We start from the raw sequence: 72,089 nt of genomic DNA, 5'->3' as shown, positions 1-72,089 counted from the left end.
AGAAGTAGAAGAAGAGATGTATTAGGTATTTGTTTATTTTATTTTGTGTTTAGTAAATATGTTCCTATCAATTACAATTATATGCTAATTTGTATCAATGTTATGTTTGTGGACATGTATAGGTTGTCTATGAAAATATCGATAACATCCCTTCTCTACCACAGGCATATTATAGGATTCCCAACCGCCCTAAGAGAAGATGCGGACTTGAGGTAATCAAGAATTCAATTTTAGAGTTGAATTATAATTCAATGTATATTGGTTTTGATGTTAACTTTTTGAATGTAAATTATATAATATAACTAATCTCAATTGTGGTTTGAATTTTTCTTATGCAGGATCTTTCAAAGCCAAAGAGTGCTTTGAAGAGGATCGATTTTGATGATCCATCGGTAGTTTAGGATGTGATAGAGACATTTTTGGATACATACATGTCTATTTAACATGTATATTTTGTACAGGGACATACACTTGCATATATGGACACACATTTTGTTTGAGTTGGAATTATGCCATTTTTGTATATGGACATACACTTGTAATTATTCGACAATTTGATATATAAAAGTTGAGATTCAATATAATTTGTTCCTCATGTGCATGGATTCATTATTTGAAACTTTAATCTTGAATGTAATAATGAACAATGGTTAAATAATGAACAATAGCATGTTATTTGTATAATCTTGAGACTCGATATAATTTATTTTATCTAATCTTAAAGTGTTAAATATAGCTGCCTTGGGTAGCTTTACTAAATTTAATGACCATATTGGTATTGTTAGTAATCATAACATGGATGTTTAGTAATGAAAAATGACAAGTAAACAAAATTGGATTTGATTTCATGTTCTACCACCTATGCGCTTTGACATATTTGAGCCCAAAAATTTATTTGTTTATGCAGACATAATAAGTATGATTAATTACACTTAGTAATGATAGAGGACAAGTAATTACAAAATTCCAAAATTCGTCATGGGTGTGAACCATCAGTGCCAACATGTCCAATTAGGCAGTTTTACCCTATGCATGCTCTTGTTTTACCTCCCAACTTGATCAGATGCTTAGTTCCATACCATAGCAGCGTTGTCCCTTGAGCACACTAAGTGTGAAAAATTGTCAAACTTTGACAAGTTGTTTCTTGAAATTTGTGGCACTTACGAATGATCTATCTAAACATATAGGGTCGTGTGAGGCCCCTCTACAATAACCTGTCTCAAATTTTCAAGATTTAGAGCAGTTTTTCTATGGCAACAATATTTCTGTTGACACAAAAATCATCAAAGACATTGAATGAAAAGCTACAATGGAGCCTAATTAATGTCCTATTCATGATGGGAATGCACCGTTGGTGCCAACATGTCCAATTAGGCAGTTTTACCTTAGACATACTCATATTTTTCTTCCCAGCTTGGTTGAACACTCAATCCCATACTGTAGCAACACCATCCCTTGAGTGCTCTAAGTGTGAACAATTATCAAACTTTGACATGTTGTTTCTTAAAATCCATGGAGCTTGCAAATAATCCATCTAAACCTATAGGGTCACGTGAGGCCCCTCTAAGATAGCCTATCTCATATTTTCTAAATTCAGAGTAGTTTTCCTAGGGCAACAATTTTTCTATTGACACAAAAATTGCTAGAGGCATTCAATGAAAATTTGCAACGAAGCCTAATTCTTGTTTTGTTCTTTGTTGACGCGAACTATCAGTGCCAACATGTCCAATTAGGAGGTTTTACCCTAGGAATTCTCTTTTTCTGCCTCCCAACTTGGTCGAACGTTGAATGCCATACCCTAGCAACGTTGTCCCTTGAGTGCTTTATGTGCAAAAACTTGTCAAAATTTGATAGGTTATTTCTTGAAATCTGTGGCACTTGTGAATGATCCATCTAAAACTATAGGGTAACATGAGGCCCCTCTACAATAACATGTTTCAGATTTTCAAGATTCAGAGCAATTTTCCTAGGGTAGCAATTTTTTTGTTGACGCAAAAATCGTCAGAAGCATTCAATGAAAAGTTGCAATGGAGCATAATTCTTGTTCTATTCATTGTGGGCACAAACCATCGGTGCCAACACGTCCAGTTACATTATTTTACCCTAGTAATGCTCCTATTTTTCCTTCCAACTCGATCAAACGCTCAATGCCATATCATAGCAACGTTGTCCCTTGAGCGCCCTATGTGCGAAAAATTGTCAAACTTTGATAGGCTATATCTTGGAATTTGTGGCACTTGCAAATGATCTATTGGAACTTAAAAGGTCTTGTGAGTCCCCTCTACAACTACCTGTCTCAAATTTTCAAGATTCAAAGCGGTTTTCCAAAGACATCAATTTTTTTGTTGACGCAAAAATCATCAAAGGTATTCACTAAAATGCTGCAATAGGGCCTAATTCTCATTTTGTTTGTAGTGGGCATGAACAGTCGATCCCAACAATTATATTATCTATAACTACAATAATATTATGTCTAAAAAAATCATAATCATCATTACACATAGAGGTGATGATTGTGAACAAGCATAACCATACATCTTTTTTTCACAAAAAAATCATCAGAAAATTTCATTTACATGTAAAAAATTTGGCCTTTAAATACATTGTGTATCATTAATATGAATACATTGTATATCATCAATACAACTACATCAATGTCATCATGTACAAATACATCACATATCATTAATACAACTACATCAATATCATCATGTACAAATACATCATATATCATCAATAAAACCACATCAATGTCATCATGTACAAATACATCAATTCAATCAAGCGATCCTAGATATATAACTAATACATTTGATTATGATATTCGTGCTCCCTAATGCATAGCTCCAACCACTGGTAATTTGAATGACACCTACATTACAATATTATACAGAATATCAATATTAAAGAAAGAATACTAAGTAAAAGTAATTTAACAATGTAAGTAACATAAACTCCAATATGTCCATGATTTCCATAATCCTTGATTTTTGTATTAAAGTAGTTGAGTCATGTGTGTTTATGAATTTCTTAATCCGTGCATTCCCAAGCCATGAGAAGAGTAAATTTATTAACCAAATAAATTAATGAACCTAATGAACCATAGAGATTTTTGTACTAACAATGCACTATACCTTCCATTCCTTATAGTCAATTGGTATGAGCTAGTTATGCTTCATGATCAACACTATTGAATCAACGCATTGTTGAATCAACTTTCCCTGATTTTTATAATGTTTACATTCGCAAGCCATGAGAAGAATAAGTTTATTAACCAAATAAATTAATGAACCTAAACATGCAATAAACCTAATGAACCATAGGGATGTTAGTATTAACAATGCATCATACCTTCTATTCCTTACAGTAAATTGGTATGAGCTAGATATGCTACTCAAGTGTGCCTGAAGGGTCATCTCTTTTCTTAAGAGTATCCATTATTGCTTAATGATAAACACTACTAACTATCCATAGTTCTTTTTTCTTTAGTCTTGCATGATGCTTCAACAACTTAACATTTGTAGCTATAACAAGGTGCATATACATGAGAATGGTTTTGTGTCTCTCATAGTATTCAAATGTAGGTATGCCATTCTTTCTAATCATGTATGTTTGCAACCAAGTTCTTGCAAAAATAATTGAACCTGTAGGATACATGAACCCATCATCATCTTTCATTAGCTATGTTAGCTTCTTCTTTCCCTATACACATCATGTCAACCACTAGTCTGATCTCTGCTCATTCCCTTATGGTGCAACAATTGCAAAAATATTCCTTGACTGTAGAAGATCTGAAAGAAGGTCATACTCAACTGAAATTTCCATGTCATCATTTGTCATGGATATTGTTTGAGATAAAGGAGGTAGATATTGTGGAAACCACGTATCCAGCCACTCACTTGAATCACATTGATCCTAGTCACACTGAATATAACTCAGACAAAAAAAAGCTAACTCTTGTGTCTAAATAGTCCATGTACTTTCATCTAAGATGAAAAATGAATGCATCTTTGAAGAATATTTGATTGTCTAATAACTTAACTTCTCTCATAATGTGCCTTCCTTAACCAGCCAAAAGAATATGTGCACTACAGAATCAGTTGTCCCTCCATGTGACATTGTTGAACTACACCAATCAATAATAGAATATGCATCAAAAAATTTAGCACCTAAAATCCTTAATTGCTCCTTAACTAGAGCTCTCTTCAAACATGCATTTGCTCCATCATGCTCCCCTTTCCCATGCCCAACTTAAAAAAGCTCCAAGTTTGAGGTACACCCCTCTCTGCATGCATTCTACTCAACCAATAAGACATACAAAAATTCTTGAATTGACTTGAGAAGTTATCTGACCAAATAAGATGTCAGTCTATTGAATACCTTTCTCCTGCAAGAACTCAAAAAATTCCTTGAAACAATGTTTCACATACTTGAAGGAGTGAAATCTATCATCACTCATATAAAAATGTTACCCCCTAATTATGTTTTCATCCTCTTTTGTACTATCAGGGGCATGTCTATATGTTATGTGAATAAAAATATCAATCTAAATGGAATTGTAATACTAATCTTGTACGTCATTTGTGGTTGCAATGTGTAGCTTTTTGCAAAATCGACCATTGATATAATAATGCCAAGTGGGAAAGAGTTATTATACATCCTGAATTGTTGATCCAACCACTAGGACCTATGGGTATGCCATGCATACTTGTAGAAAATATTTTCCTTAAAATCTGAAATAAAATCAGAAACACTAACTTCTCTAGAGACCAACTTGCGTCTATAACCTTCACCTCCACTCTTCAAAGTATATTTGACTGTCTCATATCTCTTTTTCTCAACAATATTCTTTCCAAATTCATGTTCGCTGCCCTCATGAAAACACAAAACAAACTTTGACAAGCCACCACACTGTGAGCACTTCTCATTTAAACAATCATTTCTATAGAAAAAACATCCATCATCTCTAGGACATAAAAATAGATCTAGCAAGTCTCTTGATGATCTCAAAAGTTGCATTGCACCACACTCCTACAACATTTCCTTAGTATGCAAAGTAGAACAAATATAGCATAATAGTTCATGGTACATTAAAAAATCCACATGGTATTTGGGACAACAAGTATTACGAATCTTAAGAGGTACATAATAAAATGGATTCAAAGATTCAAAATCCCTTTATGAGATTTGCAAAGCTGGATGTGTTTCATAAAATCTTTTGTAGAACCTTGTTTAGCTTGATTACAAGAAATTCTTAGGATGTGGTGTGTAGTCTTGATTTCCAAAATAAAAAATCCTTTACATTGGGAGATACTCTAGATTTAGAGTGCCAAAATTGTTGAATTTACTCCTTTACATTTATTGGAGTTGAGAAAATACACACCACAAGAGCCCAAATGATCTCTGCAAGTTGAAAAACTTGTTACAAGGAGAAGCAAGGAAGCAAATAACAAAAGAAAGAAATACATAGAAAATATGTTAGAAAAGAGAGAGCTCAATATTCACAAAATGTGTAATGTAAAAAACTTTCTTACAATGAAAAGAATTAACTCAACCTTTAATAGGTCAAGAAACCCTAAAAGGGAAAACCTAGGTTTGCACATAATAATTAATAAAAGAATTAATTATTATGCACCTAAAGTTAGCTTAAGTGTAAAAGAGATAAAGGGAACTTAAATAATTAAACAAATATTGTTTAATTAATTAGGTAAATACCCAAATACTCTAACAGCCCCCCTTAAGCTAGACTTAGGGAGAAGCTAAAACCTAGAACAGCTACTGAAAGCAATAAAGATGGGTCCTGGAAACAAGGCCTGATCAGGTACCCAAATACAATGAAATATCTATGAACTAGAGAAATAGAGAAAACCACGTGGGAAAAAACTCTACTCCAAAAAGAGATGGAAAAGAACACCACTGAAGCATGAAGAACCTACAAACTCGATCGAAGAATAATTGCTGATTTGAAGAACCTCCACTGAAATAGAACATGACCAAGTAGAGAAGACTATAATCTGTATGAGTGCCCTCAAATGACACTACTCGAATTAGATGGAAAACAAGGGAAACACTGAACTCAAAGATACAGATGGCATGAGAAACCAAAGCTTGAAGAGCTGATCAATCAAACCACGGAAGAATTAGAACCAATAGGACAAACCTCCCCATAATGTTGAAGAGGGAGAGGGACAGGAACACTGAAAAGAACGACCATGAAGAACTGCATGACGAAGAACCAGGAACATCAAAGGTGCTGAGAAAAGTACATGGTGTCATGGAAGGAACACTCACTTGACATACATCATGAGGCGAATGTCATGGAAGGAACACTCACTGGACAACGGTAGATGGAAAACAAGGCAAACAACAACCCCCTCATGGCACTTTATAAGTAGTGCATGTACAACAAGGCACAAGATGTGCAAGATCCCAAGTAAACAATGCATGATGGCACTTTCTCTTAGTGCGTTTATATAAATACAAGCTACAATGATAAGAAGACTAGAAATAGAAAGGAGAACCAAAATAGAGACACCCTACTCAGAGAAGAGATCCTAGGACCTGAAACAACCACGATATCCACCAGAGTGCTGAAAAGCAAAAAACTGAATAAAATATGCATGGAGAAGAATCTGGGAATAAAAATCATATGGCTGGAAAGTACACAGCACACACTTTCCAAAAATATAAAGTTTTCAAAAAATGGAGTTCGGATGCTCATTCTACGTCCCCTGGAGTGCAAAAAAGAGACCTCACTTTGACTGGAAAAAAAACATAGTCAAATAGCAAAATTGGAAAAAATTACCAACATGACGAGGTCCAGCTTGGAACCATCTTTCCGACACCTATTCATTTTTGAAAAAATGACTCCGTATGCCCAAGATATGACCAAAAAACCAACCCCCTCTCCAAAACAAGAGGAAGGGGTAGTCTGGTGGCTGTTCAGGCGGAGGTGGCCAAGGAGTGGTGCTCCGGTGGTGGCCTGGTGGTTCTTCGGTAGTGGGCTGCTATTTCCGATGGACAAGGTGGCTCTTCGGTGGCGGGCTACTATTTCCAATGGCCGGGGTGGACGACTGGTGGGGGCCGGGATACCATATTGGAGTTGAGAAAATACAACACCACAGGAGCCCAAATGATCTCTGCAAGTTGAAAAACTTGTTACAAGGAGAAGCAAGGAAGCAAATCACAGAAGAAAGAAATACACAAAAAATATGCTCAAAAAGAGAGAGCTCAATATTCACAAAATGTGTAATGTAAAAAACCTTCTTCTTACAATGAAAAGAATGAACTCAACCTTTAATAGGTCAAGAAACCCTAAAAGGGAAAACCTAGGTTTGCACATAATAATTAATAAAAGAATTAATTATTATGCACCTAAAGTTAGCTTAAGTGTAAAAGAGATAAAGGGAACTCAAATAATTAAACAAATATTATTTAATTAATCAAGTAAATACCCGAATACTCTAACAACATTATCTGTCAAATTATTATAAACATGGAAGACTCTCACCAAAAGCCCATGTATCATTTTGAAGGGGATCATCATTTCTTTCTCTTCTTGCAAGTTCTCTATCCAAAGTTTAATAATTTATGTTCAAATCAACACAAGTTTGTCTCATAAAGTGAGACTTTCAAAAATGATGTCTTACTAAGGAGGTTGTAATCACTCTCCGAGCATCTCTCTTATCTTTTTCCTTTCTATTATTTTGAATAGAAGTGAGAGCATTAAAAATATTTTTGACAATAATAGAATTTTTCTCCATCTTCTTGTTCACGTGAATCTTCAATTTGGCTTGCAAAGGTCTCATCTTTTGCATCTTTAGCAATTGTACAAAAAGTTGACATTGCTCAGTCAATGTCTTATTGCTAAAATATTGGTTGAAAAGTTGTGTATCCCACAATGAAATGTTTTGTGTTGACCTCTTCCCTTGAAGATTGTCTATAATATTCTCATCAATTTCAAATAACCATTTTGGGGTTCTTGAAGGTCTTGAATTTGGAATTTGTCTTTCTTCCATGGGAGGTTCTTCATTTCTCATGTAATTTGGTGATACATAATATTCACTTGGTTCAACATTTTCACCAACATTTTCACCTTCAATGTTAATTCCGACATCTTCACTTTCAATTCCAACATTTTCACTTTCAATTCCCACATTTTCATTTCCAAATTCAATATCATGTTGAATATTTTAAATATCAATTTCAACATTTCCAATAACAATATCTACATTTTTACTCTCATTTTCAATATCATGCTCAACATTTGCATATTCAATTTCCTCTTCACTTGAAATAATATCTGACATACCTTTCCTTCTCTTCCTTTGACTTTCTCTATCTCTTTGTCTATATGCTTCAATTTTCTCTTTTGAAAGTTTCATTTTATGTTTTCTCTTTCGACGACTGCTACTCCCCATTATACCTCCACAAAGATGCTAAAAAATAATTGCTAATGAAAAATTTGTGTAAAAGATTCTTAAAAAAGAATTTTGTCACTGTACCCATGTTTTTCGCCTATAAAAATAATGTAGGGACCGTTGGAAATCTCAAAATGACCCACTATCTTATTTTGTATGGCTGAGGTATTGGATATCTGATGATATTATTCAATATTTGATATTTTTGAACCATATTTTTATATGGGCGCCAACAATTTGGTTGGTGCCCTTTCTCAAAGTTATCAGATATTTGATTATATTTGATATTAAATACCTTGTTTAGGACAGGGGGAGAGGGAGAGAAGGGGAAAGGAGGATCAAGAGATAAGGAGAGAAGGGGAAAGGGATTGAGGGAGAGAGAGGAGAGAGAGAGAGAGAGAGAGAGAGAGAGAGAGAGAGAGAGAGAGAGAGAGAGAGAGAATCAGCAAGGGAGATATGGTGGGAAAGGGAGTACACTTCCATCTCTCCCCTCTCTCCCTCAATGTAATTATTCTCTCTCTAGATACCTTTCCCCTTCTCTCCCTATCTCTCCCTCTCCATTTTACATTATTTACCTACCTATCACTCTGACTCCTATTCTTTGCCAACCCCCTCTTCATTTTACCTTCTCTTCCTCTCTCCCCCTCTCCCTTTCCCACCACCTCTCCCTTTGTTGATACTTCCATATCTCCCCTCTCCCCCTCTCCCTCCCCCTCCTCCTCCCCCCCCCCCCTCTCTCTGTCTCTCTCCTTATCCCTCTCCATTTTTTGATACTTCCATCTACTCCCCTCCCCCTCCCCCCTAATTACTATTTCTCTCTAGATCCCTTTCCCCTTCTCTCTTTATCTCTCCCTTTTATCTTTCTCTCTCCCCCTCTCCCTCTCCCTCTCTCTCCCTATCCCTATCCCACCCTATCCTCTCTCTCTCTCCCCCATCCCTTGCCCAACCCCACTCTCTTTTTTGATACTTCCATTTCCTCACATCTCCCCCTCCCCCTAATTACTCTCTCTCTCTCTAGATCCCTTCCCCTTCTCTCCCTATCTAGATAACTTTCCCTTTATCCATTTCCAACCACCCTCCCCCCTCTCTCTCTCTTTTGATACTTCAATATCCTCCAATCTCCCCCTCCCCCTAATTACTCTCTCTCTCCCTAGATCCCTTTCCCCTTCTCTCTCTCTCTCTCCCCCTTCTCTCCCAAAATAATGTTTAGTAAGTTTTGGAGGTGGATGATTTTCTTGATTATCTTCATTCATGTATTATATTCTCACTCCTCTCTTGCTTCTTCATGATGTGTTTCCCCTGTGATGTGTTTTTGTGTTATGTTAGGTTCTCTTTGTGTGACCCTTGTCACTCTGTTCGTGCAAGGTAATAAAGAGGCCAAATCTTTTGTCTTCTATTTGTATCTCATTTCTTCCATTTGTTGTCCCTTGTATTGTCTACTTGGGGACAATGCAAAGCATTGAGATCTCTTTTGGTCTCTTCCATATTGACTCAAAAGGACACATGTTCTCTTCTTCCATTATGCTTGTGGTTCCACTACCTTTGTGGGATGAGGTCAATTCAATACAAATATTTCATGATATACAATATTTATCATAAGAGCATACTAATCCCAAAGTTAGTGGATCCTATAACGTCGTAATTTTTACACCCTTTATTGGTGTGTCCAATTTCACACTCTCCTAGCACCTATTTTAGTATTTCCCTTTCATCTATGCATTATAGGACCTTTATTGTAATTAATTAATATTTTATTCAATATTATGGTTCTTATTCCACTTTATTATACCATCGCACTCGTATTTGGGTCCTTAATTCTAGGTATTCCCTTTATCATTTTATCTTGATTTTTCCTTAGTCCTACCCTAATTTCAACTCTCAAAGCATATTTTGCATATTTACACATCTTGGGATTAGCCATTGAGCTGGATTGGGAAAAAAATGGTCGGGACCAGAGCACCCGTCGCTTTGGTCTTGCACTTTTTTCCTCAAATTTTGGGAGGATGATTGGGTGGTCTTATCCTATTAAAATTAAGCTCTGTGCAAAAATATATTAATTCTAAGTCGGCCTAAAGGTGATTTCAATTATGAAATCCTTATATAAGGCATCCTTTTCAACTCATTTTCATCTATCTAAGACTCTAAGAATCTATCCATTCAAGTGTTCAACCAAAAAGCATTGAGGCATTCATCACCAAGCATTTTTTGAGGTCTTCACGAGTGCATATCCTTCATTCAACCATTGTGAAGCAAAATTACATCATTAATATGCAATCATGTGTGTGTGATTAGGGTTTTGTCATATTCATGCCTTTTCATACAACATATGTGATTACATTAAATAAGAAAAGCATCATTATTGGTCATTGCAGATATGAGGTATATATTTCCATTGTTTATTTCAATATTTACAATATTTCATTCAAGGTTAATTTCTAAACTAGGGTTTGATTTAGGAAAACCCTTATTCCCCAACCTATTTCCCTTCTCTAGTGTGCACAGGAGCAGGTACAGAGTTGTGATATTCAGGATTGGCTTTATTTGTACAAAGATGAAACAAATTCCACTTTGGAGTGCAAAAAGTTTCGAGGACCAAAGCGACCATCATCCCAGTCCCAACAAATCAGGATCTCCTTCTAGGAAGAGGTCCAAATACACTTATATTCCTCAGATCTAGGTTTGTGGTTTGATCCAACGACTGTACCTCACTTTTCATACATTTTTACCTCCATTTCAGCATATTTACCCTAATTTCAACATCTTCAACAATTCAGTTGAAATTAAGGGTGATGCAGGAGTATCCTCGGTTGATGAGAAATCTTGCATCAACCAAAAACATTTCCTTTTAGTTTTGTTCTTGTTTAGTTCTTTGTGCAGTTTTAGTATTGTTACTGGTGTGTACCAGTAGTTTCTTATTCTTTGTGGTAGATCTTGTTTTGCAGTTTCTTGACGGTTTCATGTGGTTTATTCCAGATTTCTAGTTCATTTGGGTTCTTCTCCGGTCAGTTATCGCTTCCGGTTGGCTGTTTTTGGGTTCGTGAGACAATTCTTCTACTTACCAATTGGTTTTCCTTCATTACCGGTGTGATTCTTGGCGTGTGGATCCATCTTGGGTCTTGTCCAATGTTCTTTGGTGTGTGGCTTACCTTCCTGCTGAACCACATCACTTGGTTGTTATTTTTCAGAAAGATTTCTTAAATCTTAGGGACGACCTAATTACATGTTTCATTTTCTGCATTGGTGAATGCAATCTTTTGAGGCCAACCCGAATATGTTTCGATGGGTATAAATATGATGTTATGTAACCATTTGTAAGGGTAGAGGAAGTAGAAATTTGAATAAGGATTGAGATTTGCATGTTGTGATCTAGTTGATTTTTAGAGTCCTAGTTGGGTTGTTTCTGGCTTGAAGCCTACATGTAACCAGTTAATTACTGAATGTTCTTGATGATAATTTGATGATTACCAGATGATTTCTGGAAGTTCTATGGCTTGAATATGATCTATTTATATGAATTTATTATGTTTTCTTGTTGTTTGTGTTGTGTCTCTCTCGTTGCATAAGTCGGTTGACTCTTTTGAGGGTTTTTGCCAGTTATGGCTACATCAATTGGTATCAGAGCTAGTTATGGATCAGTTGGTGGAAGAATTGTTTGTGAACATTGAGGCATTCCTTAAGGTGGACAGATCGCTGATTGGAGGCAGGTTGCATGTGTGTTCAATAGATCACCGAGGGGAGGCAATTCAATCCAGTAGTCAGATCACCGAGTTGAGGCAGTTCGCCAGAGTGGAAGAAGAGATGCCACCAAGGAGAACAAACCCCCGAAGGGTAGAACAGATGATGGAAGACTTCAAGAATAAAGTGAGGAATGAGATCTAGAATGCTTTGGCTGGTTTGTGAAGAAACCCTGACTCTAAGGATTAGTATGAGGAAGCTGGTGAAGAGCTTGAGGAAGCAGAGGGACCGGAAGATGAGAGAGAGGAAAGATTCCTAAGAGCAGTGGCACAAGCAATTAAAATGCATAAAGTTGAGGTTTCTAACTTTTTCGAAATGATGAACTCGGAGGATCTGATCGATTGGATCGAAGAGTTGGAGGACTACTTTGAGTTTGAGGATGTCAAGGACCCACAGAGAGTCCGGTTTGCACAAACCAATTTGAAATGGCATGATGCCTTGTGGTGGAAAGAGTTGCAGAAGGACAAAGTGGAGAATGGTGAATTGAAGATCACCTGATGGAGACAAATGGTTGCAAGGTTGAAGGCCAAGTTCATACCGGGAGACTGTGAACTGGAGTTGTTCAAGAAGTTGTAGAACCTAAAATAGAGAAACATGACAATGAAGGAATATACTAAAGAATTATACAAGGTGGTAATTAGATCCGGACATAGAGACATGGATAGAGAAAAGGTGGCGAGATACATCAATGGGCTTGCTTTTAACATTCAAGATGAGATGAGTATGTTGAAGAAGCTTACTAGTATGCTTTGAAGGCTGAGGAGAAGATGAGAAGAAGACAACCGAATAAGGGAAAGGATAAATTCAAGAAAAATGATAGTATGAAGAAACCGGTTGAAGAAGAGGAGTCAAAACCTAAGTGGAGTAAAGAATTGAAACATAAGACACCAAGGAAGGGTAGCAATAGTATCGGTAGAGAATTCCCTTGCAAATTCTTCACATGTGGAGAAAATGGACATAGATTCTATGAATGTAAGTAAGGAATGTCAAGAAGTTGTGTGGCAAGTGAAGAACTAGATGGTACTGAATCTGACTATGCACTGGAGCAAGGAGAATCCCTTATGTTTAGAAGAAAGGATATTGGATCTACTATGAGGAAGAGTCTTTTCCGGACGATATGCAAATCAAATGGTAAGTGTTGCAAGGTCATTGTAGATAGTGGAAGTACTAATAATTTAGTATTTGAGGAGATGGTTGAGAAGCTTGGGTTGAAGAGGCTTGAGCATCCTTGTCATTATGAGGTAACTTGGTTACAAGATGATCAGAAGATATAGATAAAGGAGCAGTGTTGGGTGAGTTTAAATATTGGGCCTTTCAAAGATGAAGTTTTATGTGATATTGTAGAAATGAATGTTTGTCATGTCTTGTTGGGAAAACCTTGGTAGTATGATAGAGGAGCTATTTATGACTGTAGAAGAAACCTAGTTACTATTGAAAAGGATGGGAAAAATTTCACATTGATTTCTTTGAAGGAGAAAGAGAAGGAGGTGAAGAGACTGAGTCCTGAGAGAAGTTGCACTATTGAGAAACCGATGATAGGGGCTATACCGGAAGGATTGATAGAACTAGTTGTAGAAGTTATACCAGAGGATTTGAAGAAAGATCTGATAGAACTAGTTGTAGAGGTTATACCGGAGGGTGACATGAATTTGCACAAGGATCTGATGGATGAGTCCGATGGACTGATGAAACCAGTCGATAGAGAGCTAAGGGTGACAAACTAGATGAAGTCTTGTGGCAGAAGAAATCTTGAGTTGCAGAGGAAAGAAGGCAATACATAGGGAGAATGTGCAGATCTGAAGCAAAGAAAGAAAAACAAAGGGAGTCAAAGGTTAGAGAAGCTGTTTGAGGCACTAGAGGATCCAAAGTAGAGTTTGGTAGATAAAGAAGATGTTTGGATCAAAAATGAGCATGGGATCTTCATTCTGAATCCTTTTAGATGTTCATGAGTTGCCTCTCATGGATCATCTTTTTCTACTTAGGTTGTCTGATGCAGGAGCATCCCCGATCGATGAGAAATCTTGCATCAACCAAAAACATTTCCTTTCAATTTTGTTCTTGTTTAGTTCTTTGTGTAGTTTCAATATTCTTACTGATATGTACTGATAGTTTCTTGTTCTTCGCGGTAGATCTTGTTTGCAGTTTCCTGGTAGTTTCATGTGGTTGATTTCATATTTCTAGTTCATTTAGGTTCTTCTTCGGTCAATTATCGCTTTCGGTTGGCTATTTTTGGGTTCCCAAGATAGTTCTTGTGATTACCGGTTGGTTTTCCTTTATTATCGATGGGATTCTTGGCATGTGGATCCATCTTGGGTCTTGTTAGATGTTCTTTGGCATGTGTCCGACCTTCCTACTGAACCACATCACTTGATTGTTATTTTCCAGAAAGGTTTCTTAAATCTTAGGGCCAACCTAATTACACGTTTCATTTTCCTGCATTGGTGAATGTAATCTTTTGAGGTCGATCTGGATATGTTTCGGTGGGTATAAATATGATGTTATGTAATCATTGGTAAGGGAAAAGGAATAAAACTTTGAATAAGGATTAAGATTTGGATGTTGTGATCTGGTTGATTTTTAGAGTCCCGGTTGGGTTGTTTCTGGCTTGAAGCCTGCATGTAACTGGTTAATTACCAGATGTTCTTGATGATAATCTGATGATTACCAGATGATTTCCTAAATTTCTATGGCTTGAATATGATCCATTTATATGAATTTGTTATGTTTTCTTGTTGTTTGTGTTGTGTCTCTCTCGCTGCAAAAGCCAGTTGACTCTTTTGACAGTTTTTACCAATTATGGCTGCATCAAAGGGAAAGAAGAGGCACATTCAAGACCCTTGGAATTAGATAAGAATCTAGGTCTATCTAGTTCCTATGTTTCCCTAATGTAATGGTCCTTAAGAAAAAATAGTGGTTTACTACATCCAATGATGGAAACCCTAATTTTCCCCATTACATTTTGGTGAACTCGACTCCTTACACCCTTATTTATGATTTATGTTCTCAAATTTGAGTATTTATGCAATTTAAATTTCAAATTGACATTTACAAGTTTAATTTTCAATTGAATTTAAAAAATTTAAAGGTTAAATTCACAAAAACCCTAATTTTTCATTCTAAAATTGAGCTTGTGAGTTGTCTAATTTAGATTAATTATTTTAGATCTAATTTGTGAACATTCTAAATTTCAATCTTGCACTAATAGTTCTTATTTTAATCAAATTACACAAATTTAGAGGTTTAAATCACAAAAACCCTAATTTATTTTGGTTAATTTGGTTTGTGGGTTCCATAATTTGTAACTTCCATTTTTAGATCTGATTTCTATGACATGTTATGTTCAAATTTAGATGCATTCAATCATTGTTTATGTCCTTGCAATAGTGAAAACTTCATAAAAAATTATTATTTTTATCTCTTTTTATCATGTATTTTGCATATGTGATCATTTGAAAAAGAAAATTGTTGTCATTTTGTTTTCGTTTAGTTAGTTCCATGATGCATTTATTTCATAGATGTGATAATGGATTAGTCTCCCTTATTTCACTCTACCCCTCTCCCAAGGACCCTCCTACTCATGAGGACCTTTTAGAGCCAAAAGGAATCATTAACACTTCTTTCAAAACTCTCCCTTGTAAGGATGAAGATTTGAATAATTATGTTGATATTTATCCTAAAATGTTCCTCTACCATGAGAGTATCTTAGAGGAAGATGATAATATCATAAACACCTTCCTTAATGCTACCTTTCCTTCCATACACGGTACCTCTCCTAGAGAAAAAGTGTTGATGGAGATTGATTTATCCTCTCCCAAATTTGGTCTTACCAATGAGGTCACATTGGTGAAATAATAGGTTATGAACACTTCTTTCAAAGATATCATTCCTAAGCATGAATCTTTGATGAATGATGTTCATCTTCCTCCTAAAATGTACCTCCCCCATGAGGATCATTTGGTGCAAGTGGATGATATTGTCACTACCTTTCCTAGTGATACCATAACCTCTTCTTATTAGAAACAAATTTCCCACTAGAAATGAAGCATTAATGAGTTATGTTTGTGCTTCTTCTAAAGATTATCTTACCCATAAAGATACCTTGGAGACGGAAGATGAAATTATTAGAAATTTCCTTGATTCTCTCCCTCCTAAAGATGTATCCTTGGAAAAAAAAGAACCTAATCAAGTCAATACCATTCATGCTTCTAGTTATGAGAAGCCTAGACCCAAAAAACCTCCCAATATCCTACAAGTTGCAAAATACATATGTGAAAGAGGTGATATGGAAAGGAAACTAGAACAAAAATATGGTTCTAAAATACATCACATTTAGAGCTTGTGCCAAAAATAAATATTCCAATGTTATTTTCACCTTCCTCCCCTCTCCCCCCCCCCTCATCATTCTAAGAAACATATTGATAGGGAACCTAATCTTGTTGAGAATATTCATGATATCTTAGCTCAGATTTCCCTTTGGGACTTGATTGAAACTTCACCTTCACATCATAAGTTTATCCAAGAAGCCTTACAAAGGGTGATTCCTCATCCTTCTTATAAACTAAATGATATCACATTCTCACAAGATGAATTGCCTTTTGTAGAGCTTAAAAATATAGATGATCCCCTTATGATTACTCCTTGCATTTATGAATAAAAGGTAAGAGGTACTTTAATTGATAATGGGTCAACACTTAGCATTAGTTGTGTTGACCTATTAGATAAGATAAATTGGGATTATTCATCTATTCAACCCTATTCTCTTTGTGTGTGTCTTTGATAACGTTCCTAGAGAGTCACTTGGTATAGTCATATTACCTATTAAAGTAGGACCCATGACTTTTCCTACTCGTATTCATGTTATTCCCAACCATCTTAATTATAACCTTGTTCTAGGTAGACCATGGATTCATGCTATGAAAGAAGTCCCTTCTACTCTTCATTGCAAAAATAAATTCATATATAACAATGAACTTCACATAGTAAAGGCTAATCCTAATCCTTATTATTTCACTCATGATGAACTGGGATACATTTTTTCCTTTAGTACTATGATTCCTTCAACAACATCATCTCCTATCAATGATACTTCTCTAATAAGGAATTGGGGTACAATAGACTTTACACCCTCCTTCAATGGGTATAAGATCCCTCAATCTAAGAATGAACCATCTCCTCTAGATATTTCAACATCTACACATGGATACAATGGACATGTTTTAGGATGTCTGCATCAAAGTCTTGAAAGTCACGAGAGACCAAAATTTTATAATTAAAATCTAGGTTTCCAACCTCTTCCTTTGTCAACATTTTCTCATACAACATTACAAAAAGCTAATCTTTTGTCCAAACCTCTTAGTGTCAACTTGAAACTTTAGCCTGGTACCCAGGGACCGGGGTGCCCAGTGCCCTTGTCCTAGGACCAAGGAACCTAATGCTCTAGTCCTCAAGACTAAGGCACCCAATGCCTTGGTCCTCCTTAGGACCAGGGCACCCAGTGCATTGGTCCTTCCAGTTTAGATCCAAATTCTCAGGTTTCCTTCCAGATTATTTGAAAATCTACATTTCTAGTATCAGATGATGATGGATGGAATATTTCTCATGATCATTTCAAGTAACATTAAAGTTATTATTATGTTTCTCCTCACTATGCTAATGGATCACTTGGTTAGAGTATTTAGAAAACACCAAGCCTATTAAAGCTTACCCAGTTAAGGGATTTAACTATTGCAATTGTTAGAGAACAATAGGGTCTTTGTTGATCTAGCAATAGCACTACTTTGCTTGATCAGATCCATTTAAACTCCTATCTACCTTCAAAATATTCTGCAGATACTCCTTCTAGTTTGGCAATCAATCATATTGACACACTTAACCAAAATTTCCAACACTATTACAAAACAACTCATCGACCTTATAAGAAAAAAAATAGGTTGGTAACACATCACAAAACATAAGATCTCATAGAGATTACAAACATATCGGTTCAAACATGACCGTTGGATTACATAGCAATCAACTGCACATTGTTCTAGACAACTTCGACCGCTCCTGGATCACCGCACATTGGATCTTGTAACTCATCACACGGTTTCCACTTCATGCTATGCACTTTCTCATTCCCAAGATAAAACAATTATCTCTACGTGTCAAAACCTCTTTGAAACTCATCAATTGCATCATGCATATGTGGCATAATCATCTTTGATCACCATTCAATCATAGATCAACACAACTGATTCACCAAGCTCCATCGATTAGGGTTCGACATATCAATAGGTTAGGGTTACCGGTTGATCTTTCTTCTTCAATAGTAATACCAGTTTCCTTCACTTCTCAACTACTGGTTACATTACTGCATCACTAGCGGTTGCAAAATAACTCCATTACCGGTTACAATTGACATCAATGATAACACTTATACTTCATTAATGCAAGCTTCATGCAATGCCAAAAATCTCCCCCTTTGGCATTTATGGCAATACAAATATCAATACCCTTTGATTGTGATGATTAAGAGTAATGCACATACATAGGTATAGGAATCCTGGTTTACATTTTTTCATGTACTCTCCTTCAACCGAGTCTTCATGTTTTCAGTTGGTAGCTAGCTACTGGTCTTCTCCCTATCAATCATATAGTTCTTCTCCCCCTTTGACAACAATGCCAAAGTGAATACTAATATTAACTGGTAAACCACTACAAGCTTCACCAATCTGCAACTAGTTGCTCCCCCTGTGGAGTAGCTCCACTCTACACCAATCCTTCTTCAAGTTCTTCAATAAGCTCTGGGACTGATGTCTTCCACATCGGCTTAATTGACCTCATGTAGGGGTACAACCCCTAGCTGACCTCTAAGATACTCAAAAGTAGTCTTAGGCAGAGGTTTAGCACAGATATCCTCTAGTTGTTCCTTAGTAGATACATGCTCCAGTAGCACATCTTTACTCTGCACTTTCTCTCTCAAGAAATGATATTTCAGCTCTATATTCTTGGTTCTAGCATGCAACACCACCGGGTTCTTTGAAATATTTATTGCACTGGTGTTATCATAGAAAATCCTTACCAGTTCTAAGATTTTCAACTTGAAACCTTCCAAAATATGCTTCATCCAGATTTCCTGGGTACAATTCATATATGCTGCAACATATTCAGCTTCAGTAGTTGACTGTGATATACAACTTTTCTTCTTTCTGCTCCAAGATACAAGCCTTCCTCCAAGAAAGAAAGCTCCTCCGGTTGTACTCTTCATGTCATCAACATTTCCTACCCAGTCTGCATCTATATATACTTTCAAATGAAGATTACCTGCATATGGATACCATAAGCCATAATCAATAGTACCTTTTAGATATCTAAATATTCTTTTAGTCACTACCATATGTGTCTCCTTCGGGCTCTTTTGAAATCTGGCAACTAATCCAACTGCATGAGCAATATCTGGTCTGCTATGAATAACATAATATAGTTTCCCTATCATATAACTATACTCCTTTTCATCCACTCATGTAGAATCATCCTCCTTAGACTGTTTACAACCTATAACCATTGGTGTCTCAACTGGTTTATAGTCTCCCATTCCAAATGTCTACAATACCTCTTTCACATATTTGGATTGTGTGATAAAAATACCATTCTTCATCTATTGAATTTGCAAACCATAAAGAATTTTATCTCTCCTACCAGAGACATCTCAAACTCAAATTTAATCTCATTTGCAAAGTCATCACACATGTCATCATTTCCTCCAAAAATGATATCATCCACAAATACCAAACTAACCAGTATCTTATCTCCTTCAGTCTTGAGATATATATTGTTGTCTTCATTGGTTCTCTTAAAACCTATCTTCACCAAGTGATAATGTAGTCTTTTATACCATCCCCTAGGTGCTTGCTTCAAAATGTATAGTGCCTTGTGTAGTTTGCACACCATATCCTTTGCATCAGTCAAAGCATAACCATCTGGCTATTCAATATAGACTTCCTCTTCTAGTATTCCATTAAGAAATGCTGACTTCACATCCATCTGATATACTTTGAATCCTTTGTATGTTGTAAATGCAAGTAGAGTCCTAACACCTTCCAATCTAGAAATTGGTGCAAATGTCTCGCCATAGTATTCACCTTCTTCTTGTGCATAACCTTTGCATACCAGTCTAGCTTTGTTTCTGACTACTACTCCATCTTCATTTAGTTTATTCCTGAATACCCATTTAGTACCTATTAAATTTTTGTTCATCGGTCTGGGTACTAGGGTCCATGTATTGTTCTTCTCAATCTGGTCAAGCTCTATTTCCATAGCCTTGATCCAGTGATCATCTCCAAAATATTCCTTTGCTGTTCTAGGCTCAATAGTGGAGATCATACAAGAATTCTCTCTTATTCTTCTTCTAGTTAACACACCAACATCTTTATCTCCAATAATCTGGTTAGGATTATGATTGAGTCTAACATACCTTGGAATAACATGATCATGGTCTTTGGGTTCTTCATCCTCACTATCTTCATCTTCTGGAGAATCTACCTGTTCAGGTTGAACTGGTGCTTCTGTATTAATTTCACCAACTTTTGGCTTCACCGATTCTGGTTCCAAAATCAGAATGTAAGGTTCATCTTCCTTCTTCTCCTCACTAGTTTCTTCTGAATCTTTAGGATACTCATCGACGCAGACATTATCACTTTCAATGATCTTCTTTGTCTAGTTGTTGTAACATTTGTAGGCTTTGCTCTTGGTTGAGTAACCAAGAAAAACACCTTCATCACTCTTAGCATCAAACTTACGAAAATATTCACCTCTCTTGATAAAAAATCTGGTACCAAATATCTTAAAGTAACTGACATTAGGTGATCTACCATACCAGTATTCATAAGGAGTTTTATCCTTACCTCTTTTAACCAGTATCCGGTTCATAGTGTAGACAACTATGCTAATAGCTTGTCTCCAGAAAGTCTTAGTTACACCTCCTTGTATTAGCATAGTTCTTGTAGCTTCAACAACTGACCGGTTGTCCCTCTTTGCAATACCATTCTATTGTGGTGTCCTATGTGCAAAAAGCTGCTTCTTAATTCCATTATCTTCACAATATCTAGTGAATTCCTTTGAAGTAAATTCACCACCTTGATCAGTTCTTAAGCACTTTATCATCTTTCCACTTTCCTTTTCAGCTAAGGCTCTAAATTCCTTAAACTTGCTGAAGGCTTCTGTTTTATCCTTCAAGAATGTGACACACATCATTCTTAAGCAATCATCAGTTAAGATCATAAAATATCGATTAGATTGAATACTCCTAGTCCTTATTGGTCCACAGAGGTCTGTATGAACCAAATATAGCAAATGTTCTGCTGAGAAATATTTTCTCTTAAAAGTTGAGGATTTCATCTTCCTTAACTAACATTCCTTACCCAGAGCATTCATCGGTTTGTCCAACTATGGCAAACCTCTTACCGATTTGGAATTATTGACTTTTACAATCTTATCAAAATTTACATGATAAAATCTTTGATGGCAAAGCCAACTATCTTCTACTTTTGCAATTAAACAACTGTTGAATTCAGAATTTAGGTGAAACAAGTTACCTTTTGTCTACTTGTTGATTGCAATCAGTTAACCTTTGCTTCCATAGATTTTGCACATTCCATTCTTGAATTCCAGTGGATAACCTTTGTCATTGAGTTGAGCAACACTCAAAAGATTGTGTTTCAATCCTTTAACCCAGTAGACATCATCTACACTGCTCTTTCCATTAAGAGAGATGGTTCCCTTTCCTTTTACCATGCAAGGTGAGTCATTTCCAAATCTCACAACACCTCCATCAAATTCCTTAAAATTAAGAAACTTACTCCGGTCACTGGTCATGTGGTGTGAACAACCACTATCTATAATCCAATCATCAGAACTATCCATGTGAGAGACTAATGCCTTCTAATCTTATGTCTACTCTTTAATGGCAACAAAGACAATGTCCTCATTTGCATCTTCCTCAGCTTCCTCATCTGTAATTCCTCCATCAACTGCAATGAGACAATCTCTTTTACCTTTGCCTTTGTACTTCTTATACTTCTCACGTTTCTGCTCATTATCTCCATTTGGACAGCTAGCAACAATATGTCCAATCTGGTTACATGCAAAACACTTCAACTGTAATTTACCTATGTACTTACTGGTACCTTTGGGTAAATGCTTGGCCAACAATGCTTCAAGCTCAATCAGACTATCTTCATCATCAACTTCTCTTCTGGATCTAGAATCATGATTGTGACTAGCTTCTCTATTTTTCGTTACCGGTGGTATAGAAATTGAAGCTCTAGTAGATTCAGATCTCTGAATACTTCCATCATAAACATTTAACTCAAATGCAGTTAGTTTACCAATGATGGAGTCAAGAGTTACCTTTGTTTTATCAATAGACTTGAGTTCCTGAATGGCTGCAACTCGGATAGTGTAGATTGGTAGAAGGGTTCTCAACACCTTGCTAACCACTGTGGTATCCTCTATTGTACCACCAACACTTTTGATCTCACTGACTATCTCCTTGATCCTCTGACCATACTATTGAATATTCTCACCTTCATCCATCCATCTATCATTAAATTTACCTCTCAGACTCTCCTCTTTGGCAATCTTCACATTCTCATCACCGCTATGCATATCCTCAAGTTTGTTCCGCACTTCAAAGGAAGTATCCAAACCATGGACATCAACATACTTTGAATCAGACAAGGAACTGATAATGGCCTCCAATGCTTGATTATTGTCCTGTTGCTCCTTCTTTTGAGCATCTATCAAAATCCCACCAAACAAGTTATATTTAGTAACAACATGTTCCCAATATTGACTTCCTAAGCTCTTGATATAGATTTTCATCCAATCACTTCACATTCTGTAGTTTTCCCTATTGAATTTCAGACCTTATTTCTTCATCATGTTCTCCTAGATCTTTACCTCAAGCTATTAGGCTTAAACACAAGAGGACCTAAAATACTTTGATACCAATTGATGATATGATGAATCAATAATGATCCTATCAACTACTAAGAGGGGGTGGGGGGTGAATCAGTAGATAGAAAACAAACTAAAATTTCACCAAACTCAAACCCAACTCATAAATCAATCACTGAACTAACCGGTTTAAACACTATAACAAAAACAACAACTGCACTGTCAAGTTTACTAGTTGACTAGAATACCAATATATCAGTGTAACAGATTTGAAACTCATAAACCATTTAACCAAAACATCAAACCACTTTACTAATATTAGTAACAACACATTTCAGATCACTTTCAGTTATTTAAACACATCTAAGTGGCTTTATCGATTAAACAGATTAACCATATCAAAACATAACCACAATATCATTCACCACTTGACATAATTATTTTTGACATGGAAATCCAAATGTGAAAAACCATGGTGGAGATGAATACCCACAAGTATTTTGAACTCTTCTGAAGTTCTCCCTATTAGGAGCCAAGCCTTGTTAGAAGATTTACAAAAATGTCCAGTTAGGAATAGATCCGGTTAAGGACCACTCAGTTAAGGTATTGACTACAATACCCTATTAGGAGTAACCTCGATAGAGGATTTCAAATCAAAGCTAATGGATCACCTGGTTAGAGGATTTATAAAACACCAAGCCTGTTAAAGATTATGTAGTTAAGGGATTTAACTGTTGTAATTATTAGAGAACAATAGGGTCTTTACTGATCTGGTAATAGCACTACTTTGCTTGATTAGATCCATTTAAACTCCCATCTACCTTCAAAACATTCTGCAGATACTCCTTCTAGTTTGGCAATCAGTCACACTAACACACTTAACCAAAATTGCCAATACTATTACAAAACAACTCATCGACCTTATAAGCAAAATAATAGGTCGGTAACACATCACAAAACATAAGATCTCATAGAGATTACAAACATATCAGTTCAAACATGAACATTGGATTACATAGCAATCAGCTACACATTGTTCTAGACAACTTTGACCGCTCCTAGATCACCGTACATTGGATCCTGTAACTCATCACACGGTTTCCACTTCATGCTATGCACTTTCTCATTCCCAAGATAAAACAGTTATCTCTATGCACCAAAACCTCTTTGAAACTAATCACGTGCATCATGCATATGTGGCATAATAATCTTCAATCACCATTCGATCATAGATCAACACAACCGATTCACCAAGATCCATCGGTTAGGGTTCGACATATCAACAGGTTAGGGTTATTGGTTGATCTCTCTGCTTCAATAGTAATATTGGTTTCCTTCATTGCTCAACTACTAGATGCATTACTGCATGACTAGCAGTTGCAAAAAAACTCCATTACCGATTGTAATTGACATCAATGACAATACTTATAATTCATTAATGCAAGATTCATGCAATGTCAATAAAATCCTAGTTCGTCGATGAGGTTTAAAACTCTGGCTTGAAAATCTTGTTAAAAAGTTGCTGCAGGGGACACCAATCTTCTACGGATGGGATGGGTTGAGCCTTGAGAGGTTGAAAAGTATGATCTAACTCACTGACATTATTGAAAAGGATTTCTTTAGGTTTCTTGTGAGAAAACTGAAGCATAATAACAAGCCTAGCCAAAGGATGGAGAAAGGCCTCAAACTCATCTACCTCAAGAGGATTACTCAAAGATTGGAGGTAACAAAGGTCTTGCTGCTTTTGAACAATCAAGTTGGAGAGATTCTCTGCTTTCATAACTTAACCATCAGGAAGGAAAGGAGAGGGTAGGCCGAACTTGACAAAAATTTCAAGGCATTTTGCAACTTGGGTTATTGAGCTTCTTACAATGAACAGAGCAAAAGCACCCTACTTGGCTATCTTGTCGTAATTGATGAAAAGGTTGGCCTTTTGAACCACTTCCTCAAAATTTGTGATCCCAACTACATTTAACTCATGGGAAGGGATGGTGTAAAGCCAACTAACCAACTTTTGGGCCTTAGAGGTTCTAGGCGACATCTCCTGATCAACTTGTTCAATAGAAATCTCCTCCTTAGCGCGCGCACCTTGGGGAAATGCTAAGAACCTTAAAGGTGGTTCCATGGGAGGGATAGGTTGCTTTATCTTTTCCCAATATGTGTCATGAAGCTCCCACATTAGATAAGTGACATCCACATGAGGAGAAGGTTGTAGAACCGATGGCTTTGAGAGAAGTTGTACCTCAGAGTCCTTAACTTCCAATCTCTCATGCAATTCCTTCAAACTTATAGCTTGCTCTGCAACTTGGTGTTGTAACATTATGATTTGAGTCTTCTTATCTTGCGCTTCCTCTTGAAATTGCTTGCTTTCTGCCTATTGCTTCAACATGGCCACTTGAAAATCATAGAGCTTTTGAGCAGATTGAGCATGTAGATTCTGGAAATATTGCAATGGCTTATCTTTTGCTACTTTCTCCTCTGCCAGAAGGCTTTAAGTGCTAACCAATTCCTGATGATCCTTCTCCCTTTATGCAATGGCTTCTTGCAACAGAGTTTGAATTTGGCCCATATCGGAGGAGGCAAATTGGAGGCGCAATAATTCATGTGTTTTATCAAGTAATTGATCGAAAGTTACTTGCTTGGCCTTTTTCTCTATGCACAATAGGCCCTCATACTACTTTAATGCCTTTTGAAGTTTATCTCTCTCATCCTTTTCTTGTAGTATTGAGGATTGCAGGCACAATATCTCTGATTCTTTAGCTTTCCCTTCTTTCATCAGTTACTCATTTGTAACTTTTATCCTTTCTAGCTCAATCGTGAGCTTTTCCAGGCGACGAGAACGCTTTAGGTAATCCAAAGAGACTACCTTATGTGACTCCTCCATGATCTCTATTTTATCTTGTGGGTGAGCTCTTCTTAGGTCGATGCAATGGCATGCATGGAATAGTCTTCAAGTTGTATTTGGTTGCAAGGCTTGATGATATTTGGCATCATGGACACAAATACTAAATTTTGGTGATCCTCCCTAAAAATGGTCTGTATGGAGGGCTCTGCTGGCTTTTGGAAGTCTTTTTCTCTCCTTTTTTGGATCCTTTGAGCTCGGTTAAGTTTGTTGGTATCCGTAGGAATTCCAAAGGAACAAAGATCATTTTCTCCATGAAAGGAGCTCTGAGAGGTGGGATGAAAGGAATCAGAGCTATGCTAGTTTGCAAATGGGCTGGAGCTGTCAAGGAGAGTGCAACTAGGGAAAAAGGAGGGATTCCCGAGAAGATACCAGAAGGCATGGAGAGCAAAGACCTAATACTAGGTGAGGCAGCAGAGGTCTGACCTGCAAAATTGAGGATGCACAAAGAAGAGGATGGCTTGGTTGATTGGATCAAGATTTGGGTAGAGCGGGTTGCACTAACCATGGTGCCAAATGTGACAATGTCAAGCAGGGAGAACACAAATGGGCTAGCTGAGGCAACACTTGATTGGTTTTGCAAGGGTGATGCAGAGAATATGACTACCTTAGCATCGCTTGTTATAGGAGTAGAGTTAACTACGGGCAACACCAACACTGAAACTAGAGAATGAGAGGAGAGAAAAGAGGTAAAAAATTGTACCCGAGTCGAAGAGGTTGATGATGTGAGTGGAGATTGTTTCAACACAGGGATTTGAGCTTGTACATTCCCAGAGGCCTCATAAGTGGATTTTTGCTTCTTTTAAATAGCTGCAGCTTCTTCTTGAGAGTCTGACTACTTTTGGTCTTGGCTCGGTCACTTCCTTGAAACTTGAGATCTAGGCCTATTGATGGGTTTGGTTATAGAATGAAAAGTCATTCTAGGAGATTAAGAACTCACCTCTACTGCAAAAATCTGGGACTATAATCTTGTTTTCTTTCCCCTTTCCTTTGGGAGCTGTGACTATCTTCGTAACAACCCCTTCATCAGTTGCGCTCGAAGGGGGCTCATATTCCTCATCAGAATCAATGTTGTATTTTTGCTATTTTGCATCAAAAGTCTCATCACTAGGGAGGTTTCCCAAACCTATTCTAAGCTCTTTGACCTCCTGCCTATATCTCCAAAAGGCTTGCTTCTTTTCCTCTGACCAACCTTCCTATTTTTCTTTCTTGCTTAGAGGTATCAACATTTTCTTAGCCGAGTCATATCTTTCTTTCACTTCATAGAAATACAACCATGTTGGTCTCTCTTCCTTGGGAATAAGGTACAAATTCACATGCACTTCTTCATTATCTTCTTGCGGTCTTCTCCATGAATCTCAAACAGGACCATGCAGGATATGTCTTATGGGATTCTTCCTTGATGATAGAAATCCGTCTGGGTCATAGCCCCATTTATCATCAATGACCACTAGGCCTAGTTGAGCCAGCTTATATGTGAGAATGCTTTCTGCTTGAAGTCTTTTGACAATAAAAATGGGCCCGATTATCATGTTATCTTTGAAAATGACAATCCTATGTTCCCTTGAGCCTATTTTCCTTTCAATGATGACCAGTTGTCTAAACATTCCTAGGGCCAAAGTGTGGTTTGGAACCATTTGCAGGAGGTGAAAGGGTTCCTTAGTGAACCCATGGGTCATGATGAAAGAAAAATATGTTTCAAGATACCAATGATAGGGGAGATGGTTGGACGCTATCCAAGCAAGTTGTGCTTGTGAAAAATGAGTGATTTAATTTGTATCCTCCTGGAGCAAAGCCTGCATTGTGGGGGAAAGAAAAACATCTGAAAATGAATAGGCATTGTATGTAGTGGATAGCAGGTGGGTCCACATTGTTACCGGATTTCTTGTGCCTTTCTGATCAAACATTTCAAGATCCATATACTCCTTAAATAAATCAAGATTATGATGGAAAAACATGTGGACCAAGAAGGAGGTGTACCTGAACCTGCGATGATTCTTGAAGTCCTTTAGTTGCTTGACCATCGTGTGCACCAAGATGTCTGCAAAGTCAAAATGGAAAGGCTCCTTCTACTTGTGGAATTTGAAAAGGAAACCCATTTGAAATGGGTAAATATTTTGATCATTGTCCATACCAAAAATACAAGCCATCATGGATGCAACATCTTTTACATCTTGCGGTTTGAGTGCACCATAGGCTAAGGGAACTTTTGGGAGTTTGGTGTTCTCTGAACTACTATTAGTTAAGTCATTGTAGAAACTAACAACAATATTTCTATCTTCCCAATAAATTTCTAGGGCTTTCTTCTTGAAACTAGTAGTGTGGCTATCATTTTGAGGAATACATAACATGTCCTTGATAGCTTCTACATTAATAACTACCTTTAGGGATTTCCCTTTAATCATTGGCAGATCTAATGAAAATTTATCTACGCACTCATTTATAAAATCAGGGCATGGGTGGACCAAGGGAAACATATATTGAGGAAGACTAGAATGCCATAGTTGGGAAGTAGACCTACCTAAGCTATCTTTCTTCCATCTCTGATATGTATCTTCCCAGAGGCCTTTTGGCTGAACACGGAGGTCCAGATTGAAAACATTCTCTATCTTATCTCCAACTACAATAGGGTTTCTGGTTGTAAACTGAGTGCCTTTGTCCCTAGGTCTCATGAAGGGATGGTCAATCTTTGGCAGTATAACTCGAAATGCAAAAGATGCATCTTTGAAAATATCTACATACTAGTCATTAAAAGAAGTACCGGAGGCTGAAGTAGATGATGCCATTATCCTTTCCAAGCTTTGCACTTAGAAACTGGAGGAACTCTTTTCTCATTTCACCCTACTACTGCATGCAAGGTTCAATCTCAGATAAAAACTTATTCAAAAAGAACAAAGCCCTTGAAAATCATGTTGAGTGGTACATTAACTGGGAGTTAACTCAATGAAACGACCAACTTGCACAACATACAAAGTTATTTCATCTACTGTGCACCCTATTGCGAGCTCACTGAAGAGTGAGGTAGTTATGCTCCTTACCATCATCATTTTGAAAGCATTGTGTTGGCTTGTACTAACTTTCTTCCTTGGGAAACTTCGTACTTTATGGCACATTTATGAAAAATCTGCCGAGCATATTGATGCGAGAAAAAACCTGAGATCTGCCGCAAGAAATATTATAGATGGACTCGTGGAAATTGCTCGTGGTCTGCACTTCCCCCAAAATACTGCACAAGAGGGATGATTAAGACTATTTTGTGTGGGGATAAAACCTCATTAACACCAACTTGCACTAAGGATAACGTCATTGCTTTTGCTTTCATCATGATTTTTTTATAAATACCGCTCTCTAAAGCAATTTTGAGCATACTGGCAATTTGGCTTTAGTCTCTAAAAATAGGAAAACAGTCGTTTTAGGACTTGGAGCAATGGATACTCCAGTTAGGTTGGTGGGAATAGGCAATCAAACTACTTTTCTTAGTAACATTTTTGACCATCACCTGCAAAGGATGATGACCTATAACAACCCCATAATATTAGCTGCTATTAAGTGGGTCTTGGGGGAGGATTTTGTTGGTTTTGAAGACCGTTACCGTGTGAACATGGACATTAATTATCATTTTTTGGCCTCTCTGCTTGACCTTGCACTAGCCAAACATCTCATCCTGCACCTCACTGGTCTTATTTTCCTTAACAAATACCTAGGTGGATTGGAGGAGGTAGTTTTTTATGCAAACCTTGTTTACGGAATCCCATCGGCCTTAGACCTGAGGTTTTATATAGACAAAGGTGAGGTGGTTCCTTGGCTTCCATTGCTCTCTAGCTTTAAAACAATGTCGATCGCAACACACCGACTCCGCGCATGGTGAGCAATAGACTTCTTGCTGAGGGTTCATATGCTGATTGAAGTGACTGGGGTGACATGGCACTCCAACTTTTGGGATAACATCTTCGCGAGGGTCCTTACTCCTGGTAATCCTCCCATCCTTTGTGTGGTGGTGCGCTATTCTGACTCTGAGTCAGACCTAGACTTCTCTCCTGGAGATGAATATGACAAAGAGGATGATGATACCTTTGTCGATGAGCATGAGCTCAACTTTGAAGAAGAGGACTAGACTAGCCCCTTCTTTGCAACACTTCCTCTATGATATACTCTTTTTGTATTTTGCTCTCAAGATATGAAGGCCCGAGAGCCTATTTTGCATTGTACTTATGTAAAGAAACCGATATATAATATAAAGACAACTTTTCTTTTTGCTTATCATGACTTCTTTGAATGGAGAATGCTTGTTATTTCTTTTGCTTGGTTCAAAAAAACTTAAAAGGCCTAAAACAACCAGCAAGGACAGAAAAAATATTTACAATATTTACACGCAAGGAACAGAAAAACTTTATAAAAGGCCTTGAGGTGGATCCCATTAACTAGGATCACTAATAGCTCACCTTGCTAGTCTTCTAAAATAAAAGCGTTAAAGCCTCTGCCTTCGACGATGTAGAAAGGATCTTCGCACAGACTGTCAAATTTAACAAGACGACCTGGTTTTGTGCTTTGCTCACTGTACTTTAGGACAAGGTCTCTTGGCTTAAAACCAGGGTCTGATATTTTCTTATCAAACCACCTTTTGACAGTCTGCTGGCAGTTTTGGAGTGACTCGAAAGCCGCCTCCATTTCCTCATGAAGCTCCATGAGCTCTGCCAGCCTTACTTCCATTGGCTCATTTTCTTCAAGTTCAATAGATTTCAGAAGTTGAAGCATTGGAATCTCTGAAGAGATTGGAAAATGCGCTTGTTTCCCATATACGAGCTTGTATGGGGATTTTTTAAGTACCTACTTTGGGGTGACTTTGTCAGCCCAGAGTGCACTTCTTAAATGACAGTGCCATTCCATTTTATGTTCTTCTCCTATCCTCTTGATTAGTCAGATCAGGTTTTTGATTAGTATAATTTTTTTGGGGAACTGCCTTCATCTAATGGGTGAAGTAATTTATGGCTGTAAGGATCCATTTGTGACCAGTGAAAGACATCAGGTTAATTATTCTTATGAAATCCAGCCCCGATTAAGCAAAAGGCTCATCCACCACTATGGGTCTGAATGGCATAGCTGCATTTTTGCGCTTCCCATCATAGAATTGGTATTATTTGTACTCTTGGATCAGAGTGTGCACATCCTTGAACAATGAGGGCCAGAAGTATCCTGCACGGGTGATCTTCATGATAGTGGTTGGCACTGAAAAGTGGCCTCCTGCAAGGCTGCTATGGAACTCGTGCAAAAAAAATTCAGCTTCTTTCTTATCAACACAACGGAGTAAGAGTCCATTGAAATTCTGCTTGAATAGAATGTCATCGAGCAACCAGTATCTACTATTTTGGAGTTTGTAAAACCTCCTCTTCTTCAAGGAGAGATTTGGGGGAAAGACTCCATTCTGCATAAAATGTTGGTGGTTGGCCATCCAACCTTCTTCTTATAACATTGTGTACATTAGCACTACTTCATCTTGGTTTTCTTGTGGCTCTTCAAGTTCTTGTGCTGAATACTCACAAAGACCCTTTCCCTAGATCACTTTGGTCAGTTTGACCTCTATATCATACTCTAGGATCTTGGTAATCCAATTGGCTTTCTTTTCTATGATCTCCCCTTCCATGATATACTCGCGGACCATAGGGTGAGCCACATAGATTGTTGTTTTGTTGCAAGCGATAAGGTGTCTAAATTTCTTCAGACCTTTTACAATAGCAAAGGCTTTCTTTTCTACAAAATTGTATTTGACCTCGTATGCTTTGAGCATCTTGGAATGAAAACCGATTGGGTGTTTGCATTTGGACTTTGCGTTTCATGCCCAAACATTTGGGCAAAAATGCAACAACAATTTTTTTTTAAAACACTTAATTACTTGATGACCTATGTTTACTTAGATGTGACAACCCATTAAGTTTCACTTAAAAGAGATCTTAATTGACATTAAGAATGGGTTTCTAAAGTGAGCGATAATTTATGTAATCTAACAAGGAGATTTAAGTCTTATCTCAAACTCCTAAGCGATCTAACAAATAGTTTAGATTTTAACTTACTTAACAATTACAATAATTACCATTACTTAAATTGATTCATTTAACCCTTTAAAGTCACTGCAACTTAATTAATTAATTAATTTGCCCAATTAAATCCTCCAATAATATTAAGAGTTAACAATAATCTCTGGCAATATTTAAATAACTTCAAAATTCATTGAGATAACATTAATACAATTATTTGTAATAATAATAATTAAACAGGCAATTAATTGAAAATACCTCCACTGTCCTTAAATAACTATATTTAGTTGACTAAGAAAAATAAATATTCCAATAGATTAAACATTAAAATTAAATCAACTCTTATAAATGCAAATTAATCGTATATAATTAAATTACCCCCCTTAGGGGTTTAATTGACCATTAAAATTTAATATCCCCAAAGATAGATGTTAATAAAAATACTAAACACACACAGAGAATATAATAGTCTAACCAAGAAAATAAAACCCCGTAACTCTTTAATAAAATCAATTAATCCTTTAATATAAATTATAAATTCCCCCCCCCCCCCCAAAAAAACTTATTTTAATTTCAAACCCCTTTAAATAAACATATTTGGGTTAACCCTATTTAGGTTTTCCCCATTTAATTTAACAACAATCTATCTATCCCCATTTTTCTTTCTTTTAAATTTCTTATATTCTTTATCTAACCCTAAACCTAAATCGGGTTAGGGTTTCCATGAGAAATTCATTTTAGATCTATTTCTATCTTTTGTTTGAAAACCCCTTATTTTATTTTATGTCTCTTATGTTGTAGGGTTTTCGACCATGGTAGAGGAATGGCAGAGGCCAAATAATGGCGGCCAAGGGGGAAGGAGGTGGCGGCGGGTTGCAGACTGTGCTTAAGCAGAGGCGGAGGGAGGAGTGTGGCGGAGTGGCGATGCCACTATTTGTGCCACCCGCACTGCGTGTGCCACGGCCCACACAGTGTATGCTGACACACACCTCGCCTCTCGAGCTACATTCAAGCATGAAAAATAATAATAATTATTATTTTTTTATATTTTATTTACATAGGTTTTCTCACAGTGATTTACAATGAGGATATATATATATATATATATTGAGCAATCAGATTCATCACACTTAACAACACCTTATTTTATTATATATATACACACACACATGTATGTAGAATTCATACACTGTGTAAATCCAATGATTTCCTTTCTAGCATGATTTTATTTTACAACAACATTTACATTTCTAATACATACACACACACAGATATATATATATATATATACACATATATACATATATACATACATATATATATATACATATATACATACATATATACATACATATATATACATATATACATATATATATATATTTGTATGTATATATACATATATACACATATATATATATATATATTTGTATGTATATATATACATATATATATATACATATATATATATATATATACATATATATATATATACATATATATATATATACATATATATATATATATATACATATATATATATATACATATATATATATATATACATATATATATATATATACATATGTATATATATATACATATGTATATATATATATATGTATATATATATATATGTATATATATATATATGTATATATATATATATATTTGTATGTATATACATAAATGAGTATATATTCAATGAAATTTTCACTCATATATCTAGATATGTTTGTCCTAACTTAGCAAGATATTATTTTCTTACTTAACCAGCATTACAACTAGATGCAAATAATGGGTAAATTTAAGTTAAAACATATGAAGTATTTTTCTGTTTATCATGGAATAGAAGCAATGGAATATCCTTCTCTCTATATTTTTTTTTATGAAAAGTGGTGCTTATAAGAATGAATAAAATACAACAAATGCATTTCTAACTTTATCATGGAATAGAAGCAATGGAATATCCTTCTCTCTATATATTTTTTTTTATGAAAAGTGGTGCTTATAAGAATAAATAAAATACAACAAATGAATTTCTAACTGAACAATAATGATTTAATAGAATAAAGTGTTTTCTGTAAAATTCCTTTCTATTAACAATTTTTCAACTAACATAATACACATCAGAAAATGATTAGATTAAATAAATGAAGAGCAAGTAGCTTTATTCAACATTGCATGCTAGATTTTATACTAGGCAAGTTTACACATAAAACTGAGAAGAGATAAAGCTGCATTTTATTTAAATGTTTGTCTACCCTTTTATTTTTATATGCATTTATTTTTCCATAGACATTTAAGTAGAACACAAGCTTACATTTCCTACTCCATTTCAAGATAATAGCTAACAATATAGGGAGACTATTTAAATGCTTCTTTGATATTATTTAAAATGAATATACAACAAAGTAAATATACAATCTTTTCTTTTTGAATCCACTTTACAATAATAACAAAATTACAATTTCAAGCCTCTTACATTTCTACAAGAATGAGGGCTTGTTACAATACATATTTTCAGAATTCCAAATGAATCTATTAGGAGGCTTGCACATGAACTTGGCTTTTCTCCATCCTTTATTCCAAATGAAAACTTGCAAATAAAACTTATAGGTTGTGACCATGGAGGCTCACCTCCCAACCTAGGCTTACATGAAGCTACCCCTGAGCTAGGAGAACCAAGGCTAAACGGGTTACAAACAAACTCAACCACAAAAGCAAGAAGAACTCAAACAACACATGAACTCCCAACCCAAGGATGTACAATGTCACTATGTGACTAACTTTGTGGGGTGAATGTGGACCAAGTACCTAGAGGAGATCTATAAGAAAGAGGAACAAATGCCTTCACAGGGCTACCAAAATATAACCAACTTAAGTCACATACTTGACCCAAAACAAACCTTATGTCCCCCATGGCTTACAAGCCCATATCTCCCCTTATGACCCCCTTTGCATAAGCATAAAAATTATGTAGCAAGGTTCCCATAACCCTTGTGTATCTCTCTCTTCCAAGAAGAGAGTCTCTACACTAATAGGTTGTCAAGCAACCCTTCACCCCCAAGGCTACTCTACCCTCCCAAGGGTGAGTATGGCCTTGAAACACCCATAACACAAATAATCATACCGTGTGTGGGAAAAGTGGTGTGATGAAATGGAAAATACGAATTCAGGACTAGTCCACACACCAATGGGACTCTTGGTGTAAGTTATGGAGTTATATGGAATAACTCAACTTCCCAAGGAATGTTCCATTGTTCTGTATCTCACAAGACCCCTCAATTCAATGCCTTTGCTCTCTAATCACTGAGCAAAGTGACTTAGGGATGACAATCATGAGAATGAGGGATGTTTGATCAATCTAACATGAATGCAATCCTAAATGTGCATGATATAAAAACATAAACTAAGCTAGCATGTATATGATGATAAGATGAAAGGATTAGTAAAATAACTATCCTAACATGATACACTAGCTTAATATGATTATTTATGATAATATAAATGCTTCTAAAATGTTTATTAGATTATTTCTATTCAAAGAGAGACTAAATGCTTTATAAAAATGAGTATAGATTAGATGCATGAATAAAAGGTCTATAAGTTTGATACTAAAGACTTGGATATGAAAATGGAGGAATGAGGGTTATATTTATAGGAAAAATAGGGCAATGAAGGGTTAAGGTTGGATAATCTTAACAAGGGACAAGATTGAAAGTTATCAATCCATGTTTGCAATTCTCACCAATGAAATGGTGACAATTGTTAACATAAGACTGCTTGAGAGGATATGTAAGAAGCATTAAATGCTTGAGAAGACATGAAGGTTACCTTAGGAGGTAAGGGTTAAGGTTATCCAATGGATAAAGCTTTTACCCAAAGGATAAACTCTTGTGCAAGGGTTAAAAGGATAACCATGGTCAAAGCAATGAATGCTTGATGAGACCCCTAGGTTAGATGTGGGTTGAGTTAGAGAGAAAGTCTCTAATCATGCAAGAGGGTTGAGTTAACCATTAATCATTTGGAAGACTTTCAAGGTAAACTTGTTGAAGACATAAAGCCTTTAATGGTTTTCAAAGACTTTGAGGGTATGAGAAGTGACTTCCCTTTGTTTAGGGATGTGGCAATATTTAGTAGATGGGTTAGGCTAATTTAGAAGTGATTAGAAGAATCTAGAAGGGGGTTTTAGAGAGGCAAGTGGGAAATGTAGGAGAATGCAAGTGGAAGGAGGGTGATTAAAATAAATTGCTTTATTTCAACAAAAATAGATGCAACTTGAATAAATACAAGTGAAGGATTTAAATAAATAAATTAGATTTATTTATTTACCATGAACAATTTATTTAAATGTAAATTTAATTAAAAAGGGTAGAAAGGGGATTTAATTAAATAAAGTGATTTATTTAATTTAAAGGATATGAAAGGCCTAGGTGAATTTAATTAAATAAATTGAATAACTTATTTAATCAAATAGATGAATGTGAATGATTTAATTAAATAGAGGAATGAGAATAAAATGAATATTAAATATTCACTTAGGAAAGTGGTCATTTTTATACGTCTAGATTTTGCCCCTCTTTGAAGTGACGTGTGTGCACATGTTGATTCAAAGAAAATTTTGCCAGATATGATGTTTGTGTTGAGATGTCGATATGATGATGTCGTGCCCCAGATTTGATGAATGATATTGATGATGCCCCCTTGGGAGATGAATCAAGTACTTTGAAAATTTTGGTGAGTTGATAATCGTTTTTGAATTGATTGCATTTTTATATTTTGACTGTGTTGAATGTGTTGTTTAATTGATTCATCTCCCGAAAAAATGATGTTTGATAGGGTTTGAAGTGAGAAAAATGAGCAAAATACATGCCCCACCTACTAACCCAAGTTGACTTTTACCCTATAAAAGGTAAAAAGTGATTTCATTTGGATTATTTGCACCTTTTGACTTCTTTTGAGAGTGATACGTGGAGAGTGATAAAATTCTGGTTCCCTATGCTTCTCACCATTTCGAATGCGTTCGTCGATATCGAAGGCCTGCTGCGTATGGTCCACCTGTAAGTCATCCTAATTTTGTCCTTTTTGGTTTTTGTTTTGTCAATTTTGGTCACGTTTTTAAATTTTTGCTTTGAATTTTTGCGGTTTAGCGCATAGGGTTTACTCCGTAGCGCGTAGGGTTATTTATCTAGGGTAGTGTTTGGGAGTCGTCTTGCAGCGTGTCATAGGTTTAGGGTAGCACATAGGATAGAATAGTGCATAGGGCTAACAGAGTAGTGCATGCGGGGAACAGGGTAGCGTGTAGGGTTAACCTAGCGCATAGGGTTCTTAGGTTAGCACAAGGGGTGATTTGGGTAGCGCATAGGGTTAACCTAGCACATAGGGAAAAGTTTTTAGCGCGTAGCTGAGTTTAGCTAGTGCATGGGTGGTAGCTTAGCGAATGGGAGGGTTTTCTTAGCGTGTGAGTAGGAAAATAGCTAGAAAGGAGTGGGAAGATGGTGTTACGAGGGAAAAATTGATGAAGGAGATGATTTAGGGGTGAATAGGTGTCTGCCAAGTGCTTTGGGATGGGTGTTTAGCCAATTTTGTGCCTGCTATGATGATGTCCAAGTCTTGATAGATTGTGAAATTGCTTTTGCTATTGAAGTACCAAGCTGATTGATTGAGTGATGATCCTAGTTTTGTTTTGATTGGGATCTTTGATTTTTTTGTCGTGCGATTGAATTTGATGTCTGATATGAGTTTTGATTCTTGATTTCCAATATGGTTCCTGATATGATTCTTGCAATATGGATTTTTGAGTTGCTTGTGTTATGGGTTTTTGATGTGATTTCTCGATATGGGTCTTTGATTTTCGATATGGTGCTTGCATCGTTTCAAGTTGATTTTGTTCTGATTTCGATGTGGGATTTGATTTTCGATATGAAACTTGATTTGATACTTGCATTGTTTCAAGTTGATTTTGTGCTGATTTCGATATGGGATTTGACTTTCGATATGGAATTTTGGAATTATGATATGGAACTTGATTTGATACTTGCATTGTTTCAAGTTGATTTTGTGCTGATTTCGATATGGGATTTGATTTTCAATATGGAATTTTGGAATTCTGATATGGAACTTGATTTGATATTTCATTGTTTCAAGTTGATTTTGTGATTGGATATATCAGATAGATGTGGGAACTAATATTTGGACATGTTGTGTTGTTACAGGAATGACTTGGCATACTTCAGTCGCGAGAGCAATTTCCTAGACCATGGTCTCTGATTCTTCGGTTGACACAGGCAGATATAGATATTATTGAGAGGTGTAGGTTATCCTCTTTGTTGGATATGCCTCGGTATATCATTAACTGAGGTTTGCTTACAACTTTGGTAGAGAGGTGGCACAATGACACAAACACCTTTCATTTGGCTACTGGCGAGATGACAGTTACTCCTGAGGACTGTTATCGGATTCTACGGATTCCAGTGATTGGGGCATTATTGCCATATGAGAAGACAGAGGAGGATGGGACAAAGGCTCTTCGTCGAATATTCCATGATGATCATGTTTGTGGATATGAGATCCCTTGGTAGGATTTTATAGATTTTGATTATGCTCTACTACCTTCTGTACTGGCAGGTTTTATAGGTGGCTTCTTGTGTCCCGACCGTAGGTCAAAGGGACTGGCAGTAGGGTGGGGATCGGTATTAGAGCATATGGTGACATAGGGTCATAGGTTTGCATGGGGGTCATGTATGTTGGCCCATCTTTACAGAGAGCTGCACCAGGTGATGTATATGGGATACTCAAGTTTATCAGTCAGGGTCACATTATTACAGGTGTGGGCTTGGGAGCACATTCCCGCAATGAGGCCACTTGCAGACAGGGATAGGCTAGTTGGTCAGGCTTATGCATATGGGTACACAGGTATAGTTGTCCAACATAAGCTGGACAAGCTAGAGCATTGGAGGAGGGTGTTGGACGACATTGATACAATCATTTAGAGACCCTATTTGGATTGTGAGGTGTGGGTGGAGGATGGGCTAGAGATGCCCTATGTATATATGTCGAGATACTTGATAGGGCAGATGCCTTTTATCATTGAGAGGTTCTTGCATAGCCAAGTTCAGTGGCAGTATGGTCGACAACAGGGTATACCACAGGGAGCATGCCTATATGCTCATCGGAGACAAGATGTGCCAGAGTGAGGTCCGACTATTGATAGTGCAGCGGCTGTGTAGGAGTACATGCATTTGGCCAGATAGATATGGGATTACGGGTTCAAAGTGGTAGATGCTGGGATGCTGGAGGAGTTCTTCACTTATTTTGTGGTGCATGTTGTAGCATGGATATCAGATCTAGAGGAGATGATTCCCACTTTTGATGATGATGAGGATGAGCAGCTTGAGAGGCTAGGGAGATAGAGAGATGAGGGAGAGGAGACAGAGGAGGGATATGGGGATGATCGAGGAGATGACAAGGGAGATGGGAGGGGAGGTGGTAGAGGGAGGATTAGAGGAGGAGATGGAGGGAGGAGAGGAGGTGGAATATTCAAGCAGGCAATTGGTGAGGGAGGGAGGGGAGGTTTGGTGGTTGGAGTTGGTGGAGTTGGCCAGGCAGGCGAGATGATAGCAGCTGTGGTTGGGACAGAGGAGTTCAGGCAAATGACCTAGAGGAGTTCAGATGTATTACCTCCACCGGTGCCTAGGATAGGGACAGGGATGGGTGAGACCATGACACAGGTACCCATTCAGGTCTAGGTACCCACCCACTGACAAGACACACAGATTAGGTCCCTACAGATCATAGTGCAACAACTTTAGGAATAGGTATTGGCTCAATAGCACCAAATTACGCAGATTACCACAGAGCGGGATACAAAGAGAGAGTGTCGGGGTCAAGCAGAGGAGATTGTAGAGAGACTACAGAGAGAGACAACTGGTGCCCCGATGCGGGACACATTGAGGGAGATATGGTACACTACCATGGTGGTTGAGTACTATAGGTGGTTGTATGAGGATCTAGTCCCCAAAGAGCATAGGGCTCCTAGTTTTACTGCTAGTAGATTAGCTTGGAGTCAGTAAGGGACAGAGAGAAGAGGTTTTATAGGGCCTTCTTGACGTGATCCACCTGGAGATCTAGGAGTTGGGACATCTGCTGCAAGACCATCAGCCTCAGGAGATAGTCATACCCGAGAGACTTGTCTCTACTTGTATTTTGATCATTGTGTTGTATTCAGACATGACATCCTTTGTATATTTTGACCCTTTTTGAGATATATATATATGACACCGATTTTCTAATCCACATGTGCTGTGTTTATGGATGATGACTTATGAATTGATATGATGTTTCTATGATGATGATGTGATGCTTAGATAAATGCTTTTGATTTGATATTGATTGATACGATTGATGATGAAGATGCAATGATATTGATTTGTGAGATGTATCTTGAAAATGAGATGTATGATAATGATATGCTGTGAGATGTATCTTGAAAATGAGATGTATGATAGTGATAATGCAACTAAATGCAAATTTACATGATATGCAACTATTTGTAAAATGATATGAAACTAAATGTAAAATGATATGCGACTATTTGTAAAATGACATGCAACTAATTGATCATCCTCATTCTGTCATTTGTCATTCCTATATAGTCACATGTTTTTGCTTTGTTTTTGTTTATCATCATTGAGCTTTAGATATGTTGAAAGTTTATACAAGCATATTGGTATAATTGAACCATAATGACCTGAGAAAAACTTACATGGATTTTGATATTGTAAGATGGCACAAGCATCAAGGTATAATTGAACCAAGACGACCTGAGTGTTGTTTGCATATAAACAGACAAGATTGAACCATTTGTATGTGCAAAGTGGAACAATGTCTTTAGTGATATGTTTTGAATCATGTCTCGAGACACGTATTTGTACAGTACAAGTGATCACATGACATACAGAAAACCAAAAAATATCAGAGTCTCCAACCACTTTCTCTAGCTCGATGCATCATTGAGAAAATTTAGGAGATCCAATAATTCAAAAAGTTCAAGTGCAAAATAGTGAAAACTTCATGCAATATGTAAACAAATTATATTTCAAAAAATCTTCCATCATGTTTGTTGAAGTTGTTAATTGGATCAGTGCTTTGTTTTCTCTGTTGTTGGAGTTTTTACTTTGATAGGATTTGTTTGGCATGCTATAATTTTTGTTTGCTTGAAGTTAGATGAATGTTTCCCCTAGTTATAGATACCGATAGATGTACAGTGATTACCAAGCCATGGTGGGATATAATGAACTGATCTTCAGATAAGCAAGGACAGTAACTACACTAATTATGTCCGGGATAATGCTGCATATAAAGTGTTGGGCAATGGCCATGACCTTAGATGCAAAAAGAAATGAGTAATGATATATAGAGGAGCTTTTCCCTCACAAATAGCACCTATTGCCAGGTTTTTACCACTTGTTTTTATTGCACCTTTTTGTTGTTTTGACTTTTTTGTTATTTTTCTGATTTTTTGTATTTTTCACTTTTTCCATGCATTTAGACCACTCAAGTATAGAATTTCTTTAGATGGGTGCTATTGGTTGGTTCATCAAGCACATCGCCTTCTGAAGTTGTAAGTTGATAGGCACCTGATCCATAGGCTGATAGTATGACATAGGGACCCAACCAGTTAGGCTCAAATTTCCACTTCTTTTCTTGATCCTGTTGATTTCTGGGATTTTCTTTGAGTACGAGATCACCAAATTTAAAAATCCTAGGGATGAATTTGTGGTTATAGCTTCTACACATGCGTTGCTGGTATGATTTGAGGTGATTATAGACATGTTGGCATTTTTCATCTAGAAGCTCTAGTTCTTGCAATTTGTTGACCCGATACTCCTCATCTGGAATGAGGCCTTTTAAATATACTCTGAGTGATGGAATTTCTACCTCAAGAGGTAAAATTGCTTATGATCCATACACCAATGAATATGGTGTAGCTCCTGTAGGTTTCTGGATGCTAGTCCTATATGCTCAAAGTGTCAGATTGAGTTGCACATGCCAATCCTTTCCTGCATCATTTGTTGACTTCTTTAGGATTTTCAATATTATTTTATTTGATGCCTCTGCTTGACCATTCCCCTATGGGTAGTAAGGTGTAGAAAAATGATCTTGGATTTTGAATCGTTCACATAGTTCTCGCACATCCTAATTTTTGAAGGGACACCCATTATCTGTTATGATGGAATTGGGGATGCCATATCTGCAAATTAGATAATTGAGAATAAAAGAGGCAATTTGTTTTCCAGTTATTGTGGTCATTGGGACTACTTCAATCCATTTTGTAAAATACTCTATTGCAGGGATAATGAACTTGTGTCCATTTGAAGAGGAAGGATGTATTTTTCCTACTAAATCAAGTCCCCACTAACAAAAAGGCCAAGATTTTGTAAATGGCTGCAATTCCTGTGCTGGTGCATGGATAAGATTGCCATGGATTTGGCATTTAGGACATTTCTTTGCAATTTGATACGAGTCTTTCTCCATTGTCGGCCAGTAATATTCCATTCTCAGAATTTTTTTAGCGAGAATAGGACCACTTGAATGTGTGCCACATATACCTTCGTGAAGCTCATGTAAAGTAGAGTCAGATTCATTACGATCAAGGCAACAAAGAAGAGTACCATCTAGACCTCGACGGTAAAGGGTATCAACAGTTAAGGTATAATGGGTAGCTTGCCAGATAAAGTTGCATTTCGTATTATGAGAGAGGTCAATGGGTAGGGTATTGGTTTTAAGATACTCAAATATTGTCCCATATAAAGGAGAGTCTGAACCGGTTAAGGCATAGATAACATGGGATGCAGAATTGTCATAAGTTGGGGAAAACAGTTGCTCTACCAGAAACTCATAATGACTTTGTTGCTTTGGAATTTGTAGTAGTGAAGCGATAGTAGCCATTGCATCGACTCCTTTATTGTACAACCTTGGTATTTTCTTGAAGGTGATGTGTACAAATACTATTTGAAGTCATCTACCATTCTTTTATATGGCAACAACTTGTCATCTTTTGTTTGATATTCATTATTAATCTAATTTATTACCAGTTGGGAATCTCCATAGACCTTCAATTCCGTGATTCTCCATTCCATGACCATTTTGATTCTTGTGACCAGTGCTTTATACTCATTGATGTTATTTGTGCATGGAAACATGAGTCTATATGATCTTGGTATGGTGTGTCCTTCAGGAGTGACAAACAATATGTTGGCACCTGAGCCATGTTGAGTGTAGGAACCATCAAAGTACAGGGTCCATTGCTTGGTGGTAATAGTAAGGACATCTCGATCTAGAAATTTGACCTCCATTGGTTGCTTATCTGGTAGTGGTGCTTCAGCTAATTATCTGCAATTATGTGTCCCTTGATAGCCCGATGCTCTGTGTATTGGATATCAAATTCACTGAGAATCATGACCCATTTAGCTAGTCCGCCTGTGAGAGTTGCTTTGTTGAGTAAATACTTGAGAGGATCAATTTTTCTACTAGCTTGATTGTGTGAGCTAGCATGTAATGTCGGAAATTTTGAGAGGCGAATACCACAGCTAAACAAGCCTTCTCAATGAATGTGTAATTCAGCCCATATCCATTTAATGTTCCATTGATGTAATAGATAGCTCATTCCTTGCCTTATTGATCTTCTTGTGCTAACAGTGCCCCCAATGATATGTCTGTCGTTGATATGTAGAGAATAAGTGGCTTCCTCGCTATGGGTGGTACTAGAACTGGTGGGTTCATTAGGTATTGCTTGATTTGATAGAATGATTCTGCACACTTGGCTTCCCATTTGAATGGTATGTTTTTATGTAGCAAATGATTAAATGGTATACTTTTATCTACTAATTGGGCTATGAATTGCTTGATAGACTATAGACATCCTTGTAGAGATCTGAGTTGACTAATGTTCCTGGGAGGTGGCATCTCCATGATGGCCTGTACCTTCATTGGATCTACTTCAATTCCCTTTGCTGACACAATGTAGCCTAATAATTTTCTTGATGTCACCTCAAAGACACACTTCTTAGGGTTTAGCCTGACTTGGAATTTCTCCAATATTTGAAAGATTTTATCTAATATGCCTAGATGTTTTGCTCGGGTAAATGACGTAGCCAGTAAATCAACCACATAGTCCTCCATGAAGGTATGCATCATATCATGAAAGATTGTCGTCATTTCTCTTTGATAAGTTGCCCCAATATTCTTCAAGCCAAAACGCATGACATTCCAACAATACGTTCCCCAAGGACACATGAATGTTGTTTTATCTTCATCCTCTGGAGCTATCTTGATTTGATTATAGCCAAAGAAACCGTCCATTAATGATAGCATTGCATGGCCTGCTGTGAGGTCTACAAATATGTCGATGCTGGGCAAAGGAAAGTCATCCTTTGGACAGGATTTGTTAACATCCCTAAAATCTATGCATATCCTGATGCTTCCATCTGGTTTTGAAACTGGCACAATGTTTGAAATCCATTTAGCATAGTCTATAGGTCGAATAAATCTGATGTCTAATAACTTCTTTAGTTCAACTTTGACCATTAATGCTACATGTGGATTCATCTTTCTTAAGTTTTGCTTGACTGGCTTAGCTCTTGGAGTAATAGATAAATGATGCATGATTAAGTTTGGATCAATCCTAGGCATATTTGCATAGGACCAAGAAAAATTGATTTGCTTTTCTTTGAAGAATCTGATAAACTCTGGTTTTTCTTCTTCTGTCAAAGATTCTGCTAGGTGTATGTTTTTAGCTGCTTCTTCTATAACAATGTTCATTGATTGAGTGGGCTCAATCAATATGGGTGATCTCTCCTGATAGTGTTCAGGAAGAGTGTCAAGTCTCCCATCCTTAGGTACCTTAGAAAGGTTTTCACCCTCAGATGCGTCCTTTATTTTGACTTTTTTGTGATCTAGTGCTTCCATTGACTGGTTTTCAGCATTAGATACTTTATTTCTTTCATTTTTGCGACTGAAAGACTTGACCCCCTCCTGATTGCAGATATCATTACTTTGTTTGCTCGTAGAGTCTGTTTCCAGGTTGACAGTACATAGGTAATGGATAATGGATTCGTCATCTGGGAAAATAGGTATGCCATGGTGTTCAGGTTCATCCCAATCTATAAGATTACGAAATACGAGCGGTAAAGAGTCATTGGGTGGGTTGAGGTTGGCTATGGTAAGTTTCATGATAGAGGAATCATTAAGGTTGTCTCAGATATTGGATAAGTTAATGATATTGTTGAGGTCTTTGATGGTATCATCTTCCATGTAGACTTTCTCATAGTGTCGCTGCTCATTTTCTTTAGCTTCATAGATATGTTGTGGACCAAATTCAAGTAGTCTAGACTTTGTGCCTTGTCCTTCCTGAGAAAGGGGTGTATGAATAGCACTTTCAGGAATATCTTCAGTAATATTTGAACAACTACCCCATTCATAGTCATTAGAATCAGTTTCAGAGTATTGTCCCAGAGTCGTTCAGTGTTGCTGACAGGTATTTTGTAAGGTGAAAAGAGATCCGTGATAATTGATACCAGTTTGGTAGTTTTCTCTGATTCCGTATCAGAAGTTGCTTGTACTCATTGCATATGTTCATATACTATTTCTCCTTGGGGAATATTGATTTTTTCAGGAGGTGATTCTGCCTTGTTCTGAATAGGTTCCTGAACATGGTGTACTTTCTCATAAGATGCTTCTTGTCTTTGAATGGCCAACTCCTCTTGTTGTTTCTCTTTTTCTTGGTGTTCTCGCTCTTTCCTTATTGTTTCTGCTACTTTGTGTAGTGCCTCTTGCCATGAGTCTTCGTTGCATTTCTTCTTTGCTTTCCACTGAGGTTTTTGATATTTATTTTGCTTCTGCCTTGGGGGTAGACTGTGTCCATATCCTAGTCCTGTCTTGTCTCGAGAATGATGAATACTAAGAAGGGGGGTGAATTAGTATACCAAAAATTACTGTACTCAAACACTTTATCAGTCTAGCGGTAAACCGATATAACAGTTTAACTAACAAACTGGTTAACACAAATGCAAACCAAACAGCAAGTAAGGCATTCACCCACAGAAGCACAATCACCATTGTTGGCATTTTTGATGTTTATGTTGTGATTGTCATTGATGGACACACACTTTTATTGAGATCCCCCTTATATGTATGAGCTCATGCTCAACCAGTATTTGTTCCAACCGGTATGTTGTATTCTAGTCTTTAGACTAGTAGTGATTTTGCAGAATGTGTTTCCCGGTCTGAAGCGGCATGTCGACCCCAAGCGGTTCGCAGATCACAAGTGGTGCGAGGGTGCAAAGCGGCACAACACATTCTTACCAGTCTTCATTTCTGTCAAACCGACAACCAGTATTTTGTATGAACTGGTAATACTCTGTGATGAGTTACCAACCGACATTTTGTGATGAGTTACCAATCCACCAATTGTTTGACGGTACCGACACATTAACGGTGATTCCTGTGTCATGTTACTAAGTATGTTTAGGTTCATTGAACCTAGGAAATTGTAAAGAAATCCTATTGGACCGACATGAAATCAGATTCCTTTAAAAGGGACATCATGTCTAGGGTTTTAGGTTGTTGCGAAAAGGGTTAATGTTGAGCTAGGGTTTAAGGTGGATGTTTAGTTGTTGGAAGAGCGATCTTATCTGAGAAGATTGAGTTGTAACTGAGAGAGAGATATAGAAGACTGAAGTAATGCTGGAATGCATTAGTTGTGAGCAATACTAGATCTAACCAAGCAGCTTGTGCTATTAGATAAATCAAACACTTGTTGATTACTCACATCTTTAACAAGTCAGTAGCCCCTAACCGGGTAGGCCTCAAAGCCTTTGTAAAATCCTCTAACAAGGTGGTTCACACATGTGAATCTAAAATCCTCTAACAAGGTAGTCTTTAATCAGACTTATCTCCTAACAGAGATTGAGATTCCTAACAGGATCTATTTTGGTGAAGAACATTGTAAGACCTTAACCAGTCTGGTTTCTATTATGCAAATAGTGACTTGTGAGTTCCATCTCACCGTGGTTTTTCCTAGTTGGGTTTCCATGTCAAATATCTTGTGTTATGGTTGTATTTATTTTGTGGGTGAATGTTTTATTTGCATTTTGGTTTGTATGTGTGGTAACCGGTTTGACTGCCAGACTACTTTATCGGTTTATCTTCAAATTGTGTAAGTGTTTTAGTGCGAAGATTTTTAGCATACTAATTCACCCCCCCCCTCTTAGTATTCATCAACCATAACACAAGAGATTTTGATGTGGAAACCCAAATGGGAAAAACCACGGTGAGATGAAACTCACAAGTAACTATCTGCAGAATAGTAACTAGACCGGTTAAGGTCAGACCAGTTAAGGTCATACAATGTTCTTTACTAGAACAGATCCTGTTAGGAATCTCAATCTCTGTTAGGAGATAAGTCTGATTAAAGACTACCTTGTGAGATGATTTTAGATCCATAGATGTGAATCACCTTGTTAGAGGATTTACAAAGGATTTTCTGGGCCTACCCAGTTTAGGGTTTCTAACTTGTCAAAGATGTGAGTAATCAACAAGTGAATGATCTAGCAAATAGCATAGTCTTCTTGGTTAGATCCATGATAGCTTATTGCTAATGCATTTCAGCATTACTTCAGTCTTTAGTAAATCCACACACTGTTACAGTACACAGACTTGATCTTTTTGTTAAGATCGCACATACAAGAACTCATCAACCACTTCAAACCCTAACAACTACACACACACTAAAACCATAGACATGATGTCCTTAAAAGGAATCTGATTTCATGTCGGTCCAATAGGATTACATTGAAAGTTCCTAGGTTCATTTCATTGTATCTAGACACATTTGGTAACATGACACAAAATCACCGTCAAAGTGTCGGTGGATGGTAACTTATGAAAAAGATATACTGGTTGGTAACTCATCATAGAGTATTACCGATTTATACAACTTTACTGATTGCCGATTGGTAAATCAGAGTAATACCGATTTAACAGATTACTAGTTGATGGAAATGAAGACTGGGAAAATGATAACTGCCGCTTCTAGTTCCTTTGCTCTATTCCACTTGAGATCCTCGAGCCGCTTGAGATTGGTAAACACTTTCTGCAAGACACTGATAGTCTAAAGACTATAACATAATACCGGTTTGAAACAAATACCGATTGAGCATAACTCATACATACAAAAAGTGATCTCATAGCAAGTGTGTGTCCATCAATGACAATCACAACATAATCATCAAAAATGCCAACAATCTCCCCCTTTGGCATTGATGGAAACACTTAGGAAAATTTTGACGTCTAAGTGTTTTACAAGAAAAATATGCCATAATAAAAAATACTCCCCCTAAGCATATACACTATCCCTTTGCAGAAAAGAAAATGTATACTACTTCCTTACAGAGATAAACAAGAGTATACATAGCATGCATCAAAATTTTAAATACCAGAATACTTCTCCCCCTTTGCCAACAATGACAAAATACAGCCGAATAACCCCTGTTTCTATTAGCTGAATAAATGTTTATGACAATAAAGAGTGAAACTTGTCAAAAACTGATTTAAAGTCCTACATAAATTGCTTCATGGATAAGAACCATGACTCAAGTAATGAAGTAGCAACCTCATCCTCCATTTGCATCTGGGATACCTGTTCCTCCATGGCATCCAAAGTACTCATCTCTTGAGTAACCGTCAAGGCATCTAGATTGAGATAGCACTTCTGAAGTATTTGCAATCTTGGTAGTAGAACAAGTTGTAGTTCCTGCAAATCCTTGGTCTGGTTGCTGATCTCCAAATCAATTCTTGCAGCCTGAAGTTGAAACTGGTGAACGGTTTTCCCATAAGCGGTAAAGGAGTCATATGGGGTCTTGAAGGTGCTTATGAAAGTCTACAAATCAGTTTGTAGTTTGTCTTTTTGGGCAATCACATCATCACAAAATAGATGGGGTAGACATATCTTACTGAGCAACAATTTTACCTCATCCATTGCATCTCTGATGTCCTTCTGTGGCTTTTGCAGATAGGACCGACGCTCATGTAACTTTTTCACCAAGGTAGTGTTCAAAGCCTTTTGATGCTCCTTCTTGGCATGCACTGCGGCAACCTCTTCCGGGCTTTGTACCTAGTCCTCCACAACTGTGCAAAAGAGTTTCAGTTGGGCTAGAGGGGAATCAGTACTGGGGAGGTTGGTACCAGGTATCAAACCGGTAAGAGTGTCCACTACAGCTTGGATCACATCTTGCTCCTTCTTCCTCCTTATCACCTCTAGGTGTTCTGGAGCAAGCTTAATGCTTTGTAGTAGCTCTGATTCATTAGCAGATTGGAGGTCAATGGGACTTGTAATGTCAATGGATTTAGCTTGACTACCTATTGCCTTTGGGGTCTCCACCTATGTGCTCTGTGTTGCTTCCTCCTTCTCTTTGGCTCTTAACTTATCTTCTTCTGCCTTCTTTTGCTCCTCTGCTTCTTGCTTTCTTTTCTCTTCTTCCTTCTTCTTCTTTTCTTTTTTCCGCTCCTTTTATTCTTCATCCTTCTTCTTCTCCTCTTCCTTTCTCTTTTCTTATTCCCGTCATTTCTCTTCTTCTTTCTGTTCTTCTTCCTTCTTCTTCTTCTTCTCTTCCTCTTGTTTCTTCTTCTCCTCTTCCTTTCTTTTCTTTTCCTCTTCCAATTTCCTCTTCTCCTCCTCCTTTTTCTTTTCTTCCTCTTTTCTCTTCTTCTTCCTGTTTCTTCTTTTCAACTTCCTATTGCTTCTTCTCTTTTTCCGCTTTCTCCTTGGAAGCCTTTTCTTTGTCTTGTTTTTCCTATCATGCCGCTTTTGATGGTGTACCTAGAGTGACATTTTCACCATTCAAGGCATCAACATCAATAGGATCCATTTGATGAGTGACCTGTTCTCCTTCACTGTCATATACCTCATCCAGTTTATTGGTTGTCAGTTCTTGCTCAGCTTTCCTATTGGCTTCAGCCACTTGATGCAACCTTAAAGTGGCTTGGGCATGAGAGTGGGTATCTTTTACCACTACAGGAACTTTTCCTTCTAGCAACAAGAGTCTCCTTCTTCTCATGAAGAAGAGGCCCTTATATCTTTCCACTACTTCATAAAGTTTAGTTTTAGGCACATTAGGAAAGTATTGTGCAAATACTTCCTCTCTTATTTCTTGTTTCTGTTCTATGGCAATGCGCCACTTGTTATCTAAAGAATTATACAAAGAATCAGGTGTCTCAGATTTAATTTCTAATGACCACCGGTCATTAATATATAAATAATTGATAACTTTCTGTTCAACTTCCTTTTTTTCATCATCATTAAAATCATCAAAGCACTCTTTCAAATCACCAAGTACTTTTCTTCTAATATTTTTAATAGTTCTTTGACAATGTGTCAAAGTTTTATACGAGGAAATATCAATATTTACCTGTGCAGATGTTATCGGATCACTCTTTGTCTTTTTCCTCATTTGCCTAGTCTTCTTAGGTTGTTCTTCAGACACAGTGTCCTCTGAGTCTAGTGTGGTGTCTTCCACTTTCTCTCAAAGACTTTGGCAGGTGTAGCTTCCAGTTTCTTCTTTGCTGGTGACTGCTTGGTCAGTTTGGGACTTGCTCTGGTAACCGGTGCCAATACCGAAGGCACTGCCTTTCCCTTCTTTACTGACGGTTCTTGAACCGATGTAACCCTTTCCAAATAGGTGCCAGTTCTCTTTGGCTTTGGATCAAGGGGTGAGGCAATTAGGGTAGAGGCATACCCATCTAACATGTCATACATTACCTCATATCCCATCGGTTCCACTTCTTCCTATCTAGGCTCAACCGCCTCCATTATGCACTCATCAACTCCGATGGTGAAGCAGATGTCATCTTCATATTTCTTGACAATATCACCTGACATTCTCACTCTTTGGCTCATTTTGTGTCTGAACTCATCAAAGTATTTGATCAGAACTTCTAGATAACTAGTTCAAACTGCTTGAAGGCTTTCCTTGATTTGCTTTGTAACCGGTCGGTTGGTAGACCACTGAATATCTCCGACTCCTGGGAAGTAACCTTGGAAGTAGAAGAACAACCCAACCAATAGTTGTCCAAACTTAAATCTCAAAGAATTGTCCTGTTTAATCGCCTTTAGGTTCACCAGAAGTTGCCTTTGCATATAGGTGCATAAGTCAAATGATGCATCTTCCATGATCATCTAGTAGGCAACATTTACCGCTGCAGCAGAGACAAAGTTGATTCTGCTGGCGTGGAATGTTCGGTATCCTATCACCATACACGCATATTTGACCAGATCATCCTTGATGGAATTGACAGTCATTCCCCATGAGTCACTCATAGAACCTTAGGGTTGGCACTTTACTGACATTACACAAACTAGTGACGACATGAATTGCTTCGAGTGTGATGTCATGCATCTGCTCTAAGTACATTTTATCACTGTGCACTCTACTCAGAATGATGCAGATGTGATCATTTGAAAACTCTTCAAGGAAATAGATTGCATTGTGAAGCTTCTTCTTTTCCAGGATGCAAAATTCTGGTTTAATCTTCTTGTCCTTCCCGCATAACAAACTCAACTAGGAATGGATTACAAGAGATCCTAAGTCTTCAATCTTGCAGTCAATGTAATCAGAAATGCCTTCCTCCACTATAACACCAGAGGGTATTTGAGATAGGGCATTGTATTTTGCCTTCCGTTGAATGAAGTCTACTGGATCAATGGGTGCACTAGGGCTAGAGTGTTATACGGAAGCCATGATAAATAAAGAGATTTTAAGAAATACCTTCGTAATTCAAAATTTAGGGCTTGCAAATTACACTTCGTCACTCACTCCTTCGGTTGCTAAAATACCGCTTTGTGCTCTACACTTGACCGATTGATATTCACTTCTGATTCTTCTTCAAGATTTTGAGAATTCTTCGAATCGCTTTTCGTCGCTCAGTTCTTAAAAAAAACTTCTTCACTTGAGAATTGATAAGTGAAAAATGACTTGAAAAATCCTTTTAAACAAGTTCTCCACCTATCATAATAAATGCTCCACTATTAGGGCGTAAACCCTAATTTCCCTCTTACCATTTTCGGTCTTCTGCCAGTTGATAGGTATCACTTACCGATTAAGGTCTTTTACCGGTTTAAACTAGGGGTTCGAGATATTTCACCGTTTTCTCCCCCTAAGCTTTTTTGATGCTTAGTTTGTTGGTTTAGTGACTTCCACACTAGGTGCAAAAACCAGTTCTTCTTGAATCACTTCTTCTGGCTTCTTCTTCCAGGTTTTCTTCATATCCATTTGAATGATTTCAACATCTATCTTTCCTTCCAGAGTTACCAGTCTATCATCTGATATATTCTTTCTCATTCTGCAAAATCTTGTTGTATGGCCCGGTTTGTTGCAATGATAGCAAATCATTCTAGGTGCTCTCCAAGGTCCATTGTTCATGTTTCCATTCTTCCTTCTACATGTTGCAGCAGTGTGACCATTACCATGATAGATCAAACAGGTTGCTCTCCATCCAGTTGTTGCTTGATAGCCACTGCTTCCTGACTGATAATTATAGGTATTAAACTGGTTTGGGTTCCAGTTCCCAGAGGGTTCAAAAAAAGCTCCTTTACTTCTTTGAGGATACCTTAAGGTGTTGTGCATGACAAACCTACATTCAAATGCTCTATGCCCAAACTTGTTGCATGCATAACAATTACCATTGAATCTATTGGGTCTAGGTTTATCATTTAGAAAATAAGGAAAGTTATTGTAAGCCTTACTTCTACATACATTAGCAGTGTGTCCTTCCTTGAGACAATTAAAGCAAACAGGTTTGAACTTTTTCTTACCTTTATCCTTTGGTGTCGGTTGTTTCTTTGATGCTCCTTCTTTTGTTCCAGAGGTCTCACCTTCCTCATATTCAGAGAAACCAAGTCCATTGGTATTCTTTACCGGTTTAGCTGACTCAAGCTTCTACTCTAGCTTGACAGTGCTCTTATTGAATTTGGCAAGTATTTCCTTTGACTCAGTAAGTTCTTTGGTAATAGCAGCATTGGATTGCTTCAATGTTGCATTCTCAGAAATAGCCATGTGTAGTTCACCTTACATTTCTTCCTTTTCCATTTTATTTTCATGAAGATGAGAGGTAAGTGCACTGATCTTTTGCTTCAGCTTGGAGATCTCATGATCTTTGTCTTTTACCAGATCTTCAGCTTTCCTCTGGTTCTCAAGCTCTTGACACATTCTGATAGTTAGTCCTTCAAGTTCCCTTCTTAGGTTGGCATTGGACTCATTCAGTTTTTCAACTTCTTGAACTAGGGCTTCCATGTCCTCTTCATCAGAAGAACTATTTTCAGTTAGCTCCATCAGTTTTTCAGCATGCTCTCTTCTTTTTGCCTGAGAGGCCTTATATTTGACTTTAAGTTCATCATAGGCTTGCTCAATCTGAGTGAGCCGATGAGTAAGTTCCCTCATAGTGTATTCCCCCATATCTCTTTCCAAGTGGTTAGACTTATAGAAAGGTTGGCTTTGATACCAATTGATGAATACTAAGAGGGGGGGGTGAATTAGTATACCAAAAATTACTGTACTCAAACACTTTATCAGTCTAGCGGTAAACCGGTTAACACAAATGCAAACCAACAACAAGTAAGACATTCACCCACAGAAGTACAATCACCATAACACAAGAGATTTTGACATGGAAACCCAAATGGGAAAAATCACGGTGAGATGAAACTCACAAGTAACTATCTGCAGAATAGTAACCAGACCGGTTAAGGTCATACAATGTTCTTTACCAGAACAGATCCTGTTAGGAATCTCAATCTCTGTTAGGAGATAAGTCTGATTAAAGACTACCTTGTGAGAGGATTTTAGATCCACATATGTGAATCACCTTGTTAGAGGATTTACAAAGGCTTTTCTGGGCCTACTCGGTTAAGGGTTTCTAACTTGTCAAAGATGTGAGTAATCAACAAGTGAATGATCTAGCAAATAGCACAGTCTGCTTAGTTAGATCCATGATAGCTTATTGCTAATGCATTTCAGAATTACTTTAGTCTTCAGGAAATCCACACATTGTTACAGTACACAGACTTGATCTTTTTGTTAAGATCGCACATACAAGAAAGAACTCATCAACCACTTCAAACCCTAACAGCTACACACCCACTAAAACCCTAGACATGATGTCCTTAAAAGGAATTTGATTTCATGTCGGTCCAATAGGATTACATTGCAAGTTCCTAGGTTCATTGTATCTAGACACATTTGGTAACATGGCACAAAATCACCATCAAAGTGTTGGTGGATGGTAACTCATCACAGAGTATTACTGATTTATACAACTTTACCGATTGTCGGTTGGTAACTCAGAGTAATACAGGTTTAACAGATTACCAGTTGACATAAATGAAGTCTAGGAAAATGATAACTATTGCTTCTAGTTCCTTTGCTCCATTCCGCTTGAGATCCTCGAACCGCTTGAGGTCCTCATGCCGCTTGAGATCGGTAAACACTTTCTGCAAGACATCGATAGTCTAAAGACTATAACATAATACCAGTTTGAAACAAATACTGGTTGAGCATAACTCATACATAAAAAAAGTGATCTCATAGCAAGTGTGTGTCCATCAATGACAATCACAACATAATCATCAAAAATGCCAATAGAGAAAACTGTGAAGGAGGGTTCAATGGTCTTGTAATACCTTCTTGACGCTTGCCTATAGGTCCTTTTCCATTGTATCCCATATGTTGCATGATCAGGTATCCTTCTCCATACTATTGTGTTGGTATAGCTACCTCCATAGTAGCAGCTCTATCTTCTCCCTCATCCTTGTATAGCCAACTAAGGATGTCTTTTTCTTCTGATTCATGTGCTAATGTACCCAATTGAATGAACTTGCCATCAAACTTGGTGATGGGCTATGTTGCTTGATGCATCGATGCAGGTTTTCTATGAGATTTTGGTGATGCTGGTAATTTGGTTAGACACATGGGTTCAAAAGAGTATTCTCCCATGCCTTTCTCTTTGATTTTTATCTTTTTTTTTAAATCCATGGATAAATATTTGTGCTTTTCTTGATGATGATCTAATGCTGAGGAAGTTTGAGCTTCCTTGTTGTGTGGAACCAAGTTGTCTTGGGTTGCCCCCATAGCATTTCAATGTTGAAAGGGGTTATTATCTGCTGATATAGAAATCTCCTGCCCATTATATGGGAATTTGACACACTGGTGGTAAGTTGACGGTACTGCTTGCATTTCATGTATCCAAGGATGACCCAATAATATATTATATGTGAGGTCTATGTCTAGGACTTGGCACATAGTGTCTCTTTGTATTGGTCCAACCTGAATAGGCAATATCACTGTTCCCTTGGATGATCTCTCTTCATCATCATATGCCTTGATGGTGATCTTTTTGTGTGGATCAATAGACTAATCAAAGAAGCCTAATGCACAGATAAGTTTTAAGGTACAGATATTGAGACCAACTCCTCCATCTATTAATACTCTTTTAACTCGATGTTTGTAGACTAAGACTTCAATATGAAGGGGAGTATTATGTGGATGGCTCAAAGAGATATTATCATGTTTGGAAAAGGTGAGATTATGAGGCCCTGTCATGTGAGCCACCATGGCTTGAAATTTGTCAATATCCAAATCTTGAGGTACATTTGTTTCAACTAGTGCTTGTTCCAGGATGTCCTTATGTTTTGGCGAGAGTTTGAGTAACTCAAGTATGGATATTTGAGCAGGGGTTCTTCACAGTTGACTTACCAAACCATATTGAGTCTTGGGGATAGTGGTTGATGTTGATGTATGCCCTTTCAAAACATATTTTTGAGCACGATTTGTCACATTGATTGATGTATGGTATTTTTTGTTTTTGATTCTTATGATGTTTATCTGATTATCCTTTGTTGATATGTGATTGATAGTGTTTTTGTATACATGATTTATGTGAGCTCCCCATGTATCATTTGATGATGAAGCTCCTTCTTTGTTGTAATTTGGAAGAGGATTTTTAAAGGCGTCATGATCACCATTCATTTTAAGACCATCAACTATTAAATCACCTCGATCGATCATGTCTTGAATAATGTTTTTAAGCCTCATGTAATCATTTGTGTGATGTCCTTTGTTTCGATGAAAATCATAGAAATGCAAGTCATTCCAGCAAGGTGGTTTAATCTGAGGTTCAAAGTTGTTTATGGCTGGTAATGTGATGATCTTGTTTTACAGGAGTTCTCAGAATGTTGATTCTAAGGATTGCCCTAATGGTGTGTAAATGTGCATATTCGGAAAATTGTTGGTGTTACCCCTCGGATTTGGATTAGGTCCTCGATTTGTGTTGTTTCCTTGGGTATTGTTGGTGGTGTTTGTATTTGAAGGTTCCTGATTGGTATTTGGTGTATAAGTGTCAGTGCCTTAGTTATCACCCTTTTGATTCTTGGTAGCCTGAGGATTACCTGATAAAGCCAATACTAGTTGTTTGGACTTCACATCATTAGCATCAGTTCCTCCCTTATTAACAATGTTTTTGTTTCTGGTCCAGAATCTAGATTTTTCTAAGTTTTTATTGTTGTTTTGATTGTTAAAGTGAGATTTGGATGAATTAGTTCCTTCTTTGAAGAACTTCAATGTTCCCTTTTTGACACATGCTTCCTCCACTTGGATTCTGTTTTCGATTAACTTGGCAAAAGATGGTATGCATTGGAGATTGAGTATATAACTCATCTCACTATTTAGATTGTCGATGAAAATTTCCATCTTTTCCTTTTCAGGCACATCTCGAGGATATCTTGAAACCATCTGTCTCCAACGTTGAAGAAACACCATGAATATTTCATTGTTTTTCTATCTGGTATTACATACATCTAGCATGGTGATTGCGTGATGAATATTGTAGGAGTATTGGGTGATAAATTTATTGACCAACTCATCAAAGGATCTGATGGGAGGTGTAAGTTTAGACAACCACTCCATTGCTTTCCCTCCCAAACTTCTTGGGAATAGCCTCATCAAATAAGTGTCATCATGGGAAAATTCAAGGCTCATGGTACAAAACTCCCAAACATGATCACGGGGATCACTCTTACCATCATATTTATCATATTTGGGTATATCTAAATTCAGGGGAAAATGTATCATGTTTAATTTCCTGTCAAAGGGGTAAGGACAAATTTCATTTAAGGAATATCATATTGTGGTCCCCTGTTGCATGTCCTGCATTTGTCTTTGTAGCATTTGCATTTGTTGTGTAAGAGCAACTAGGGGTGCATTTGTTTGCCGAGGGAAGGGTTCTTCTCTTTCATTATCCCTAGTTCGGGTATGGGTGTGTTCTAGTATGTTATGTTGTTCAAGTATGTTTTGTTCAGGGTCACGGGTTTCCTCTTCTCTCTGTTGTTCTTGATAAGCATAATTTTGAGACCTTGTCCTAAATATTTCAGTATTGAAGTCTTCAGGAAGTCTAACTCCTTTGCTTGTTAGCATGAGCATGTATTTTTATTTGTCAGCCTCTATGAGCCTTTCCATAAGTTTTTGAAATGAAGGGTTTTCTTGACATTCTTGAAGGAGTACTTCAGTGATCTCTATTTCACCTAGATCGGTATAATCGAATGGGTTTGATAATCTTTGACCCATACTAAACTCTGGTTGTGGTTTGCTTTTGTTATTTCATTGAGAGCAAGTGACAATGGACATCTAGTAGAAAATTTCCGTGACAAAGGGGAAAAAATCCTCTTCTTCTTGTTGTTAAGGGGTTGGTGGTTCAAATCGAGCTATGTTATAAGTGATGCAAACTTCCGGGAAGAAAGATGAGTTGATCTTTCCACCGCGATTCAAGCATCGACTGAATGTTGATATTTGGAAAAAGGCTCTAGTTCTCAATGGTTCTTCTTCAAATTCATTTGACTTGTCTTGAAGATACAAGAACATATGACGGAGAAAGGTGCAATGTGATTTGAAGAGTTGGCGATTGATGTAGAGAAATCTATTCCATTTGGCAAGTTTCTGGGAACTAGGTTGTCGTTTCTTCAACTTAGTGTTGTGATGAAGAATTTTTCTTCTCAAAATATGAAGAGTGGTCATACACGAGTGATCAATGGTTTCCTTTGACTTGTTTGGATTATGATACTTTGTTTGAAAACTTAAGCCTACTTTATCAAGTGGAGGTTTAGATGCCCCCCCACGACAAAGTGCGTCAAATGATATGGAATAAGAGTTTCCTGATATGGAGACTCAATTTGACAACTTAAGTTTAAACTAGGTCTATTTAATTGGTAGACCTTTTGATCAATATGATGATGTTACTTGATTTTGATAGGAGAAAGTTTATTTCTAGCTAGCTTCAGATTCTGACAACTGTTGTTCTAAGAATGACTTGCTTGATTGTTTGGAATATTTTCCTGTTGTTTTGGTTCAAGTTTTGATTTGTGAGGTCAACTGAGGATCCAAAAGGGTATCTGAGACTGATGATAATTTTTTAAAAAAATCCTTAGTTTTTCTCTCTATTTTTCTAAGTTTTACCTATGCGCTAAGACAAAGATTGGATGCGCTAAAGTGTGATCTAGATGTGCTATTTAAAGCCACCAATGCGCTAAGCTTCTTGTGCTACGTGCTAAACTAGAGTTTTGAATTTTACTTTGACAGGGATGGTTATGTGCTGATATGTCCTCACTATGCGCTAAAGTTTGGATTCAAAGCGCTAAGATTTTCCCCCAATGCGCTAGGCTGATGCTTCAAAGCACTAGTGAAACGTTTGTCAAATTCTTAGACTGTTATACGCTATTTTTAAGGAGTGCGCTAAGTTTCAGCTTGTATGTGCTAAAGTGTGCTCTATATGTGCTAGGAGATTGCTCCTACATGCTAAACTGCTCTGTTTTCTCTATTTCTCGTTTTCTTGGAAAAAATTTTCAACACTTGTTTTAATTCTGATGGATGATTTTCTGAATTATAAATTGCAAACACAACAAGAAAAAGACAACCATTTTTTCCTATTCTAAACAAAGAGTTTATGTTCCAGTGAGGATGTGTTCAAATCCCCAATGTTTTCATAGGTTTGGATACAAATAACAAAATTCAGATTCGCAATTGTAAACATTGAAATCAAAAGTCCAATTTTTCCTTGGTTTGTAAGCACTAAGTATAAAGTGCCAAATCATCTTTTGGGGGGGATTATTTGACTAAGTGAATTGGGGGGTGTCTTGTGTGATTGTCCCTCTCTTGCTCTCTTTGTTCTCTTTCATTTTTTAAGCTAAGGGTTATCCCAAGTTTACACTTCTAACTCCACATAACTGTGCATCTTGGAAAATACATGATTGGAGTAAATTAATGGAAAATATATTAACTCATTACATTGATAGAACCATCTCAAAACCATCAGTTTCTAATTTAAAAATCGATTGGCTCATTAAAAGTAGTATGAATCTTGGAACATTAAGGAAATATGTATCAATCGATCTTATCTTTCATATTGATAAATGTAAAATAGTTAAGGATGATTGGGAAAAACTTGCTCATATGGCAAAGTTGATGAGATTAGAGGATACAAGTTGTGTAGGGGAAAAAGTGAGACTAAGAAAACAAACCCTAATCCCACTCTCGTGTACACACTCGTAGAATACTAAAGAGCCTATGGAGGTAATGCACTTCGACTACTTCTTGTGAGGAAGAGAGAGTCGAGGATTACCTCTTAGGGTTTCTATTCCCTTGTTGTAAATGAGAGATAGGAGAAATGCAAAGTGCAGATTTGAATGATTTAACCTAGAATACAAGTATACACAAGTAACCCTAATCTAGAAATACAGAATTGAGAATAACTGATATACTGCTGAAAAGTACAAATTAAGAGACAAATTCAGAAGTACACATGTGCCAGAAATCTGAGCCAAAATGTCCAGGACAGGAGTGCTACGCCCCTGCCCTGATTCTACAGACCAGAAGCTATGATTGATAGATTGGGAGCTGAAGATTGCGAACTATTTGTTTTCCCAAAACTTTCCAAAATCTGGGAGGACCAGGGTGCCATGCCCCTATCCCAGGGGTTTTTGCAGAGATTTGGTCCCTCAAACTGATTCTGTGTGCTCTGTTGGTCCTGAAATTTGTATTGATGCTCGGATCCCAAATCTATACCTGTAGCTGAAAAATAGGGTTTTGGGTGGCTATGTAGGGTTTTTCCTTAGTCAAACCCCTGTTTTAGTGATTTCCACCTCAACAAATAGCAGATTTGTATAGTAAATTAGTGTGTGCAAGATCTTAAGATGAATGCAAACAATCTAGAGCAACCATAAAGAGTAAACCCTAAATGCTTGTAATTGACAAAGTAAATGCCCTAAATCAATGATGGAAAGTGATCTAAAGTATTAATATAAATCAAATTTATGTAATGAAGCTCATATAAAGACATGGAAACAAAATGAAACCATACCCAACCCCAAGGGAGAGGTACAAGCCAATCTTCAGTCGGTGATCTCCTATTGCTTTCCTGCATCTTCAAAAAGCCCCCAATTGATGAAAGAATGCTTGATGAATGCTTGATAAGTGTTGTTGAATGTTGTTGAAGACTGCAAAAGATCTACTCTTTCGCTACATAGAAGGATCCTTGTGATTGATTCGCTCCAAACTTCTCTAGATCTCAGATTCTGCATTCAAATGAAGAAAGAGAGCTCTTATGTATGAAACCCTAGATCTTAATTTAATCTTTAGGCCAACCTAGGATTTGAATTTCTTGCCAATTTATTGGGGTTAAGCATTGTAATATCATAGAATTATGCTCTTGAAATTTCAGGAAAAATGTCGAGGACCAGGTGCAAAGTGCACCCAGTTTGAGCAAATTTTCACCAAATTTTTAGGGTCGTTAGATATGATGATATTAGAGTGAATCACAAAGTTACAACTAATTCTAAGGTGTTTTGATATGCGAAATTGGGACTTAAAGCTCAAAATAGGACATAGTTAGGGTTTATAATTAAATGATTTATTGAAGGAATAAAACGAAAAGGGGCATGCTTAGGGTAAAGTGCCCAACTTTATAATGTGTGTAGTGATGAAATATGAATTGAGATTTAATTTAATTAATTAATTAAATGCGTAAAGGAGATTAGAAATGCAAGATGCAAAACACACTAAGGCGGGTGCTAAACCAAGTGTGGAATTGTACTACCCTAGCAAGGGTGTACAATATACAATGCTACATTTAGCCCCCACTTTAGCAGTCATATGACACTACATGCATATGCAAGCTAAAGTACAGAAAAGTAAACATTATTTTAAAAAAGCATATATCCATAAGTTGTCGGATGCAGCCCCCAACGGTATCTGTAGTACACAATTAGGAACTGTACCCTACAAAACCATATGTTAGACTAGAAAATCACCTAATGCTTACTAAGGAAGGTGATTAAATTCATGGGTAGCTATATGCCCCCCTATTTTGGTTTTCTTATTAGTGACGTGAAACAGGGTATCATGTTTACCACAATGAATTGTGATAGACCTTGAAGAGAAATGTTCACAAGAAGGCTCGATTGTACATCAAAGTGCTTTATGAAACAAATATGGATCAAGAGAGAGAATTCACAATCCTGCACCACCAACGACGTGAAAATCGGAGCTCCCTAGCTCAAGTTATGATAGATTAAGTGAAAAAAGTGAAATTAGGGTTTTTTAACTTAAAATGAAAAAGTGCATACCTCATAAATATGAAAGAGACACTATCATTTGTCACTTTTTGACTTTTGACACTATTTACTATAGAGGAGCCCACACATCAGCCATCATGCCTCGACGTCGACCCAAGCGACCCATGTGGATGGAGATCTTGTGCCAAGTCGTGCTGACCGCTAGATCGCTCGACGAGGTAAGTTGACCTTTCGTTGACTCCTTGTTGACTTTTCCTATTTGCTTTGGTTTATGTGTTGATGATGTTAGCATCGAGATCATGTACATGCCCCCCTATCCAAGCACCATGGTCTCCTAGGTTGCCCTGGTTCTCCCTAGGCACCCTGGACCCATAGAGGTGCCCTGGTCCTCCCAGGGTACTCTGGTCCCACCTGGGTGCCCTGTTCCTCCCAGGGCGCTCTGGTCCCATAGGGGTGCCCTGGTCCCTGCTCGAAGTCACCGAGGGTTGCACATGATCCGGTGTCTAATAGATAGAATGATGTTTAGATGATGATGACCGATGAGTGGTTACTGATGATTGGATTGTTTCGTTTTGTAGATTCTTCCCTACAAAAGAGACCACACTATCGACAATACCTTTCAGAGCATCTAGAGTCAGATTATGAGGCTTACAACAAAGGATAGAGAGATGCTACATGCAATAGGTCTATGGTATGTGATGACCATGCTTGCCATCAAGTTCCACCCTACGATGTTGATGGCTTTAATGGAGAGATGGGATGTAGATACCTCTACCTTTCTTCTACCTTTGGGGGAGATGATGGTCACTCTAGAGGATGTGTACCGCATACTCCATCTACCTATCAGAGGAGAGATGGTGAGGTACCTATCTGATTGCACTACTATCGACTACATAAGGGAGCAGATATATTGTATTGGGAGAGAGATGCCCGGTGAGACAAAAGGCCGCATTATGATCAGTTGGATTTTACATCCCACTGGTGAGGTACGACTAGTGAGATGGTTGATGATTGCTACCATAGCATTAGTTGTGTGCCCTAATGGGCGTGGCACATAAATGCTTGGAGGTCTCACTTATGCGGTGAGATATATGGAGAGACATCATAGGGTATTCTCCTGGGGGAGAAGCATGTTAGCCCACCTTTATCATGACCTAGGAGAGTACATTTTTGGATAGGGATGTAGCCTGATGACCTGCACACTGCTATAGGTTTGGATTCTTGAGTACATCACATGCACTAGACCTGCTAGGTTTCCCATTGATTTGGTTCTAGAGAAGCCTAGGGTGTTTGCATATCCTCTTACCCGTAAGTGGCGGTTTGGAGACTTGTTGTATTGGAGATTGACCTTGGATAGATTGACAAAGAAGGTTATCAGATGGAGACCCTACCTTAGGATGTACATGTGGGTAGGTATACATAGGAAGTTGTTTTGTATGCAGAGGAACCATCTTCTGGAGGGACGATATAGCCACACTATAGTCCCATTCTACTTCAACCGTGTTCGATGGTAGTTTGGGTTTGAGCAATGTGTCCCTACGAATGTTTTATCTACATCTGACACTCACATGTGACCCCTAGGCCAGGAGCCATTCCAAGACCTATCAGTGATGAAATTGATATCACAGATTTAGATGGGTCAGATCAGGATATCATGACTGACTATAGAGATGATGTGGGTGCACACTGATGGTACATCACATGGTGGTCTATGACATACCTTGGATCTATCTTTCTAGCATAATTCCCTAGAGGCAACCCTGGACCATGGAGACATGCATGTGACAAGGAGGACCATGATACATCTGAGGACCTTCATTAGGAGGACATAGATGATCAAGACAATGATGTAGGAGAGCAGGAGGCTGGTAGTGATGGAGATGATCCTAATGCAAGAGAGGGATATAAGGATGGTGATGATGAGGATGATGGAGAGGAGGAGGAGGATGAGAAGGATGAGGAGGACGAGTCAAATGCAGTTCCACATCACTCTAGAGATGACACCATTTTCCTAGATCCATCGAGCATTCCATCTCGAGGGGTGAAGAACCCTATAAGGGGTCGTGATTCCAGTCCCCACTGTCCTGTGCCCACCGTACAAAGGCATTATGAGCGCAGAGAGCCTAGTGGGTCCTAGCCGTAGGAGGTCTCTTTCCATGACAACTATTGGCAAGAGGGAGATCCAGGTAAGGTGTTTTATGATTGTTCAATTTATGCATCTTAATTATTTAGATTCGATGATATAGAATGTTACTGATGAAGACCTCTTTCTATCTCTGCAGTTGGTGTTCAGGAGTGGCGCTCCCTTATCCAGAATGTAGTGATGGACATCATCACTACCGAACACATTCCTAGCTCCTTGCAGATACTGCATTGACCTCAAAGGAGTGTTGGGCGGCATGAGGACCTTTTCACCCCCTTTTGGGTGGAGTTAAAGGTCTGGCGAGAGAGGGAGAGTACCTTGTTAGAGAGGTTGTAGTGGACAAAGCATGATCTAGAAGTGACTTAGGTACAGGCAGCTACATATCATGGGATCATGATGGATAGGGAGTGTAGGAGCTCCTCACGGAGTCACTCGCATTCCACATCACAATACACACCCATGGGTCCCACCCCCACGTCCAGATCAGGAGGGAACATCTAGTCACCATCCTCTAGCTGCTAGTCCTAGGGATAGGAGATCACTATGTTGTGACACTTTTTGATGTACAGTGGTATGCATGTTATCACATTCATCGATATATATATATATGTATATATATATATTTATATATATTTACATACATACATATATATATATATACATACATATATATATATATATACATACATATATATATATATATATATATATATATATATGTATGTATGTATATATATATATATGCTTAGGTTTTATCTCAAACATATTATTTAAATTCTTGAAACAATGTATGCATTGCTTTGATTAAAGGTAACATATTTGGTAATGAACATGTGTGTCTAATTTAATTTTCATGTGATTGATTTCTCAATGCTTCATGATTAAATTGATACATGTGTGATTTAATTAAATAACTAAGTATTTAATTAAATACTACCTTGGTGATGTAGAAAAAGAATGTGTTAAGATTAAGAACTATATGACTAATGTGATTTAATTAACTCTAATTAAACACAACATGATATAATCCTACTTAACACATAAGAAATTGTATAACATGCTAGCACATATAAAATGTAAATTCGTTACAATTTACATAAATGAATCCAAGACAAACCATAAGTGAAGAAACATGCTTGTCAAGAATGAAGTAATGTAGACTAAACAATGCAATATCATATAATACCACATAATTTAATGAAGATATGCTAACATATTATCCAATTTTGAAGAAAGAAAAAGGCACAAGGGAGAGAGAGAGAGACTAGGCATATGATATGTGCCTTAGCTACTGAAAAGGAATGTTGAATGACTTTATCATTATAGCTTCTTTGTAGAGTTTTATGATATGCTTGAATATGCTCAAGAGTGTTTATGCGTTGCTCGTTAAGAATCTCAAGTTGTTGGAGCCTTTTCTCTTTATATTAGTCATCATCGATTATACCCTTAAGAGAAACTCTTAGAGATGGGATTTTTAACTCCAAAGACATAATATCATCAGAACCATAAATAAGATTATAAGGAGTACACCCCGTAGTAATACATACACTTGTTCGGTAAGCCCTAAGAGCGTAGATTAACTGAGTGTGCCAATCCTTACCATGCTTGTTCACAGTCTTATGAAGGATTTGTTTGATTATTCTATTTGAAGATTTGGCTTGACCATTTGATTGAGGATAGTAGGGTGTAGAAAATTTATGTTGAATATGATATTTCTCAAGAAAATTCTTCACATCTTTGTTTTTAAATGATGTCCCATTGTCCGAAACTGAAGCGGAAGGTATTCCAAATCAGGAAATGATGTTATCTAAGATGATGCAAAGTAATCTAAATCATGAATGTAAATAAAATTGATGTAATTAAGCTCATACAAAGACATGGAAACAACATGAAACCATACCCAACCCCAAGGGAGAGGTACAAGCCAATGTTCAGTCGGTGATCTCCTATTGCTTTCCTACATCTTCAAAAATCCCCCAATTGGCGAAAGAATTCTTGATGAATGCTTGATAAGTGTTGTTGAATGTTGTTGAAGAATTCAAATGATCTACTCTTTCACTACATAGAAGGCTCCTTGTGATCGCTCCGCTCCAAACTTTTCTAGATCTCAGATTTTGCCTTCAAATGAAGAAAGAGAGCTCTTATGTATGAAACCCTAGATCTTAATTTCATCTTAGGCCGCCCTAGGATTTGAATTTCCTACCAATTTCTTGGGGTTAAGCATTATAATATCATAGAATTATGCTCCTAAAATTTTGGGAAAAATGTTGGGGACTGGGTACAAAGTGCACGCGGTCTGACCAAATTTTCACCAAATTTTTAGGGCCATTAGATATGATGGTATTAGAGAAAATCCCAAAGTTACAGCTGATTCTAAGATGTTTTGATATGCGAAATTGGGCCTTAAAGGTTGAAATAGGACATAATTAGGGTTTATGATTAAATGATTTATTGAAGGAATAAAATGAAAAGAGGCACGCTTAGGATAAAGGGCCCAACTTTATAATGTGTGTAGTGATGAAATATGAATTTAGATTTAATTTAATTAATTAATTAAATGCTTAAAGGAGATTAGAAATGCAAGATGCAAAACACACTAAGGTGGGTGCTAAACCAAGCATGGAATTGTACCACCCTAGCAAGGGTGTACAATTTACGATGATACACAAGCCTAACAATGATCTCACCAATTTAGATCCCAAGGATTTTGATACAATACAAGAATATGTAACTAAGGAAAATGAGCTAAGAGCACAACTCAAGGATTGTGGCATTGATAAGAAAGATGCACAATTGGTCTTCAATTTGTTGAACAAGCTTCCTTCAGAGTATGCAACATTTTGTTCCTAGTTTTCACACTCATTAGTTGACAACATAGAGTGCCTATAATACATCATCCTTTGATTCATTCACTAAGGTGTTGATTCTTGACCAAGAAAAGTTCAACATAATGGGTAATTTCAAGTCATCCAAGTCACATGCTTTGGTGACCTATCATAAAAAGGGTTACTGTTGACATTTTCTGTGTCAACCTTAGCCGTGCAAATAACTAATTTGAGATAACCTAATGGCTAAACCCTACACATTTCCCTAAGGTCTAAAACCCTAAACCTTAAGGCTTCTTGCCTTAGCAATTTCTTGGCCTTGTTCTTTTCCTTCGTTGATTGGCTCTGGTGGTCATATAACTTAAATCAACCGATTGGAGTGTCCATCTCAAAACTGGTCCCATTTTACCTACTATTGGTAGGTGGGAGGCTTATAAGGTTAATTCTTACATAGACTGTCAAGTCACATCTTTGCAGTGGTCAAGGTTAACCATCGGTTAACCTTGCGATGTCACGATGGACCATTGGTGGTTAAGTGAATGTTGATCAAAATTTTATAGCAGTCAAGGTGAACCATCAATTAGCTTTGTGCCATTGCGATGGACTACTAAGGGTTATCATCAAATACTAGGTCGCATCATCGTGGTGTTAAGGGACATGTGCTTTTCTAGGCTGCGATCTTGTGATTGGCAACTAAAAGTTAAGTGGATGCTAGGTTGTATCATTGTAGCTTCTTTGTAACCATGTTGGGATAGGATGCAAGCTTGCGATTGATGGCCTTAGTTAGGTGGTGGGGCCAATAACATCTCACATGTAGAGTACGACCATCCAATTTTGCTTAAGGGCAATATCGACGGTTGTGTTCTATTTGTTCTTTAAGGATTTTTTAGGGCCTTCTAGGTGCATATCAGTCATTCATCCACATGCAAAGAGAGGATCCAATGACCACAATTTAAATTTGTCGATGAATGTTAGATTTCAAACAGTGCTATGGTGGTTGCTGACCTATTAGGTCAAATTGCTTACAGGTCCCATTGATGCACCATTTTTGATAAGAATGTGTTCCAACCACTTCGAAGTGTTTTGGGATGATTTCCATTACTCATTTTGAATGTGTTCCAACCACTTCAAAGTGTTTTGGGGCACCCATGTACATTTATGGCCTAATGGAGGACTTCAGATGACATCTCTTATTAGGGCCGCCTAGATTTTTTGAGAATTTCTATCTCCATCAACTGTAGTGACACTCTAGGGGCCTATTCTAGCATGTACATTAGATCTTCTTGTAGACGTCTAAAATTAATTAAATTAATATTTAATTAATTTTAGGCTTTCTACATAATCAATTAATTTAATTTAATTTATTCCCTTCCTCTTGGGATTAATTAAAACAAATTAATCTTGTCACTATAGTCCTATAATTAATTTATCAGAATTAATTATTTCCCCATTTTTCTAAAGTCCCCCCAATGATTATTTCTTTTAAACCTCTATTAGTTAATTAACTCCAATTAACTAAGATAACCATGTGATTCCTACAAATCACATTTTCTAATCCTATCATATAGCCTAATTAATCACTCCCTAACCACACTTATCATTATCCTCTAATTTTAAATTCCTCCACTCATTATCTCTCCTCATGTCACAACCTCGTAGATTTCCCACTTGCACTCTAAATCTCATTAACCCACCCTAATTCGTACTCTTAATCATTTGTACATCCCTAATCACCTTGATTAGGCTTGGGTCAACTCTTTGCCATAAATGTCTTGTCCTCTTCACCTTCCAAACCTTAAATTCTACCAACTTTGTCTCTTCCAAGGAATGTCAAGTATTTTCTCATTCCCATGCCCTCTTCCCAAGGAATTTTTAATTCCTTTTCTCATTTAGGAATCCGACACATCTCTTATTTTAGAATTTTTAATTCATCCTCCCTTCCCCCAAGGAATTTTATATTCCTTTTCTCTTCCCAATGTACTTGGGGAACTCTTCCCCATGTACCTTGAGGGGTGTAGAGACAAGAAATGCCTTTATGGCATATCTCTTGGATCCCACACCTTGTCGTCTCAATCCTCTCCCACTTTCTTTCAATCCTAGCCCTCCATTTTGACCTCATCAAATCTATAAATTGGAGTCTCCTCTCCTCACAAATCATCCACAATTTGAGTAATCTTATGCTCCTAGTTTGAGCCTTGAAATCATCCATTGCATCCTTACCATGCCCAATTCATGCCTCACATAAGCCAAGTTCATCCATCACAATAATCTTCATAGAGAATCTCATCTTGTTGTGTAGTGGAGAGCAATCCACAACTCATCACCAAAGGAGCAAATCAAATCAAGTGGAGCAAGGGCGCATTTCCTTTTCATCTATCTCAATTGGAGGAAGAGTAGAAGCTAAGGTATACTTGATCAATTTTTTTTTGTTTAAATTCTTTATTGGTGTTTTTATATGACTTATGAAATTGATTATTAACCTTGAATTTTCCCCTCTTCATTTTGGCATGTCTGATGGGACCCAAGTCCCTTGCATTTAATGTTTTTATGTTTTTGAAGAATTTTTCTCACAAAATAGCGCATCGATGTTTTTGCCTCTACTTCAGCATCTTCACAGGTGCAGAACGATGTTTATGTTCAAATTTTATTCTCGCATAACCCCTTTCTATTCAGGTTTTGCCAATTGGCATCTCTACTTTGCAGAATGACGCCTATGTTGCGGTTTTGTTGTCTCCACTTTTCAAAATGGCATTTCCACTATAACTCTCATTCTTCATAGTTTTTCTCTTTTTTAGATTAAATTTTCAAGATACAAAAAAAAAGTTCATATAAAAGTTTATAAAACCACCAAAACTAATGTGTTTTTCTCCAAGTTCTATCATAAACTATAGCTTTTTAGAGTTTTTTATACTAATTATAGCATCTTAAATTAGTTTTTATACTTAGGTTGCACTTTGGTATTTTCTTCATAGATTGGTCGCGCCACCTATGAATTTTTCCCACCTCGTGGATTTTGAATTTTAAAATTTTAAGGCTAACTGTTTCTCTACAGAAGCTAGATCGATGTCTCCGTAGACTATCTCGACATCTCTATGCTTATAAATTTCCTACCCCAATTGGAATTTCAAATTTCAAATTTTTTGCGTATTAACTCTATTTGTGGGGCAATGCTCTAAATTGACGTATGTGCCTAAACTTTGGTGTCTGTTCTATATGTGAACATTTTTCAAGTTTTATTTATCTAGTTTGTGTTTTGCGTCTTTTCCGTGTGTCCAAGACATAAAATTAGACTACTAATCACCTTTTGTAGGATTCTTGTCAAAGAGTTTAATTTTTTCCACTACTATAGATTTGTTTTCATGCACTAGATCAGAAAACATTTATTCTTGTAGTTAAAAAGAACATGTGTATTTTGTGCTTGGTGCACTTACACTTGTGTAGGGTGGACCTACCGTTACACTGAGTATCCTCTCCCCTCCCCTTCATGGACCTTTGATGTAAGAGAAAGGTGATTAACAACACCTTTTCTTTATTTTGAGTAGAGAAGTGCCTCTTGGGGGCTTGATCACCCCAAGGGAGTGTTTCAAAATTGAGTTACATCGAGGATATCATCTCTTCTGGCAGGATCTCAAGTGGTGTTTTTCAAGTTGGTATATAAATCTACTACTTAGACAACTGGAGTGTTGAGTGAATTCGTTGTATGTGGAGGCCTTCTCTACAATGATAAGCTCAATTAAAGCCTTAAGTGGCTGGCTTCGAGAATACATCATTGGACTGGGATCTCTCATAAACTTACTAGACACCATGTTTTAGTGGCCTAAAATCCTATTTTCTTGTTGGTATAGGAGGTTGGACCTTCGAAGCCACCCTAATTCATACCATTCAAAGTAGAGATAGATGTCCCTTGATTCATAAGATCTCTAGATCATTAGGGTTAGAGATTTTGGTATGCTTGAGAAGTAAGTGTCATGGAGAGGAGACAATGATACCAAGTCTCTATCTATTCGCTTTGTCTAGGTATTTGGAGAAATCCAAGTGGGGATCCAACAAGTAGAATCCACTTTCCTGCATAGGTTGTATGTCTTTAATCTTTATACCAATAATTTTTTTTACATTGGGCTAATTTAGGCCCCTCCATTTCACACGCTTGTTTTGAGTATTACCTTGGACAAGGTGTTTGCATTGTTTGACATTTCTTTCTAAGACATAACTATCCAAACCCACCTTCCACTCAAGCACCATCAACCAATGTCACTTAGACATGACATCCCAACAAATCCATCTACCACCAAGTCAAGAAGAAGCCAAGTTATAAACAAACCCTCAATCATAGTAAGTTCTTGTACATCAACCACAAAATCTTGTTGAAACACTATACCTTCCTACACCATTTTCATGATTATCTACATTGTTATGGAAATGAGCTTGATGAAGAACCTTTGAGATCCCATGATTTCCATCAAAGATCAGGATTATCCCATTACCTTAATAGGAGTAGTGGCATCTCATTGCCCAACTTGTCTCTACTAGAAATTGCTTATTGAGTCATTTCCCATCTAAGGTACCCTTCATTACATCTCTTGTCTTCAATCTACCCTTCTTCTATAATCATTGTCATTTTCACCTTTTAGGACTTAGCATATTATTTGAATCAACAAACTTAATCAAAATACAATCAATCTCCAAATCCAAGGTCAACACTTTGCAAAGTCTAATTTATACCTTTTATCATTTGTCAAAACCCCAATTAGCCTTGTGTTTGAGAAAGAATCTATCTCAATTAGATTGTTTAATTGATCCTAATAATTTGGGTGGATCAAAACCCTAATCCCTTGCCTTATTTTTCTTAGGAATGAAGTCTACCTTGAATAGAAGAAGGCTTGATCCAATCTTAATCCAAGGTCCGAGTTTAGCCTAGCTTGCTTGTTACCTTGGTTTGTGGCCCACATCATTGACCCCTACACCTCATCTATGTCCTAATACAAGGACTAAGATATTATTCAATCAATCTCATCCTAATCTAAGGACCAATCCAACCCAATCAAATCCAAATAAAACCTAATCCAAATTTGCTAAGTCCTTTTCTCACCAAAGTCCAAAAGTACATTCTTGTCACTTTCATCCTTGTTATTCTTGAGGTTACCCTTGTATGGTCTTGACTCGCTCCCAAAAAGTGAAGATGGTCTTCAAAGGTAGTGAGATGCATGAAACCATTAGTGGATCAACCTAAATAGTCCCCATGTCTAAAAAACCTTTGTGGATGATCCTTATAACCAAGAAATGATAGAAAAAATCTTCAAAGTTGATCCCAATGGGCTTGTATCTCAACTATCATTCAAGGGGAGCAATTTATCCCTAGCTTTGACTGATCGATCCTTGACACTCCTGCAAAAGGTGACCTTGTAAATCGACCTATTCTTCGT

General features: G+C 37.2%; 1 protein-coding gene across 1 annotated transcript; it reads left to right on the top strand.

Moving 5' to 3' along the window:
* The first annotated feature begins 38,458 nt into the window (after window positions 1-38,458).
* Window positions 38,459-63,835, top strand: LOC131035111 (uncharacterized). Its single transcript, XM_059221978.1, has 2 exons — window positions 38,459-38,584; window positions 63,521-63,835. The coding sequence occupies exons 1-2, from the start codon at window positions 38,459-38,461 to the stop codon at window positions 63,833-63,835; spliced, it is 441 nt and encodes a 146-aa protein (XP_059077961.1).
* Window positions 63,836-72,089: the final 8,254 nt, after the last annotated feature.

The sequence above is a fragment of the Cryptomeria japonica genome, chromosome 6, assembly GCF_030272615.1.
Source record: "Cryptomeria japonica chromosome 6, Sugi_1.0, whole genome shotgun sequence".
In the NCBI taxonomy this organism is placed as follows: Eukaryota; Viridiplantae; Streptophyta; class Pinopsida; order Cupressales; family Cupressaceae; genus Cryptomeria; species Cryptomeria japonica.
Note: the sequence above shows the minus strand (reverse complement) of the source record. Positions and strands in the feature narration are given on the sequence as shown.

Excerpts from the sequence above, each read along its gene's own strand:
- LOC131035111 (XM_059221978.1), top strand. The coding sequence starts at position 38,459 with ATGACAGTTACTCCTGAGGACTGTTATCGGATTCTACGGATTCCAGTG. Across the intron at positions 38,585-63,520 it reads GAATATTCCATGATGATCAT|GAGGACATAGATGATCAAGA; the intron begins GTTTGTGGATAT and ends GACCTTCATTAG.